The following is a 72,089-nucleotide window of genomic DNA, read 5'->3' as shown; positions in this document are numbered from 1 at the left end:
ACATTTCTGAGGGTCTCAAAGCTTCTCTTCCCCAAAGAGAAAATGAAAGAACTCCATAAAAATGGGGTGTTTTTTCATAATGAAATAAATCCCCATTTCAACTATGAAATAAAGCCCCAAAATATGAAATAACGCCCCAATTGTATATGAATTAACACCCCAATATTCTGGAAAGAAAGGAATACATTCAGGACTTAGGAATAAGCCACCGTGGTGCAATGGTTAGCATGCCCGCCTTGCTTACGCAAGGTTGTGGGTTCGATTCCTGTTTCGACCGAACACGAAAAAGTTTTTCAGCGGTGGATTATCGCACCTCAGCAATGCTGGTGACATTTCTGAGGGTCTCAAAGCTTCTCTAAGTGGACTCGGCTATAAAAAGGAGGTCCCAAGTCATAGAGCTTAACATGGAATCGGGCAGCACTCAGTGATAAAATAGAAGTTCACCACTGTGGTATAACAATGGACTGAATAATGTAAGTGAGCCTGATACATCGGACTGCCACCTAACCTAACCTAGGAATAACCCAAATTAGCAACAAATTTAATAAATTTGAAAGCTTCGAGGATTCGCGGCTACGCATATCTTTTTATTGGTCTGACAGTAAATGTTAATAACAACGTAAATATTTCTTGGTGTTGTCTGAAGTGAAGAACTGTTTTTTCAAAACACATACTTAAGGAGTATCGATAATATTCCAAGGGGGACGATACGAAAATGGCGCAAGTTTTTTCCTTGGTACTATAAAATTGCACACACATCGCGCGATTTTTTTTCTTGCAACTACCAAATTGCCAAAAAAAAAATATTTTGGGGCGTTATTTCATTTTACCTAACCAACTACCAAATTGCACTCAGTTTTTTATCTTCGCCTTTGGTATATTATCGATAGTTTAGTATCGTCTCCGATTTTATTACAATACGAGACGATACGAAATTATCGATAATATCCCAAAGGCGAAGATAAAAAACTGAGTGCAATTTGGTAGTTGGTTAGGTAAAATGAAATAACGCCCCAAAATATTTTTTTGGGATATTATTTCATTTTTTATTTTGTGGCGTTATTTCATTATGAAACAAAATCCCAATCTTAACAAGTAAGTAAAGTCTAAAGTCGGGCGGGGCCGACTATATTATACCCTGCACCACTTTGTATATCTAAATTTTCGATACCATATCACATCCGTCAAATGTGTTGGGGGCTATATATATAAAGGTTTGTCCCAAATACATACATTTAAATATCACTCGATCTGGACAGAATTTGATAGACTTCTACAAAATCTATAGACTCAAAATTTAAGTCGGCTAATGCACTAGGGTGGAACACAATGTGAGTAAAAAAAAAGGAAAATGTTGGTATTTTGACCATTTTTGTCGAAATCAGAAAAACATATATATGGGAGCTATATCTAAATCTGAACCAATTTCAACAAATATGGCACAGATAGCTACAATGCTAATTCTACTACCTCTGCAAAATTTCAACCAAATTGGGCCAAAACTCTGGCTTCTGGGTCCATATAAGTGCATATCGGGCGAAAGATATATATGGGAGCTATATCTAAATCTGAATCGATTTCAACCAAATTTGGCATTTAGGACCATACTAGTCCATATCGGGCGAAAGATATATATGGGAGCTATCTAAATCTGAACCGATTTCAATAAAATTTTGCACACTTGACTATACTACTAATTGTACTCCTAGTGCAAAATTTCAACCAAATTCGGCCAAAAATCTGGCTTCTGGGGCCATATAAGTCCATATCGGGCGAAAGATATATATGGGAGCTATATCTAAATCTGAACCGATTTCAATCAAATTTTGCACATTTGACTATACGACTAAGTGTTATGTTTGTACATAATTTCAAGCAAATCGGTATAAAACTCTGGCCGCTGGGTCCATATTAGTGCATATCGGGCGAAAGATATATATGGGAGGTATATCTAAATCTGAACCGATTTCTTCCAAAATCAATAGGGTTCTATTCTGACCCAAATAAGGAACATGTGCCAAATTTGAAGTCGATTGGACTTAAATTGCGACATAGACTTTGATCACAAAAATGTGTTCACAGACAGACGGACGGACGGACGGACGGACGGACAGACGGACAGACGGACATGGTTATATCGACTCAGGGACCCACCCTGAGCATTATTGCCAAAGACACCATATGTCTATCTCGTCTCCTTCTGAGTGTAACAACAAATGCACTAACTTATAATACCCTGTTCCACAGTGTGGCGCAGGGTATAAAAAAGAAATAAAGCCCCAAGAAAATGTAATAAAGTCCCAAAAAATTTTGTTTTTGTTATCTGTATAAACATTTAGGGTGTTATTTCATTTTCTCTTTGGGGCTTTATTTCATTGGGGCGTTATTTCGTAGAGCCTCTATCTCGTCTCCTTCTAGGTGTTGCAAACATATGCAATAACTTATAATACCCTGTTCCACAGTGTGGGGCAGGGTATAACAAATATGAAAAGACTGAAGTCGGGCGGGGCCGACTATAATAAACCCTGCCCCATTTTGTATTTAGATCTAAATTTCGATACCATCTCAAATCCTTCAAATTTGTTGAGTGCTTTATATAAAGGTTTATGTACCCATTAAACAATATTTAAAACTGACCTGGATTTTTGTCAGACTTCTCCAAAATCTCTAGACTTAAAATTTAATTCGGCAAATGCCTTGGGGGGATCACAGTGTGGCGCAGGGTATAAATATGGGAAATATTTATAAATTTTTAGGTAACTTCGCAAAAAAGCATTTATGATTTATCGGCCGATAGACACATATTAGTGTTATGGGAAAATTTGACTCATTTTTACAAGTTTTCGATTTTGCAGTGCCGATGTTACAAGGAAAATGTGGATATTTTGACCATTGTAACCCAAATCGGAATATGATTATATGGGCGGCTTCGTCCCAATCTTAGCCAATTTTGACCAAATTTGACACACATTTCTAAAATGTTAATTGTGTTCAAAATTTCAAGTAAATCGGAGTCATAAGAGTATAAATCAGGCGAACGATATATATGGAACCTATATCTAAATCTGAAATGTTTTAAAAAATTATCAATACAAATAAAATTTTGACAAAATTTTCTATACAAATATAGTTTTGACAAAATTTTCTATAGAAATATAGTTTTGACAAAATTTTCTATAGAAATAAAATTTTGACAAAATTTTCTATAGAAATAAATTTTTGACAAAATTTTCTATGGAAATAAAATTTCGATAAAAATTTTCTATGGAAATAAAATTTTGATAAAAATTTTCTATGGAAATAAAATTTTGACAAAATTTTCTATGGAAATAAAATTTTGGCAAAATTTTCTATAGTAATATTTTGCAAAAATTTCTATAGAAATAAATTTTTATAAAAATTATCAATAGAAATAAAATTTTGCAAAAATTTAGACAAAATTTTCTATAGAAATAAAATTTTGACAAAATTTTCTATAAAAATTAAAATTTTGACAAAATTTTCTACAGAAAAAAAATTTTGACCAAATTTTCTAAAGAAATAAAATTTTGGCAAATTTTTCTATAGAAATAAAATTTTGACAAAATTTTCTATAGAAATAAAATTTTAACAATATTTCTATAGAAATATATTTTTGAAAAAATTATCAATAGAAATAAAATTTTGCAATAATTTCTATAGAAATAAAATTTAGACAACATTTTCTATGGAAATAAAATTTTGCAAAAAGCCTATAGAAATAAAATTTAGACTAAATTTTCTATAGAAATAAAATTTAGACAAAATTTTCTAAAGAAATAAAATTTTGACAAAATTTCCTATAGAAATAAAATGTTGACAAAATTTTCTATAGAAATAAATTTTTGAAAAAATTATCAATAGAAACAAAATTTGTAAACTTTTCTATAGAAATAAAATTTTGACAAAAGTTTCTATAGAAATAAAATTTTGACAAAATTTTCATAAATATAAACTATTGACCAAAATATCTATAGAAATAAAATTTTGACAAATTTTTTTATAGAAATAAAATTTTGACAAAATTTTTCATAGAAATAAAATTTTGACAAAATTTTTTTTATAGAAATAAATTTTTCAAAAAATTATCAATAGAAATATTTTTTTAAAATATTAACAATAGAAATAAAATTTTTCAAAAATTTCTATAGAAATAAAATTTTCTACAGAAATAAAATTTAGACAAAATTTTCTATAGAAATAAAATTTTCTTGAAAAAAAAATTTTTGAGAAAAAATGTACAGAAATAAAATTATGGCAATTTATTTAAAGAAATAAAATTTTGACAAATTTTCTATAGAAATAAAATTTTGACAAAATTTTCTTTAGAACTAAAATTTTGACAAAATTTTCTATAGAAATAAAATTTTGAAAAAATTTTCTATAGAAATAAAATGTTGACAAAATTTTCGATAGAAATAAAATTTTGACAAAATTTTCTATAGAAATAAAATTTTGACAAAATTTTCTATAGAAATAAAATTTTGACAAATTTTTGTATAGAAATAAAATTTTGAGAAATTTTTCTATACAGATAAAGTTTTGACAAGATTTTCTACAGAAATAAAATTTTTAGAAAATTTTCTATAGAAATAAGGAGGACAGAGTTTCGAAGTGATTTTCAAATTTTCTAAAAAGAGTATAGCATAGTCAAGTTTGCAAAATTTGATTGAAATCGGTCCAGATGTAGATATAGCTCATATATATATATATATATATATATATATATATATATATATATATATATATATATATATATATATATATATATATATATATATATATATATATATATATATATATATATATATATATATATATATATATATATATATATATATATATATATATATATATATATATATATATATATATATATATATATATATATATATATATATATATATATATATATATATATATATATATATATCTGTCGCCCGATTTACATTCATATGACCACAGAGGCCAACGTTTTATTCCCATTTACGTGAAATTATTCACAGAGAGTAGACCTTGCATTATTACTATGCTTGCTTAATTTGGTCGATATCGGTCCAGAGTTAGATAGAGCTCCGATATATACCTATCGTCCTGTATGACGAAGGAGGGCAACGTTGCACTCCGAAAATTTTGAAAATTTTGCAGAAAGATTACAATTAATATTTTTACAATGTGTGCTGATTTTGGTCAAAATCGGTTCAATCGGCTAAGATTATGTTAATCCTCCGACTTATATATATATATATGGCCAGATTTTGTCAAACAATGTCCAAAAACCCACAATTTCCCACCTATATTGGCGAGATCGTTTGCCCATTTCCTTGTAAAATCGCCACTGCTAAGTTAGAGAAATAATAAGCTTGAGTTTCAGTTTCAAATAACGTTTTAATTGGAAATATTTTGGTATACAGTTTTTCTGTGTATTCTTAACTTACAAAGGCAAAACATATTGAAAATTCTCATCCCACAGTTCCTCGTATAACATACAATATTAACTACTTGGAATGGGTAAAACAGAAATACCTATACATTCAGCCCTCCAATGTAATTAAAATATCATCCGTGACAGTTACTGTCCACCATAATGGTCATGTAGCACATTTACTCCCCCACTGTACTACAAATATCCTGACCCATTTGATTGGGCTATGAATCTATCACTTGCATGCCACAGAAGCAATGCGGTAGATGTAGGTTTGCACATATTTTCCATGCAACATTCATTGGAAAATAATGATAAAGCGACAAAGTTGAGAGGTAATTTTGTATGTCATCTGTCGTCGAATGGGTCCACAAAATTGTGCTAATGGCCAGTAAAATTTTATAAATCACATTCATATACTTGTCGAAAATCTCCGTGATTGCTTGCCACGTGATGGACGACGGTACCATTGAAATTGACATTAAATGGAAATATGATGTCTGTCATGTCAATGGGAATGACAGTCACATGTACTAGCTGATGCAGGATGAAGCCAAGAGGATAGGTACGATAGGATTTTTAGCTTATTAGTTTGCATATGGTTACGCAATGTTATGACGGCCAATTCATTTTCATGTCTATAGAATTTTTATAGGATTTTGTGCGAATAATAGCCATGTTAATAATTTAGTTACCTTTGAGGCGGGGGGAACGACGACTATTGGCTGGAAACTAATTTCCAAATCTGATGTATTCCATTCATATGTTTGAAATTTACCAGAATCGCTTATATTGGTATTATATTAAAATGGTTAAGCGTCTTTTGCACAATAGTTTCATATTTTTAATTTAAAGTCTAAATTGAAATATTTTTGGATCAGATGAAGTATGAAGTCAGTGACATCTAGGGTAAGTCAAAATTGTTTTTTATAGGAATTTTGTTCTCTTAAAATTACAAGCAAAGGGAAATAGTTTTACTATGTACTATCAATTTTTCCATTTCAGTAGTTTGCTAAAATTTTACTAAAATACTATAATCGCTTAATGGTTTAGGTATTTGAAGACCAAAAAAATTGATGCTAAACGTTTTACTAATTCAAGTTGCAAAAAAAACTATTCCATGATATGTTCACGATTTAACTTGGGCGAGATCAATCTTTTAAGTTGTTGTAAACATCACAAGTGACGTTTGTGATGTATACGAAACGTATAAAAAGCATTCTTCATTTTTTTTACAAAATTTTTATTCGAATTTTACTCTTTTTTACCGAAGGGAAAACATATTTGGGTGCAAGAAAGAAGAGCATTTTTCAAAGTTGCGTAAGGAATTTTCAAAAATTCTCCTTCTGACATCACTGTTTAAAGCTGTAAATACCATAAGATGGATTTGTTCTAATGATCACCGTTTGCCTCGACAAGCATTCGATGCCGAGTTTCTTTGAAGACAAAACAAGTATATACGGCCGTAAGTTCGGCCAGGCCGAATATTATGTACCCTCCACCATGGATTGCGTAGAAACTTCTACGAAAGACTGTCATCCACAAATTTCAACTCACATGGTTGTTAAATATCATATACTACCACCACGTACCAAATTTCACCCAGATCGGATGAATTTTGCTTCTCCAAAAGGCACCGGAGGTCAAATCTGGGGATCGGTTTATATGGGAGCTATATATTATTACGGACTGATAGGAACCAATTCCTGCATGGTTGTTGGATACCCTATACTAACATCACGTACCACATGTCAAACGAATGGGAAGAATTTTGCTCTTCCAAGGTGCTCCGGAGGTCAAATCTGGGGATCGGTTTATATGGGGCCTATATATACTTATGGACCGATATCGACCAATTTTTGCATGGGTGTTTGAGGCCATATAAAGGGTGATTCTTTTGAGGTTAGGATTTTCATGCATTAGTATTTGACAGATCACGTGGGATTTCAGACATGGTGTCAAAGAGAAAGATGCTCAGTATGCTTTGACATTTCATCATGAATAGACTTACGATCTGCCACAACGTCGAATTTTCAGTGAATGGGCCCTAGAAAAGTTGGCAGAAAATCCGCTTTTTTATCGACAAATTTTGTTCAGCGATGAGGCTCATTTCTGGTTGAATGGCTACGTAAATAAGCAAAATTGCCGCATTTGGAGTGAAGAGCAACCAGAAGCCGTTCAAGAACTGCCCATGCATCCCGAAAAATGCACTGTTTGGTGTGGTTTGTACGCTGGTGGAATCATTGGACCGTATTTTTTCAAAGATGCTGTTGGACGCAACGTTACGGTGAATGGCGATCGCTATCGTTCGATGCTAACAAACTTTTTGTTGCCAAAAATGGAAGAACTGAACTTGGTTGACATGTGGTTTCAACAAGATGGCGCTACATGCCACACAGCTCGCGATTCTATGGCCATTTTGAGGGAAAACTTCGGAGAACAATTCATCTCAAGAAATGGACCGGTAAGTTGGCCACCAAGATCATGCGATTTGACGCCTTTAGACTATTTTTTGTGGGGCTACGTCAAGTCTAAAGTCTACAGAAATAAGCCAGCAACTATTCCAGCTTTGGAAGACAACATTTCCGAAGAAATTCGGGCTATTCCGGCCCAAATGCTCGAAAAAGTTGCCCAAAATTGGACTTTTCGAATGGACCACCTAAGACGCAGCCGCGGTCAACATTTAAATGAAATTATCTTCAAAAAGTAAATGTCATGGACCAATCTAACGTTTCAAATAAAGAACCGATGAGATTTTGCAAATTTTATGCGTTTTTTTTTTTTAAAGTTATCAAGCTCTTAACAAATCACCCTTTATTAACATCACGTACCAAATTTCAACTGAATCAGATGAATTTTGGTCTTCCAAGAGGCTCCGGAGGTCAAATCTGGTGATCGGTTTATATGGGGGCTATATATAATTATGAACCGATGTGGACCAATTTTTGCATGGTTGTTAGAGACCATATACTAACACCATGTACCAAATTTTAGCCGGATCGGATGAACTTTGCTTCTCTTAGAGGCCTCGCAAACCAAATTTGGGGGTCCGTTTATATGGGGGCTATACGTAAAAGTGGACCGATATGGCCCATTTGCAATACCATCTGACCTACATCAATAACAACTACTTGTGCCAAGTTTCAAGGCGATAGCTTGTTTCGTTCGGAAGTTAGCGTGATTTCAACAGACGGACGGACGAACATGCTCCGATCGACTCAGAATTTCACCACGACCCAGAATATATATACTTTAAGGGGTCTTAGATCAATATTTCGATGTGTTACAAACGGAATGACAAAGTTAATATACCCCCCATCCTATGGTGGAGGGTATAAAAACGAGTGGCAACAACCGTAGCCGAACTTCCGATAGCAACACCCGATTCATCCCAACGCGATTCGTTCGCATCCAATCTTTGTAGTAGACTAGCACTCCCTTCTCCTATCCCACCTTCCTCTCTAAGGCTATACTAGCACCTTCCCCCCCTAACGCGGTTCGTCCGCTTACGCGATTCGTTCGCTTACGCAGTTCGGCTGCTTACGCGGTTCGTCCGTTTACGCGATTCGTTGGCATCAATCCAGTGCTAGTATAGCCGAATCCTTTCCCTGTCTCTCTTCTCGTTACAGAAACCGACACGAACACCATCGGCCCAACACAATCATCGCTTCCGATCACGACCACCATCGGCCGGACACTATCGTCATCCTCGTGCACGAGCACCGTCGGCACGACACCGTCGTCATCTCCGCACACGAACACCATCGTCATCCTCGTATACGACCACCATCGGCCCAACAAAATCGTCGCTTCCGCACACGACCACCGTCGGCCCGACACAATCGTCATCTCCGTACACGAGCATCGCCGACCGTCGCCACAGCATCATACCGCCGCCCCACCGTCATCAGTCAACGCCACCCTGTTTCCCCGACACCCCATCCACTGCACTGCTTCATCACCAAGAGCACTTCTCCGTCGACACCAACAGACACCGCACCGTACGCCGTCATCACAAGTTAGCATCACCTCGTCCAACCGCCGACACCGACCCATCATCGTCACCAGCCAACCCACCGACACCATTTCATCATCATCAACACCGCACATTCATCGTAGTCACCAGCCATCTTCGCACCGTTTCAACATCGTCACCAACTAGCATTGCACCAGTCCCCGTTATCGTCCAACCGCCCATAGTTCTTCACAGTCGAAGTTGTCGCCGCCCCTTCCGCCCACTGATTGCCCTTACCTACAATTATATTGTATATAAATAAGAATTTCTAATAAAACTTCCAAAGGATCCTTAAAAGGTAATCCTGGACGGCCACTGGCCTACTTCAGCCCACGAAGGAACCCACATTACGACCGTGGTACAGGGTATAATTAGTTTGTGCATTTGTATGTGACGTAAAGAAGGATCAGTCGCAGACCCATTTAGTATACCCATCGTGTTAGAATTAAATTCTGAGTCGATTGTCTGTTCATGTATTTTTGTGCAGCTCGCAGTTTCAGTCCGATCGTCTTCAAATTTGGCACAGGATCTTACTTCGACCCAAAGACAATTGGATTGTAACTTGAAAAAAATCGGATCTGATTTCGATATAGCTCCCATATATATCTTTCGCCCGATATGCACTTATAGAGCTCCAGAGATCAGATTTTTATATTAATTTTCTTCACATTTTACACAACCATGTCCGTCTGTCTGTTGTAATCACGTTACAGTCTTCAATAATGAAACAATCGTTCTGAAATTTTGCACAAACTCGTCTTTTGTCTGCAGGCAGGGCTATATGGGTCCATGTTTTGATATAGCACCCATATAAACCAACCCCCTGATTCGGCGTACTGGTTGAACTGATCTGCTTGGGAGAATACCTGTCATTGGACCCCCTGAAATTTTCAATGGAAACTATTATATTTGTATATTTCATGTTATTAAAATTGTGCCCCATGACATTGCCAAGTTAAATTTGAAGTCTACACTGAAAAAAAATATTTACGTCTTATAAAAGGTTACGCAACCTAAATTTTAGGATGCAAAATTTACAAAATATTAAAGACAAATTTCTTTAAAATACTGAAATTTTAATTAATAGAAAGTTTATAATCTTTACTTAAAAATTTTTTTTCATTAAATGTTGTAATTTTGCGTCTCTCCGTTAAAGTCGCATGTATTTGAATTAATGCTTATTTTCCTTAAAGTAAAGAAACACATTTTTGATTTAAAGAAATATTCCTAAAATTAACTGAAATATTGAAACTTTAGATTTAAGATAAAAACTCTTCAAATATAGGCTAAAACTTATCTTGAGGATTTAGAGTATTTGGTTTAAAGTTTTTTTTTTGGAATTAAGAAAACATTTTTTACTTTGAAGTATCCGTTATAATTTTGATTTTTAAACTGGCATTAGGTTTATGTGTTCCGATATGGCCCATTTGCAATACCACCCGACCTACATCAATAGCAACTACTTATGTGAAGTTTCAAGTCGATGGCTTCGATGGTTTCGTTCGTAAATCACGTTCGGAAGCGTGATTTCAATAGGCGGACGAGCGGGCGTACATCGGTTCAGAATTACACCACGACACAGAATATATATACTTTATGGGGTCTTAGAGCAATATTTCGATGTGTTACAAACGGAATGACAAAGTTAATATACCCCCCATCCTATGGTGGAGGGTATAAAAATATTATTTGCATTGTAAAAGGTTTCTTTCGAAATGTATAAGGTTTCATTTGATTTGAAAGTTGTATTATATTTGACAAAGGATTAATTTGAATCGAAAATGGTTTCATTGCAAATTTAAAAGGTTTCTTTCATTTGAAGTGAGCATGCTATTAATATTCGTATTTATATATTATTTTCTATATAAATATTTTCCTCAAAAGGTTTCTTTCATTTGAAGTGAGCATGCTATTAATATTCGTATTTATATATTACTAGCGTAACCCAGCCCGCTTCGCTGCGCCTTCCGAAGCGTATTTGAAGGAACATTTTAACTTAGTCAACCATATCCTTCGTGCTGAAAACAAATTCCAAGATTTGAATTCTTTCAAATAAATCGGACTACTTGCTTTTTCGTTTATAGGTACAAATACGGCGTATATGCATATGTAAAACGGTTCGTCTTATAAAATGTCGTGGAGAGGGTGTATTCAAGTAGTTGGCCAATCTTCTATATTTCTTGTGAATTTTAAGTGTGGTTTGGCAATTAAAGGCATCCTTCTCCTCAAGATATCTGAAAATTAAGCACTATATTATAATAACATACAAAGAATTACTGTTTCCCATATAATAAATCGGAAAAATCAAAAGTAGTAAACAATTTTACCACATTAACATTTGCTAAAATGTTGGAAAATGCACCCTCTACGTTGGCTGCCAATTTCAAGTTTACTAAAAAGAAGTCAGACAGAAGCCTGTGCAAAAATCATAAAATTATGTACCGAGTTCCCATTTATGGACAACCCTCTACTTTCAATTTAAGAACAAAAAACGGACAAAGGGGAACCCTCTCTCCACCTTCGCTCCACTCCGACCTGATGTCGGACTATCACGTACCTATATTAATTTCACAACTACTCAATGGTCCCTATAAATTCTATCGAAGTACATCGACAAAGTTTATTTCAATTTTCCCCTTCCCCAACCAGATATCGAAAAATCATATACTAATTTAAAAATCATGTATACATTTAATCACCTCCTCCCACGTTCCATGTAAATTTCTAGTCGACCGGAGATGTTCAAATTTTGCTCTATTGTTTTAAAGGGACGTCACTTTCCCCGATACAATATCGACAAACGCCGTAGTGAATATCACCCCTAACTTTCCCTGAAAATTCTTGAAACTTTCCTTCAAGTGTGGGGCAAGGAAGCTTGCCTCTTCGTTCATAACCTTCCCTCACTGCCTTTGTAAATTTCAAGAAAACTTAAGAATTTTTGTTTTGCAGTTTTAGAGGAGGACCTCCTGCCCGACCAAATATCGAAAAGTGATTTAACGTATCTTTTGTAAACGTCCCAGAAAATGTCAAGCAAATTATAAGCCTAAAGGGGCGGCCTCTCTTCCTTCCAAATATCACAAAATCAGGTATCAACTATTAATATCGTAACCTGTCCCCAGTCCTCTGTAAATTTCAAGTAACTCGTTAAAGTTTAATTGTTTCTCTGTATGTAGTTACTTAAGAGAAGCGGATGTCTCCCTATGTCCTTTTATTTTTATTAAAAAATTAGGAACCTGATATAAATATCATAACCTCACTCATTTTTCCGTAAAATTTCATTCGGGGGAGTTTAGTTTTGTTTTCACTGTACTTAAAAAAAGTCGGGCAAAGGGGTGGTCCCCCTCCTAGACCAAATATCGAAAAATAATGTAGCGGATTTTTGTCTAGATGCCAACCCCAACATTCAATGAAAATTTCAAGCAAATCGCATAATTTTGTTCCAAGTTTCAAAAAGTAGGGCAAGAGGGAGGTCCCCCTCCCCGTCCACATATGAAACCATCAGGTACCCCATATTAATTCCATAACCTCACCACATGTTCTCTGTAAATCTCAGATAATTTAGAGAATTTTAGTTTTTTCACTGTACTTTAAAAAAAGTCGAACAAAGGGGAGGTCCCCCTCCGCCACCAAATATCGAAATAAAAAGTAGCGGATCTTTGTCTAGATGCCAACCCCAATCTTCAACGAAAATTTCAACCAAATCGGTCAACTTTGGTTCAATTTTCAAAAAGTCCGACAAAGAGGAGGTCCCCCTCCGCAACCAGGTGTCAAAAAATTAGGTACCCTATTTTCACCACATGAACGCCCCCTACGATCTCTGAAAGTTTCAAGTAAATCGGTTCAGCCGTTTCGGAGCCAACTCGGTACATACAAACAAACAAACAAATAAACAAACGTAGATTGAATTTTATATATATAGATTTTCTATATAAATATTTTCCTCAATGCATGAAGTTCAAGTGGCTTTTACAATCAGCAATTGCTAAATTACATCAATGTTCACCAATCACCAATATGCTGTTGGAATTGGAAGCGCTTAAAGTGCGTATTTACATTGACTTAAAATTGATTTGCAACCTGATATAAAGCTGCACTCTCCTATGTATTCGCCTATCCTGCATTTCGCCAAACCAAAAAATTTTACAAAGTTTCCAGTGAAAAGGTAACTCCACCACCCATTTGAATCGTGAACCTTTGTACTGCATACAGAGAAAGTTCACTTCAGTAATCCTACAAGTCGGGTAGGATTTGCTGACGCAGGTTATTACGCTTCTACAATTTTGTGGATGATGTTTTTGTGCACATAGTTCTCTTCCACCTATAAAAGAACAATGAATTGACGTTGAACCCAGGGAGTAGGTCAATGTACTAAGTTCAGAGAATCTCAATGGGAATTATCGCTTGCGATATGATGATGAATGAAGGACATCTCTTAGCACACTGAATGAATAGAGGATGTCATGTTGTAGTTAGGTTTGCATTTTTTTGTACTTTGTAAGCATTGTGCTGCGTATGGCTGTGTGTGAATGTGGTTAATAAAGGTAATGGAAATTTTGGATCCTGTAGTTTTATTGTACACTAAACGAAAGTATTGTTCGAGTTCTTATAAACCATACCTACTACGGTAATTTTTTATGAGAGAAATGTTTGTTATAATCATTCAACCAAACAAAATTGTTTCGTTTGAACGATTTTATTGCATTCCCAGCAAAAAATTTGGAAGTTCTTCCAAAGGCACAACTTTAAAAGCACTTCCAGAAGATGCACTCCCAATGATGTTCTTTTTTTAACTACCCAGGAAGTTCTTTTAATTCAATTTTTTATAACTTGGTTTTTTTATACTTTTAATTGGTAATTTTAACTTTTTGTGTTTCAAATAGGTTACAAACAGGGTAAGAATTCATAAAATGGTACAAATCATTTAAATTTTGTCGAAAAAAATGCTAAATGCAATCTGAAAAAATTGTGAATTTTTGGAAATATTTGAGGTCAAACGTTTCCAACAAGCGTTAGAATCCATTAAAAATTATAAAAAATTATAAAAATTATTTATTGGACAAAATATCACAAAATATTTTAATCTACATCCAAAACATTGAATTCGGATCACACCTAAAGAAGTGATGCAAATTCAGTGCAACGGCTGTTGAAATGGAGGACTTCCGTCCTATGACAAGCCTATGTTAATTTCATCGCTTCTGCGTCAATTTTGCACCACTTCCGGATCCAAAAAGAACATTTTCATTACTTTTTTGGCGACGCTTTTTTTGCTGCGTTCTGAAAACTTTTCTAAACCTATAGAAAATTTTTTCAAAATTTTATTTTTATAGCAATTTTTTCAAAATTTGATTTTTATAAAAAAAAAATTCAAAATATTATTTCTAAAGCCAAAATTTTACTTCGGTAGCACATTTTGTCAAAATTTTATTTTTATAGTAAATTTTTTCAAAATTTTCTTTCTATAGAAAAATTTAGTGAAAATTTTATTCCTATAGTAAATTTTATTTCTATAGCAATTTTTTCAAAATTTTATTTTTATTGTACATTTTTTAAAAAATTTATTTTTATTGTAAATTTTTTAAAAAATTTATTTGTATGGTAAATTTTTTTCATAGTTTCTATAGCACATTTTGTCAAAATTTTACTTCTTTAGTACATTTCGTCAAAATTCTATTTTTATAGAAATTTTTTTCCAAAATTAAAGTCTATAGCCAAATTTTATTAAAATTTCATTTCTATAGAACATTTTGTCAAAATTTTATTTATATAGAAAATTTAGTCAAACTTTTACTTCTTTAGAAAATTTTGTCAAAATTTCATTTCTATCGAAAATTTTGTCAAAATTTTATTTTCTTTAGAAAATTTTGTCAAAATTTTATTTCTATAGAAAATGTTGTCAAAATTTTATTTCTATAAAAAAGTTTCTCAACATTTTGTTTTTTTTCCGAAACATTTGTCAAAATGTTATTTGTTTCGAAAATTTTGTCAAAATCATATTTCTTTTGAAAATTTTATAAAAATTTTATTTCTATAGAAAATTTTCTCAAAATTTTATTTCTATGGAAAATTTTGTCAAAATTTATACAAAGATTTATTTCGGCAAAAACCGACTATCATACACCTTTTTTCTAAAGGTTCAAGTGTGGTTTACTTTCGGTTTTGTGAACTGCCCGAATTTATTCTGATAATTTGATTATAGTTTTGCTGCAAATTGAGGATGTTGATGAGGAATGTGGTTATTCCGAAACGTGCGTCCATCCAACCATCTTGCAGTCCGTAGGGCTTTGCCTAAATAAATTTGACAAACATTATTTAGCTCTGTTGGTTAAGCTACACTTGTAGTTTAGTCAATGCATGGTTTTAAGCTGAAATCAAAAACAAGAATAACAAATTTTTTTTCTATCGAAAATTGTCCAACATTTTATTTCTGTAGTCAATTTTGTTCAAATATTATTTCTATAGAAAATTTTTCAAAATTTTATTTCTATAGAAAATTGTGTCAAAATTTTACTTCTATAGAAATTTTGTCATAATTTTATTTCTATAGAAATTTCGTTATAATTTTATTTCTGTACAAAATTTTCTCAAAACTAGGAAATTTTCTTTACGAAATGAGAAAAAATAATTATGTCTAATAATTTTTTTCACTTGGGCTAATAATAACTTGTTTTCTGGCTCCATCACTATAGTCCTTCGTCATGGCTCCATCACTACACTCCTGAGTCCAATCGACACTCGGCTGAGTGGTCAGCGACCGGTGAACCGTCTCCGAAGCGTGGAAAGACTCAAAAGTCCGCTGGCAAAGTAATGGCCTCTGTTTTTTGGGATGCGCATGGAGTAATTTTTATCGATTATCTTGAGAAGGGAAAAAACCATCAACAATGACTATTATATGGCGTTATTAGAGCGTTTGAAGGTCGAAATCGCGGCAAAACGGCCCCATATGAAGAAGAAACAAGTATATACGGCCGTAAGTTCGGCCAGGCCGAAGCTTATGTACCCTCCACCATGGATTGCGTAGAAACTTCTACTGAAGACTGTCATCCACAATCGAATTACTTGGGTAAATACGTATATAAATGATTAAGTTTGACAAAATTTTCTATAGAAATAAATTTTTGACAACATTTTCTATAGAAGTAAAATTTGGACAAAATTTTCTATAGAAATACGATTTTAACAAAATTGTCTATAGAAATAACATTTTGACAAAATTTTCTATAGAAATAAAATTTTGACAAAATTTTCAAAAGATTTAAAATTTTGACAACATTCTCTATGGAATTAAAATTTTGACAAAATTTTCTATAGGAATAAAATTTTGACAAAATTTTCTATAGAAATAAAATTTTGCTAGATTATTTTTGACTCCATGATTATGAACCGATATGGACCAATTTTTGTGTGATTGGGGATCGGCTATATATAACTATAGAGCGATATGGACCAATTTTGGCATGGTTATTTGCGGCCATATACTAACACCACGTTGCAAATTTGAACCGGATCGGATGAATTTTGCTCCTCCAAGAGGCTCCGAAGTTCAAATCTGGGGATCGGTTTATATGGGGGCTATATATAATTATGGACTGATATGGACAAATTTTTGAATGGTTGTTAGAGACCATATACTTATACCATGTACCAAATTTCAGCCGTATCGGATGAAATTTGCTTCTCCTTGAGGCTTCGCAAGCCAAATCTGGGGATCGGTTTATATGGAGGCTATATATAATTATTGACCGATATGGACCAATTTTTGCATAAGTGTTAGAGACCATATACCAACACCATGTACCAAATTTCAGCCGGATCGGATGAAATATATACTTTATGGGGTATTAGAGCAATATTTCGATGTGTTACAATCCTATGGTGAAGGGTATAAAAAGTGTTGTTCCACCGAGACAACGCACCGTACCACAAATCATTGAGAACGATGGCAAAAATTCATGAATTGGGCTTCGAATTGCTTCCCCACCCACCGTATTCTCCAGATCTGGCCCCCAGCGACTTTTTCTTGTTCTCAGACCTCAAAAGAAAAAAAAAAAGACCTCAGGGAAAAAATTTGGCTGCAATGAAGAGGTGATCGCCGAAACTGAGGCCTATTTTGAGGCAAAACCGAAGGAGTACCACCAAAATGGTAGCAACAAATTGGAATGTCATTATAATCGTTGTATCGCTCTTGAAGGGAACTATGTTGAATAATAAAAACGAATTTTGACAAAAAAATGTATTTTTCTTTATTAGACCGGGGACTTATCAGCCAACCTGTTATATTTAGTGTATTTGTGAGTGTAGCGACGATAAAAGATTTTCAATGTACACGGAATATTATTTTCCATTTGTTCTTGTTACTCCCCACACTAACCATTATCTTCAGCGTCATCACTAACAACAAAATCTTCATCATCAGCAGCAGCAGGAAAACCAATACCAGGTGACATTGCATAAAGCTTAATTAACACCATCAAACAATGGTAGCACAAAGCATTTGGACAGGACATCAACTAAACAAACCCAAGTATTGTGGTGATGTATCACATCTGGAATCCATGTAAACAGGTACGCTGACATGTGATAAGCCACATTCGCAGACCAACTATATCGCAAAGACACAAGCCAATTCCATGGCTTGCTTTAGAAACAAAGAACCACAGCCATCAAACAAAGCAATGGACGAGCTAACAAACAATTCTCTTAACTATGTATGCCCTCATATCTGCTTGGCATTGTCTTTCTTTGCCTCAATTCATGTAGTAAATGAAACGCGATATTGATCCATCAATATCGTAGGTTTGAAAAACTGGTAGTACTATTCAATGTGGTCAAATGAGAATTAAATTTTGGTGTAGAAAATTAGATACCTTTTGATTTCTATAAAATATGATTGGACACTGGAAAACCAATCAATCAATGAAAGAGAATAGTTACACTGTTAGAAAAATATGTTTTTCATATGTTCCGATATAAACAAAATGTGTTTCGGGCATAATTTTTAAACACAATATATTTAAGTGGAAACATGTAATGTTCCTAAACTAACACAAAATGTTTGGGACACATATGTTAATATGTTAGAATATATTATGTTTGGGGCATGAATGTTTCATAAAAATAATATGTGTGAATGTAAGCATATATAAATTTACAAATTTCGAGTAAACATATATATGTTGTGATACTTTATTCAGAGAACGACAGAGAGAGAGAGAGTTAGTATAGAGAAATAAATAGAGATGGAAACCGGGAGGGTTGAATAAAAAGATATCAACATAACACAGCGAGAGAATGAAATGAGAGCAATTTCTGTGAAACCGCTTGTATGTTGTTTCGGAAAACTGTTTCATGATAAGGCCAAAAATTGTATATGCTTAAGACTAATTACTATTTAATTTGAATATTAGAATGAGTATTCCGAATAAAGAGAATAGACATTCGGAACCAAGAGAATAGACATTTGAAAAAAAAAACAGCATATTTGTATTACAGAAAAAGATGCGAAGAACTCAAAAATTTCTTGGAAGTGAAAATTTTGTGAGGGAATGAGCACAATCTTCTTTGGGGAATTCTTCCAAGCATATACTATTTTTGGACTCAAAATGCTTCCAAACATATAATATGCTCACATAAAACAAACATATTAATGTTTCTGCAATATCCAATAATATATGTGTTTCCTGCAAAATATGTTTGGAACATATGTTAGAGAAGCGATTTTTTTTTGAGGGTGTAGTTTTCCAAAAATAGTTTATCTATATAACAGGTTGGCTGATAAGTCCCCGGTCTGACACATAGATGGCGTCGCTAGTATTAAATGCATATTATTTTTTATAGTACCAACCTTCAAATGATTCGTGTCAAAATTTGTCTGTAAGTCTGTAATAGTGTTGCCCGTATTTTTCTGGCTCATGTCCCCAAATTATGATTTTTTCGTCCCCAAAAATCCCCAATTTAAACTTAAATTCCTCGCAAAAATTCCCAATACATTTTTGACAAGTTTTTTTGAAAAAAAAAACAAATAAAGCATAAGCCTCTGCTGTAGAAAATCAGTAATTCGATTTATACTACAAATCTGTTATTTTATTAATTTTTTTTCTGGCTCATGTCCCCAAATTATGATTTTTTCGTCCCCAAAAATCCCCATTTTAAACTTGAATTTCTCACAAAAACCCCCAATATATTTTTGACAAGTTTTTTTTTTGAAAAAAAAAACAAATAAAGCAAAAGGCTTTGCTGTAGAAAACCAGTAATTTTTATACCCTGCGCCACACTGTGGAACAGGGTATTATAAGTTAGTGCATATGTTTGTAACACCCAGAAGGAGACGAGATAGACACATGGTGTCTTTGGCAATAATGCTCAGGGTGGGTCCCTGAGTCGATATAACCATGTCCGTCTGTCCGTCCGTCCGTCCGTCCGTCTGTCTGTGAACACATTTTTGTGATCAAAGTCTAGGTCGCAATTTAAGTCCAATCGCCTTCAAATTTGGCACATGTTCCTAATTTGGGTCAGAATAGAACCCTATTGATTTTGGAAGAAATCGGTTCAGATTTAGATATAGCTCCCATATATATCTTTCGCCCGATATGCACTAATATAGACCCAGCAGCCAGAGTTTTATACCGATTTGCTTGAAATTTTGTACAAACATAACACTTAGTCGTATAGTCAAGTGTGCAAAATTTTATTGAAATCGGTTCAGATTTAGATATAGCTCCCATATATATCTTTCGCCCGATATGGACTAATATGGTCTTAAAAGCCAGAGTTTTGGCCCAATTTGGTTGAAATTTTGCACAGGGGATATATTTAGTATTGTAGCTATGCGTGCCGAATTTGTTTGAAATCGATTCAGATTTAGATATAGCTCCCATATATATCTTTCGCCCGATATGCACTTATATGGACCCAGAAGCCAGAGTTTTATCCCAATTAGCTTGAAATTTTGCACTAGGAGTACAATTAGTAGTATAGTCATGTGTGCCAAATTTGAATGAAATCGGTTCAGATTTACATATAGCTTCCATATATATTTTTCGCCCGATATGGACTTATATGGCCCCAGAAGCCAGATTTTTGGCCCAATTTGGTTGAAATTTTGTACTAGGAGTACAATTAGTAATATAGTCATGTGTGCCAAATTTGAGTGAAATCGGCTCAGATTTAGATATAGTTCCCATATATATGTTTTTCTGATTTCGACAAAAATGGTCAAAATACCAACATTTTCCTTGTTAAATCGCCACTGCTTAGTCGCAAAGTTGTAAAAATGACTCTAATTTTCCTAAACTTCTAATACATATATATCGAGCGATAAATCATAAATAAACTTTTGCGAAGTTTCCTTAAAATTGCTTCAGATTTAAATGTTTCCCATATTTTTTTACTAAAATTGTGTTCCACCCTAGTGCATTAGCCAACTTAAATTTTGAGTCTATAGGTTTTGTAGAAGTCTATCAAATTCTGTCCAAATCGAGTGATATTTAAATGTATGTATTTGGGACAAACCTTTATATATAGCCCCCAACACATTTGACGGATGTGATATGGTATCGAAAATTTAGATCTATGGTGCAGGGTATAATATAGTCTGCCCCGCCCGACTTTAGACTTTACTTACTTGTTTAAAAATGTATATTTTGTCAAACCCAGCAAGCTGCAATAAGATCAAGATTTCGAACCACAACTCCAAGAGACTGAAGATCGTCTTCCCAATGCTGGGGATGGGAGTTCGGTCACCTTGTATTTATGAACGAAAATTTACTTCTAAATATTCAAGCGGTAAAATTGGGTGGTAACACGTTGTCAAAGTTGGTCGAATTCTAGCAGAAATGGTAGATTTTTTTTATTGTTTGGTAGATTTGTAGAATTTTTGTTGTTTTGGTAGATTTTGCAAAGAGGTATTTCATAAATTTGATATAAAAATAAACTTCTGACAAAATTTTCTATATAGAAATAAAATTTTGAGAAAATTGTCTACATAGAAATAAAATTTTGACAAAATTTCCTATAGAAATAAAGTTTTGACCAAATTTTCTATGGAAATAAAATTTTGATAAAATCTTCTATAGAAATAAAATTTTGACAAAATTTTCTATAGAAATACATTTTTGGCATAATTTTCTATAGAAATATTTTTTTTAGAAAATTTTCTAAAATAAGAACAATATTTTGACAAAATTTTCTAGATAGGAATAAAATTTTGAGAAAATTTTCTAGATAGGAATAAAATTTTAAGAAACTTTTCTATAGAAATAAAATTTCGAGAAAATTTTCTATAGATATAAAATTTTGATAAAAAAGACTAAATCGATTTCTCGAAGAAATCCCCACAAAAGTCCCATAATTTATGGAAATTCCCTAACAAATCCCCAAGTCCCCAACTCAGAAATTTCGTCCCCGTTCACGAAAAAATATCCCCAATTTGGGAAAAAATCCCCAATACTGGCAACACTGGTCTGTAAGTCAATTAGTTTGTGAGATAGAGCGTATTTTGTGAAGCAACTTTTGTTATTGCGAAAAAAATGGAAAAAAAGGAATTTCGTGTTTTGATAAAATACGGTTTTCTGAGTGGAAAAAATACGGTAGAAGCAAAAACTTGGCTTGATAATGAATTTCCGGACTATGCCCCACGTGGACGCCCGAAAGACGTGGTTACCGATGAAAACATCAAAAAAATCCACCAAATGATTTTGAATGACCGTAAAATGAAGTAAAAGATATCAAAGGAACGTGTTGGTCATATCATTCATCAATACTTGGATATGCGGAAGCTCTGTGCAAAATGGGTGCTGCGCGAGCTCACATTTGACCAAAAACAACAACGTGTTGATGATTCTGAGCGGTGTTTGCAGCTGTTAACTCGTAATACACCCGAGTTTTTCCGTCGATATGTGACAATGGATGAAACATGGCTCCATCACTACACTCCTGAGTCCAATCGACAGTCGGCTGAGTGGACAGCGACCGGTGAACCGTCTCCGAAGCGTGGAAAGACTCAAAAGTCCGCTGGCAAAGTAATGGTCTCTGGTTTTTGGATGCGCATGGAATAATTTTTATCGATTATCTTGAGAAGGGAAAAACCATCAACAGTGACTATTATATGGCGTTATTGGAGCGTTTGAAGGTCGAAATCGCGGTAAAACAGCCCCATATGAGGAAGAAAAAAGTGTTGTTCCACCAAGACAACGCATGAATTGGGCTTCGAATTGCTTCCCCACACTGAAAAAAATATTGTCGTGAGGTCAAAGATTTCATGTCTTTAAAATACGAACGCAAATTTTGCTTAGCATAGAAGACGCATTTCTCTAATATAAAGTTTTTTTCCTTGTTTAAAAGTCGATAAACTTTTCAATGAAGTCGTAATGTCCTTATAATTAAGTGATTTGACTTAGAAATGGGTATCATAACATGAAAGATAAAATGTTTGGGCTAAGGTCAACTTGACTTTAATAATTCAGAAAAATTAAATGAATTTGTCTTTAAATTTGTTCAATTTAGACAAAATTGGGTTTGGACACCGGTGGAGCACTGCTGAAGCTCACCAATAAGAAAAAAAGTTACAACACCAAAGTCTAATCCAGATGCCGCGCACTAAATAAAACGTCAAGAAATTAGACAGTTTTATATATAATACTTCACGAATCTTCTTTATTCGAAGGAAAAACTTCAAGGTGCAAATTCACAAAATTTAGTATATTTTTTTTTCGTATAAATTCACAAACGACTTCAACCAGGAAGCTATTCTTATGAACTAACACTTAAGCAATAATACATAGAAAATCAACTAAAAATAACGAGTAGATACTTAAACTAATGGAAAATATCCCAAGCATGAAGTAAAGTGGCCATATCGGAAAATGATCAGCACGTAAACAAATTAAGAGAGCAATTTCAGGTATTCCCACAGATGGCGTTAATTCTTAATTTGCCGCATATCTCTCTCAATCTGAACATTCCGGCCCCCTTGCAGTATTCTGCAAAAATCCAAATTATTTATTAGCAACATCAAAAATTCATTTGATAAAATACAGGTGAAGAAAGAATTCAGTCTCGCATTTGGCCGTAGTTCAGACTGCAAGTAAAAATTAATGTGGAGCTGACATTCATCATGGTTAAAGCAAAAATTGTAAAAGTTCTTACTGTTTGAATTAAGGAGAACAGGTTCCAGAAATTATGTAGCCAAATATTGTAAATTGCGCAAGTGGCTTACCAAAGGTGCCCCCGCTAATCCCATTCCGTATTATCTTGGCATATACATCACCTCCCAAAGATAAATGTACATGTCCAGATGCATAAAACAATGGATCCGCCAACTGTAGCCCGGGATACTCATCCACAATTCGGATGTCAACAGATTTTTTCGGAGTTAAAATGTCGAACCTCTGACGAACCTCAGCATAAGTCTCAACAGTATTGCTCATTCCGTAACATCCTCGAAGTTGCAAGAAGCATTTCCGTTGATTCCCGACTGTTATCAATTTCTGGCCCATTTTTCGAACTAGTGACTCCGCTATTATGGTTTTTTCAGATGTTGGATCTATAATGGCTCTTTCTTGGATATAATTATCTCCACACACTATGTTTACAACCGCGGTAGGTCGAAGCATAATCAATTCCTGCAGGCTATAGGTTGGGACCAGATCTTCATATCTTCGATTTTGTGATCGATTTTTACTTATTTTTTCCTCAGAAGTGTATGGGACGACATCTCTAGACAAGCTTTGCCTTGTCAAACTACGACGCTTTTTGGACGTGGACGATCTAGGTCCAGTTGTTGAGTAAGGTTTGGACGAACTAGGTCCATTGCTAGTGATGGTATTGGACGAACTAGGTCCATCAAGAGGGTTGGACGATCGAGGTCCTAGCCTTTTAACTACACTCTTTACAACTTTGCCAGACGAACGAGGTCCCGGCTTATGGAGTAGAGTATGGTGCATATCGCCACACTTCTTGCATCTTCCCTCACTTTTGCAAGTACGCCATGTGTGATCATGAGCCAAACACCCAGCGCAATGCTTATATATAGAAACTATTCGCATCCGTTCATAATAGTCCATGGCAAGGAACTTTTGACAAAATCGAAGAGGATGATCCTTCAAACAGACGCGACATACAATTCTTTGTTTGTTTCCACGATTTTCAGGATAATATTTCTTTGCTTTAACCATGATGCTAGATAAAAAAAAATAGGAGACAAAGTTCAAAATTAAAACAAGGTATTTTTTTTATTTCCTCTTGATTTAATCCACGGGAAGGAAAACAAGTTTCACAATTGGTCTCACTATTTGACCGCGTGCTGTCCGGATCTCAGCAACCCTGACCTTTCCATCCGCGCCAGGAAAAACCTTCGTTATTCGACCCAATCTCCACTCATTTGGGGGTAAATTTTCTTCACGAACAACAACCATGTCGTTAATTTTCAAATTCAACTCATCTGTCTTCCATTTGTTTCTTTTAATTATCTCCTTCAAATACTCCTCTTTCCAACGCAAACAGAAATTCTGATTAATAGCCTTTACCCTTTGCCATCGATTAACGATAGAAATTGGAGCATCAAGGATCTGAGGTTCTGGTGGTGATAAAAGAGGACCACCAATCAAAAAATGGCCCGGCGTCAGCACATCAATACAAGAAACGTCCTCTGATAACGGACAAAGTGGTCGTGAATTCAAACATGATTCGACCCGAGCCAAAAGTGTAGAAAACTCTTCAAAAGTGTACTTCAAATTAAATGCTACTCTATTAAAATGATGCTTGAAAGACTTTACTCCGGCCTCCCATAGTCCTCCCATATGAGGGGCTGCCACTGGATTGAAATGCCAGTTAACACCATTATTCACATACAAATGAACAACTTCTGAACTAATATCTCGAAGAAAATTACGAAACTCTGCTCTTAAAACTCGGGAAGCCCCGACGAAATTTGTACCATTATCGGAGTACATGTCCTTTGGACAACCCCGCCGAGAAACAAATCTGGCAAAGGCTGCCAAAAACGTAACGGTAGAGAGATCGCTCACAGCTTCCAAATGGATCGCCTTCGTAGCAAAACAAACAAAAATAGATACGTATCCTTTCGTAATCAAGCATGCTCTACCCGTATAGTTTTTAATATCATATGGGCCAGCGAAGTCAACACCTGTACGTGTAAAAGGTCTATCCAGAAGTGTTCTCGCTATTGGTAAGGATGACATGATCTGCTCCCTGGATTTCTTTGCGCAAATATTGCATATCTTGCAATGTCCTATAACATATTTGATCATGTTTTTTGACCTAGGTATCCAAAATTCTGACCTAAGAACCCGCAACATTAATTGAATTCCTCCATGCAATGTAATCTCATGAATAAAATATGCCAAGAGCTGTGAAAATTTGCAATTATATGGTAATATGATTGGATGTTTTTCGTTAAAGGACAAAACATTTGCGTTGGATAATCTACCTCCGATACGCATTAAGCCTTCTTCATCAATGAAGGGATTTAAATTAAGTAGGTTGCTATTTCTATGTATAGGTCGACCATTGGCTAACTGAAAATATTCTTCAGAAAAATATGCCTTTTGGGTAACAATCACAAGTTTTCTCTTTACGTTTTGTAACTCAGAGAACGAAACTCGAGATGATATAATCGGGATTGTATTTTTCCTTAAAAATCCAATAAACCGATAAACATATGCCATAACTCTTAACGCTCTAGAATAGGAAGAAAATCTTAGAAGCACATCCTCAAAATCCTTTATATAAACGAAAAACGACTTCATTCGACGAGTTTCTTCTTCAGTATTAAATTCCTTGTGAGATTCCGTCCAATTATTCGATACACACCTCATCCAAGGGGGCCCTTGCCACCACAAAGTATTATCAATTAACTCTTGTGATCGGATACCTCTGCTGATAATATCAGCAGGATTAAGATCAGATCTCACGTGTCCCCAACAGTCCCTGCCGACGAGATCTAAAATTTTTGAAACTCTGTTGGAAACAAACGTGCCCCAAGCTGAAGGGGGTTTTTGAAGCCAAGCCAGCACTATTGTAGAATCGCACCAACAAAAGTACTTCGTATCTTTATTGTCTAAACTCAAATCTGTTCGTAAAGCCCCCATTAATTCTGCTAACAAAAGTGCCCCACACAGTTCTAGTCTCGGCAATGAAACAGTCTTCAAAGGGGCAACCCTAGATTTTGCAAACAATAAATTTGTCCGAATAACTCCATTCGATTCTATTCTTGCATACACACATGCCCCGTAAGCTCTTTCAGACGCATCTGAAAATCCGTGAATTTCGAAATTACAACATGGTTCAAATCCAATCCAGCGTTCCAATTTAACGGCATTTAAACTGTCATAATCACTTATGAACTGATTCCATCGAATGCTACTTGAATCAGTTAAATTTTCGTCCCATCCAGTTTTATCATTCCATATTTGCTGCATCAACATCTTTGCTACAACAATAACAGGCCCTAACCAGCCGGCTGGATCGAATAAAGCAGCAATAATGGACAAAACCTCTCGTTTTGTAAAATTCGCCTTCCGAAGAATGGGGTTAACAGAAAAATAAAAGTTATCACTTTTGGCATTCCATCGTATTCCTAGCGTCTTAGCTTTGCTCTCAGCATCAATTTCCAAAAAATTCTCTGCCAGAAGGTGATCCTTTGGTAAACCTTGTAATATTCGCTCATCATTTGAGGTCCATTTCCTCATAGAAAATCCAGCCGACGATAGAGCGGATATTAATTGATCTCGAGCCTTTATAGCTAAAGAAACCTCATGTGCCCCGGCAAGAGCGTCGTCGACATACATCATGTGTCTTAATATTTTTGCTGCCAAAGGTAACTCCTTCTCTATCTCTGAAGCCAGCTGCAATAGAGTTCTGATCGCCAGAAACGGTGCACAATTTAAGCCAAAAGTAACCGTTTTCATTTCAAAATCCTGCACATCAGCTCTAGGATCTGTACGAAATACAATTCGTTGGAATTTTGTATGCCTATCGTCCAACAGAATTTGACGATACATTTTCTCAATGTCCCCGTTAAATACGTAACGATAAAACCTCCACCTAATAATCAATAACATAAGATCATTTTGCAAAACTGGTCCAGGATATAAAGTATCATTTAGGCTCAATCCACTTGAGGTGGGGCATGAGGCGTTAAACACAACCCTCAACTTCGTTGATATTCTTTCCGGTTTTATCACCGCATGATGAGGCAAATAAAACTCCGAACCTCCTTCAGTCGACCTATCTATCCTAACCATATGTCCCAAAGACTTGTACTCCTCAATCACTGCATCATACATTGGTTTCATATCCGGTTTCCTTAGCAATGAGGCCTCATTTCGCAAAAATTGTCTAACAGCCTTTGTACGTGACAACCCCAAACCTTTACCTTCTATATATTGAGGTCTAAACGGGAGACCAACTATAAATCGACCATTCGGGGATCGTCTGGTAGTTCTTCGGTACAATTCTTCACAATATTCTTCCTCCGGTGTCATTTTGTTAACACATGGAGGTTCCTCCAATTTCCAAAACCTCTCCAATTGCTCATTCAAAGCAGTTTCAGTATAGAAAGACACAAGTGTTGTAAAAGAATTTCTCTGATTATCGATTTGTCCAGTGAGCACCCATCCAAATATAGTCTCCTGGGCAACAAGCGAACCCAGAACATTTCGTTGAACTCCATCCAAAAGGATTTGTGGATAAAAATCAGCTCCGATCAAAATATCTACTTGATCGCTCTTCCCAAAAAGAGGATCTGCAAGCGGCATGTCTCCTAGAGAGAATGATTCAGGTATAGAAATTGATGAACTCGGAAGCTTTCCAGTGAGCTGAGGAAGTACTAGAGCAGATACTTCAACTTCGAAATTGTCTCCTCCTACTGAAGATAATATGAAGGAACATTGTTTCTCAGTGGATCCGGCCAAAGCGTTATTTAAACCCGAAATTCTGGCATTCACCCTTGTCGTTTGTAATCTTATGCGTCTCCGTAATCTCTCCGATATGAAGGAGGCCTGAGATCCAGGGTCGAGTAAAGCTCTAGCAGTAAAAATAATACCGTTTGCTCTAATATTCACCATAGCCGTGCCAAGCAACACCAATTTCGTAGATTTCGCGAAACAGTTTTGAACCTCCTGTTCACCAATGGTTGTATCCCGTATCAAGCCTTGACTTGTCGATGGATTGTTGGGCCCAGTATCAGTCGTCGCCGTACTCAAAGACACACGCACATCACGATGTAGTAGGGAATTATGCCTGGAATTACATTTCCCACAACTATACTTGCTTGTGCATTGATGCAGTCTATGATTATTACTAAAGCAATTCAAACAAAGATTATTCCTTTTAACTACTGCAAAACGTTCCTCGGGAGTCATTCTCAAAAATTTTTCACAATACTTTAAATAGTGATCCTGAGAGCACGCATAGCACACAATTTTCTGAGAATTCGTTTGGTACGTCTTTACCTTCTTGTTAGACGCAGCCATATCCGATCTCCCGGACGCCTCTACCGCTCCGGTATGTGTAAAATCAAAAACCGTTTCCAACGATTGGAACCGGGCAGTCAAAAAATAATCCAGATCCTTCCATTTAGATATCTCAGTCTTATCCTTTATAGTCTGCTCCCACAAGGATAAAGTAGTCACTGGAAGCCTAGTTGAGCACAAGAAAACAAATATGGGATCCCAACTTTCAATGCATATATCATGTAGTTTCAATGAGGTAATACAATTATTTATTTCTCTCTGAAGTCTTTTTATATCCTGAGCAGATTCAGATTTCACGGGAAGCAAGTTAAAAAGAATTTTCAACTGACTATTTACCAGGATTCTCTTATTTTCATATCTATCCTTTAGGTTACTCCACGCGATTTCAAACCCCTCGTTGGTTAACTGGGATTTCTTAACAATTTCCAAAGCCTCCCCTTGTGTATTTTGCCGTAAGTAAAATAATTTCTCAACAGGAGTTATCGACTGGCAGTCTATATATACGGCCTTAAACATGTCCCTAAAGGACGGCCACGAAAGATAATCGCCATGGAAGATCTCTGTGGTACAAGGTGGCAATCTTAAACGATGGTCATGACCTCTGCTCTCACGAAATTGCTGAGAAACTTGACTGGTTGAGAGGACAGTGGAAGATAAAACAGACCTATCAGATAAAGATTGTGAAAATTGTCCCATAATTGCTGCACAGGTTATGTAAGCTTCCCTACATTGTTTAAAAAGATCTGAAGCCTCCTTTTCTTGCTCCTCAGAACATTCACAATCAACATTAAATTTCTCGTATGAGTTTTTAACCTTGTTCCACAAGCTTTTAAATTCCTCCTTTCGAAGTTCAATAGTGTACATAGTTTGCGTACTAGTAGCTAAAGAACTAGACATAGTACTATTCTCCTTTTCAAATTCCAAAAACAACGCTGCAAATTTCTTGAACTTTCGCAATAGCGATGGATCTGCCATTTTTACAATTGTATCAGTATTAAATAAACACTGAAGCTCAATTCCCAAACTATCGATATCAGAAACCACACTCCTCTTCTTGGTTTTTAAACAAAAAAAACCAGTGAACCCGCCAGGAAAGAAAGTTTTTGCTAGTCCCAGAAAATCTAGGTCAAATTCAGAGAATCCCAATCAGAGAATCAATCTATTACAAACGCCGGAATCACTTAGATTCCACGAAAAAAAAAAGTCTAGTCAATATTAGTGCGAAAACTAGACAAGAATTTAGTTAATCGTTATTCCTTAGTTCCATTTTTATTATTTCCCTTTTCTCAATTAGCGAACACTAAAAATTTATTAAAGGCAAGAAAACTTTCTCAAACCGAAAAATCCACTAACTAAAATTGAGTGAAATTGGCACTAGTACCATATAGAGTTTACTTTTTTCCGAGTATACAGAACAAAAATATATCAAAAGAAAAATACTTCGATCAAAGTGAGTCCAAAAATATATGTAGGTCCCAATAACAAACGTAAGATTTCCATGAATTATAAGGACAGTACGACACCTCTTTGTATTATAAGTCTCTTTATTCGATACATGTACTCACAACCGAAAAAAAAGTTGCAAATATACCACATTAAAACCGCTAAAATAAATTTTCATGAAAATAAACGAAAATATGACAAATTATGTGGAACGTTTGTTCATAAATACACCAACCAGATCCTAATTAAATCGGCATATGTATATTAACGTAATATAAATTCAAAAAGTTATATTTAATGTATTTATATAGCATTCATATATTCATAACAACAGCGGGCAAAAACACTACATTGACATCACTGATATGGTCAACTTCAAAGAGACACGGAGAGTAAGAGATGATATACAAGAGATCCTCTTTTACTCTTAAAACATTTATTCACCACACTTTTACAGCTATAATTTGGCAATAACCAATCAAATTAATATATTAAATCAATGTAATAAAAAGAATAAGCATTTGTGAAATGTAAAATATCGTTGAAATCACTTCCAAAAACAAAAAAACATAATAAGTTGGAGCCAAAAAAACTGAATTACTGCAACATACCTGAACTCTGTGCTAAAACAACAAAAAAAAAAAACAAACGTCAAATGACGATAAAGAGAGCACAAATCATACAACTTAATGTCACTGCACAAGATTATTTTCTGTTGTTTATTTACAATTAATCACATCTTTTCATTTTAAATATGAATATATATATTTTTTTCAGTCAGCACTTTGTTTTAATCTTTAGATTTATTTTGTTTTTTCTTTCCAAATTACACAATTTTAATGGAGTTGAGGGGTTCACTTATAAAAAAACAGTAGAAGATGGTTGTTGTTGGTGGAGAGTGGGAGTAATATGTCAAAAGATCAGTGGTTGCCAGATCACTGTCGCTGGTCACGGGATAATCAGTTCTGAATACAAAATGTTTTTAAACTTGATTTTATAAACTTTTCATTTCAATTTAGTTTAAATTATTATTATTTTTTTTTTTTTTTTGTCCTTTATTTCAAATGTTTTGCTTCTCTTGCTCCGGATCCGGTTCGAAGGACCTTGTTCAATTTAGACAAAATTGGGTTTGGACACCGGTGGAGCACTGCTGAAGCTCACCAATAAGAAAAAAAGTTACAACACCAAAGTCTAATCCAGATGCCGCGCACTAAATAAAACGTCAAGAAATTAGACAGTTTTATATATAATACTTCACGAATCTTCTTTATTCGAAGGAAAAACTTCAAGGTGCAAATTCACAAAATTTAGTATATTTTTTTTTTCGTATAAATTCACAAACGACTTCAACCAGGAAGCTATTCTTATGAACTAACACTTAAGCAATAATACATAGAAAATCAACTAAAAATAACGAGTAGATACTTAAACTAATGGAAAATATCCCAAGCATGAAGTAAAGTGGCCATATCGGAAAATGATCAGCACGTAAACAAATTAAGAGAGCAATTTCAGGTATTCCAACAGATGGCGTTAATTCTTAATTTGCCGCATATCTCTCTCAATCTGAACAAAATTTATTGCCTTTTTGCGTCTTGACTATAAAGCAAAAAATCGTTCAAATTTAGGACATGTTTTTCAAAACTTTATTTTAAAGATGTTTTTTACTTGAAACATAGCATAATTTCTACTGGATGTCGAGTCTTAATTTGGAAAATAAAGTTGTCCTTAACTCGTTTTTAAAGGACTTTGATAGCATATGAAGAAAATAAGTTGAGAAAGCGAAAAATTCAACTTTGCTTCCTAGAAGCAAGTACACAAAACCCAAATTTAAAAGAGAATTGTGTCTTAAAAGTATCCTTACTTGTATTCTCCGCTTCTTTGGCTCGGAATCAATACCAAATTTTTTAAAGTAAAGACAAAATCTTTGGAACCAGGCATGCTTTTTTTTCAGTGCACCCACCGTATTCTCCAGATCTGGCCCCAGCGACTTTTTCTTGTTCTCAGACCTCAAAAGGATGCTCGCAGGGAAAAAATTTGGCTGCAATGAAGAGGTATCGCCGAAACTTAGGCCTATTTTGAGGCAAACCCGAAGGAGTACTACCAAAATGGTATCAAAAAATTGGAATCGCTCTTGAAGGGAACTATGTTGAATAATAAAAATGAATTTTGACAAAAAAGAAATGTATTTTTATACCCTCCACCATAGGATGGGGGTATATTAACTTTGTCATTCCGTTTGTAACACATCGAAATATTGCTCTAAGACCCCATAAAGTATATACATTCTGGGTCGTGGTGAAATTCTGAGTCGATCTAAGCATGTCCGTCCGTCCGTCCGCCTGTCCGTCCGTCCGTCTGTCCGGCTGTCCGTCCGTCTGTGGAAATCACGCTAACTTCCGAACGAAACAAGCTATCGACTTGAAACTTGGCACAAGTAGTTGTTATTGATGTAGGTCGGATGGTATTGAAAATGGGCCATATCGGACCACGTTTACGTATAGCCCCCATATAAACCGATCCCCAAATTTGGCTTGGGGAGCCTCCCGGAGCAGCAAAATTCATCCGATCCGGTTGAAATTTGGTACGTGGTCTTAGTATACGGTCTCTAACAACCATGGAAAAATTGGTCCATATCGGTCCATAATTATATATAGCCCCCATATAAACCGATCCCCAGATTTGACCTACGGAGCCTCTTGGAGGGGCAAAATTCATCCGATCCGATTGAAATTTGATACCTGATGTTAGTATATGGTCTCTAACAACCATGCAAAAATTGGTCCATATCGGTCCATAATTATATATAGCCCCCATATAAACCGATCCCCAGATTTGACCTCCGGAGACTTTTGGAGGGGCAAAATTCATCCGATCCGGTTGAAATTTGGTACCTGATGTTAGTATACGGCCTCTAACAACCATGGAAAAATTGGTCCATATCGGTCCATAATTATATATAGCTCCCATATAAACCGATCCCCAGATTTGACCACCGGAGCCTCTTGGAGGAGCAAAATTCATCCGATCCGGTTGAAATTTAGTACGTGGTCTTAGTATATGGTTTTTAACAACCATGCAAAAATTGGTCCATATCGGTCCATAATTATATATAGCCCCCATATAAACCGATCCCCAGATTTGACCTCCGGAGCCTCTTGGAGGGGCAAAATTCATCCGATCCGGTTGAAATTTGGTACATGGTGTTAGTATATGGTCTCTAACAACCATGCAAAAATTGGTCCATATCGGTCCATAATTATATATAGTTCCCATATAAACCGTCCCCAGATTTGACGTCCGGAACCCCTTGGAGGAGCAAAAGTCATCCGATACGGTTGAAATTTGATACATTTTGTCAATATATGGCCTCTAACAGCCATGTAAAAATTGGTCCATATCGGTCTTTAGTTATATATAACCGATGACTTATTACACAAAAATTGGTCCATATCGCCAAAACCAATCTACCAAAACTTTATTTCCATAGAAAATTTTGTCAAATTTTATTACTATAGAAAGTTTTGTCAAAATTTCATTTCTATAGAAAGTTTTGTCAAAAGTTTATTTCTATACAAATGTTTGTCAAAATTTTATGTCCATAAAAAATTTTGTCAAAATTTTATTTCTGTAGAAAATTTTGTAATCTACCAAAACTTTATTTCCATAGAAAATTTTGTCAAATTTTATTACTATAGAAAGTTTTGTTAAAATTTCATTTCTATAGAAAGTTTTGTCAAAAGTTTATTTCTATAGAAATGTTTGTCAAAATTTTATTTCTATAGAAAATTTTGTAAAAAATTTATTTCTGTAGAAAATTTTGTCAACATTTTATTTCTATACAAAATTTTGTCAACATTTTATTTCTATAGAAATTTTTGTCAAAATTGTATTGCTGTAGAAAATTTTGTCAACATTTTACTTCATAGAAAATTTTGTCAACATTTTATTTCTATAGAAAATTTTGTCAAGTTTTTATTTCTATAGAAAATTTTGTCAAATTTTTATTTCTATAGAAAATTTTGTCAAAATTTTATTTCTATAGAAAATTTTGTCAAGGTTTCATTTCTATAGAAAATTTTGTCAAAATTTTATTTCTATAGAAAATTTTGTCAAACTAGATTATATACGTATTTAATCGGCCTTTTTTTGTTTAATATATACCCCGTATGGGCTAACTTACAATTTAGAAGACAGTGTTAAAAAGTTTTACGATACCTTGCCATCGGCAAGTGCTATCGCAACCCAAGTAATTCGATTGTGGATGACAGCCTTTAGTAGAAGTTCCTACGCTATCCATGGTGGAGGGTACATAAGATTCGGCCTGGCCGAACTTACGGCCGTATATACTTGTTCTTTATTAGACCGGGGACTTATCAGCCAACCTGTTATATATATAAAATTCAATCTATGTTTGTTTATTTGTTTGATTGTTTGTTTGTTTGTATGTTCCGAATTGGCTCCGAAACGGCTGAATCGATTTACTTGAAACTTTCAGAGATCGTAGGGGGCATTCATGTGGTGAAAATAGGATACCTCATTTCTTGACACCTGGTCGCGGATGGGGCCTCCCCTTTGTCGGACTTTTTGAAAATTGGACCAAAAGTGACCGATTTGCTTGAAATTTTCATTGAAGGTTGGGGTTGGCATCTATGTTACATAAAGATCCGCTACTTTATATTTCGATATTTGGTGGAAAAACTAAAATTGTTCAACTTTTTTTAAAGTACAGTGAAAAAACTAAAATTCTCTAAATTATCTGAGATTTACAGAGAACATGCGGTGAGGTTATGGAATTAATATGGCGTACGTGATTATTTCATATGTGGACGGGGAGGGAGACCTCCCCCTTGCCCTACTTTCTGAAACTTGGAATAAAATTATGCGATTTGCTTGAAATTTTCATTGAATGTTGGGGTTGGCATCTAGACAAAAATCCACTACATTATTTTTCGATATTTGGTCGGGGAGGGGGACCAACCCTTTGCCCGACTTTTTTAAAAGTACAGTGAGAAAAACTGAACTCCCCCGATTGAAGTTTTACGGAAAAATCGGTGAGGTTATGAAATTTATATCAGGTTCCTGATTTGTTAATAAAAATAAAAGGGCATAGGGAGACACCCGCTTCTCTTAAGTAAAGGGTGGTTAAATTGTAAGGGCCGATGCTGAATGTGAACCACACCTAAACGATAAGTTTTTCCGCATTTTATTTGACATTTCTCTATTTCAGACTTACTCAATTTGAACCATGGAGAGATACACAATCCAACAACGTGTTAAATGGTTCCAAGAAATGGCAACAGTGGATGATCAATTTTCGAAGAAAATCATCTTCAGTGATGAGGCACATTTTCACCTCAGTGGATTCGTCAATAAACAGAATTGCCGCATTTGGGCGAATGAGAATCCAAGAGTGATTTCGAAAAACCAATACACCCACAAAGAGTGACTGTTTGGTGTGGTTTATGGGCTGGCGGCATCATCGGGTCGTATTTTTTCCAAAATGAGGCCGGTCAGGCAGTTACTGTGAAAGGTGTTCGCTATCGTGAGATGATAACAAACTTTTTATGGCCCGAATTGGAAGATATGGATGTGAACGATATGTGGTTTCAGCAGGACGGTGCCACTTGCCACACAGCTAACGAAACAATGGCTCTTTTGCGCAACAAATTCAATGGCCGTGTTATCTCACGTAATGGCGATGTCAATTGGCCGCCAAGATCATGTGATTTGACCGTTGGACTTTTTTCTTTGGGGTTATTTGAAAGAAAAAGGTGTACGTCGATAAGTCAGCAACAATGCAAGAGCTAAAGGATGAGAAAATTCGGCACATTAACGGCATAGAACCTCCATTATGCCTCAGCGTCATTGAAAATTTGGACCATCGGATGAAGGTGTGCCACCGAGGTCGCGGCGACCATTTGGCCGATATTTTGTTCCATACATAATTGAGGAATACCAATGTATCATAATAAAATAAAATTACAATAATTTCCTAAATAGTTTGTGTTTTATTCAAAATCAACATCGGCCCTTGAAATTTTAACCACCCTGTATTTTACACCCATATCGATATCAATAAGATTTGACTTCAATTCTTTTGATATGATATATAGAAAGTAGATTTAACATTCTATTTATGTGTGTGTCGAATTGGATTCAAATCGGTTCATATTTAGATAAAGCATGTTCGATTCCAAAAATTTTGTCTTTACACTAATGATTTCGGTATGGATTCCAAGCCAAAGAGGCAGAGAAACGGAAGAATGGAATTTAGTTCAAAACAAAATTTGCTTCATTATATTTGATTAAGATCACTCATTTTCGGGAGTTCTTTTGGAGTACCAGTAGTGGATTCAACAAAATCCGAATCCTTAATTAAAATCAGCAAACTGACAAATTTTGATTTCAATAGAAATTTAAATTTCCTTCTAATTTTTTTTTTTGTGTTTGTTTTTCATATCCCAACATCATCTAACCATTAAGGGCTATTGGAAAATATTGATTCACATAAAAAATACCATTGCATAAATGCAGATGTCGGACAATACTAATGAAGCGAATTCAGTTTATCACTGTCAACGAAAATTTTGCATGACTGCAACGAGTTTTGTTCTTGGAAATGTTGACATTACAATTGAAATTTGACCGTCATAAATGCACAATTTAACATCGCGGACCAGCTGCATCAAAAGAACGAAGGGCAAATAAAATGCATAGCCGACAAAAACATACAATGGGTGATTATTATTTCGACATTTTTATACCCTCCACCATAGGAGGGTATTTGTCATTCCGTTTGTAACACATCGAAATATTGTTCTAAGACCCCATAAAGTATATATATTCTGGGTAGTTGCTATTGATGTAGGTCGGATGGTATTGCAAATGGGCCATATCGGACCACTTTCACGTGTAGCCCTCATATTAACCGACCCCCATATAAACCGATCCCCAGATTTGACCTCCGGAGCCTCTTGAAGGAGCAAAATTCATCCGATCCGATTGAGTTTTGATACGTGGTGTTAGTATATAGTCTCTAATAACCATGCAAAAATTGATCCATATCGGTCCATAATTATATATAGCCCCCATATAAACCGATCCCCAGATTTGACCTCCAGAGCCTCTTGGAGGAGCAAATTTCATCCGATCCGGTTGAAATTTGGTATGTGGTGTTAATATATGGTCTCTAATAACCATGCAAATATTGGTCCATATCTGTCAATAATTATATATAGCCCCCATTTAAACCGATCCCCATATTTGACTTCCGGAGCCCCTTGGAGGAGCAAAATTCATCCGATACGGTTAAATTTTGGTACGTGGTCTTAGTATATGGTCTTTAATAACCATGCAAAAATTGATCCATATATGTCCATAATTATATATAGCCCCCATTTAAACCGATCCCCAGATTTGACCCCCGAAGCCCCTTGGAGGAGCAAAATTCATCCGATCCGGTTAAATTTTTGTACGTGGTCTTAGTATATGGTCTTTAATAACCATGCAAAAATTGATCCATATCTGTTCATAATTATATATAGCCCCCATATAAACTGATCCCCAGATTTGACCTCCAGAGCCTCTTGGAGGAGCAAATTTCATCCGATCCGGTTGAAATTTGGTACATTGCGCTAGTATAGGTCCGCTTACAGTCATGGAAAAATTGGTCCATATCGGGCTATAGTTATATATAGCCGATGACTAATCACACAACAAGTATATACGGCCGTAAGTTCGGCCAGGCCGAAGCTTATGGATTGCGTAGAAACCATGGATTGCGTAGAAACTTCTACTGAAGCCGATGGGCAAGGTATCTTAAAACCTCCTAACACCGTAATATATACCACATAGTCCATACGTGGTATATATTAAACTAAAAAAGGCCGATTAAATACGTATATAATTAAGTTTAAAGTTTCAATAGAAATAAAATTTTGACAAAATAAAATTTTGACAACATTTTCTATAGAAGTAAAATTTTGACAAAATTTTCTATAGAAATAAAATTTGAAAAAAATTTTCTATAGAAATAAAATTTTGATAAAATTTTCTATAGAAATAAAATTTTGTCAAAATTTTCTATAGAAATAACATTTTGACAAAATTTTCTATAGAAATAAAATTTTGACAAAATTTTCTATAGAAATAACATTTTGACAATGTTTTCTATAAAAATAAAATTTTGGTAGATTATTTTTGGCTCGAGTGGCAACCATGATTATGAACCGATATGGACCAATTTTTGTGTGATTGGGGATCGGCTATATATAACTATAGACCTATATGGACCAATTTTGGCATGGTTATTAGCGGCCTTATACTAACACCACGTTGCAAATTTCAACCGGATCGGATGAATTTTGCTCCTCTAAGAGGCTCCGGAGGTCAAATCTGGGGATCGGTTTATATGGGGGCTATATATAATTATGGACCGATGTGAACCAATTTGTGCATGGTTGTTAGAGACCATATACTAACACCATGTACCAAATTTCAGCCGGATCGGATGAAATTTGCTTCTCTTAGAGCAATCGCAAGCCAAATTTGGGGGTCCGTTTATATGGGGCTATACGTAAAAGTGGACCGATGTGGACCAAATTTTGCATGATTATTAGAGACCATATACTAACACCATGTACCAAATTTCAGCCTGATCGGATGAAATTTGCTTCTTTTAGAGCAATCGCAAGCCAAATTTGTGGGTCCGTTTATATGGGGGCTATACGTAAAAGTGGACCAATATGGACCAATTTTTGCATGGTTGTTAGAGACCATAAATAACACCATGTACCAAATTTCAGCAGGATCGGATTAAATTTGCTTCTCTTAGAGGATTCGCAAGCCAAATTTGGGGGTCCGTTTATATGGGGGCTATACGTAAAAGTGGACTGATATGGACCAATTTTTGTGTGGTTGTTAGACACCATATACTAACATCATGTACCAAATTTCAGCCGAATTGGATGAAATTTGCTTCTTTCAGAGCAATGACAAGCCAAATTTGGGGGTCCGTTTATATTGGGGCTATACGTAAAAGTGGACCGATATGGCCCATTTGCAATACCATCCGACCTATATCAATAACAACTACTTGTGCCAAGTTTCAAGTCGATAGCTTGTTTCGTTCGGAAGTTAGTGTGATTTTAACAGACGGACGGACGGACATGCTCAGATCGACTCAGAATTTCACCACGACCCAGAATATATACACTTTATGGGGTCTTAGAGCAATATTTCGATGTGTTACAAACGGAATGACAAAGTTAATATGCCCCCATCCTATGGTGGAGGGTATAAAAATTGGTCCAAATCGCCAAAAATAATCCACCAAAATTTTATTTCTATAGAAAATTTTGTCAAAATTTTATTTCTATAGAAAATTTTGTTAAACTGAATTATATACGTATTTAATCGGCTTTCTTTGTTTAATATATATTCTTTGTTTAATATATATGGACTAACTTACAATTTAGAAGACGATGTTAAGCAGTTTTAAGATACGTTGTCATCGGCAAGTGTTACCGCAACCCAAGTAATTCGATTGTGGATGACAGTCTTTAGTAGAAGTTTCTACGCAATCCGTGGTGGAGGGTACATAAGATTCGGCCTGGCCGAACTTACGGCCGTATATACTTGTTTTTTTGTTAAACCATTCCAAACTATTTAGGCGGAATGTTTAGAAACGAATGTAACGCTGTAAGTATGGGAAACTTATGAGGAATGTGGAAGTTCCGAAACGATCGTCTCATTCTTTTATAAGAAGTCTATAGTCTATTGGAAGCGGAATAGTGAAACTATTCCCTGGGATATTGTCTACACCACCCAATTTTAAATCTTTCTTATTTTATTTTCGCATTTTTTTTATTTCCATAGCGTACTAAAAATTGTCATTTTCCATCCAATGTGCGAAGCATCATCAAATCACCAACATCTGTTAGTGAATGTTGGCAAATACAAAGTAAAATATAACCTCGATGGCCAAATGGCATGCACAATAAAAATTGAAATTTTTTGGGACTGATTTTACCGTCCACCGTGTCACATGTGTTTAGGATTTAAAGTTTTTCATAGTATCCTTCGAATTGATGATAAAAAACAAGAGTTCTACCAATATGGCATTCATACTATATCCTAACGCCGCTACACCGAAAAAAAGTGAACTGTTTTATAGGAAGAATGAACTACCACGCACGAAAATTTAATTAAATCTCACTCCACATTTTGAGATTTCCACAAAGCGTTGTTAAAACCAGGAAATTTTAATGCCCTGTTGTACTTTTTAACTGCAGTTCACGAAATTACATCATCTCATAGAAGAAAAAAAAAATAACTAAAAGTAAAGAAGACAATCATTGGCGCCAAATCATGATCATTTTAACCATAGACCCAGAGAAGAATATGATCACCTCAACCATGATTCGAGAGCAAAATGTTATTTTTGGACGTAGAACATGTAACATGTTTGCGGCAACCATGTTATTTTCTCAAAAAGCATATGTCTGACATATACATGGTTGCCGAGAAAACAACATTTTTGAGACAAAAATGTTCCATGGTCACCGTTTAAAAATAACATTTTGCTCTCAAAACATGGTTGAGATGATCATATTCCTTCTCTGCGTGTACTGTAGTTCATTTTTACTATTTTTAGGAATCGTACGAAAATTTTCATTTGTTTTAGTTCATATTGAACTTATGTGTATGGTCATTGAACTTTATACTCACGTTTAGTTCATAAAATTTTTGAGACATACTTAACAAAAAGTAAGATTTCATTAAGCTGTGGAAAATTTCGATAAAAATAATAAAATTTAACTACAAGCAAATAATTTTTTTTCCAATAAAAATAAGTTAAATTTAGCGTTAGTTTAACTACGGATTTTTTTTTTTGTGTAGCGAGATGATGCAAAACATTCTAAAACAATGACTTCAAAAAACGGTTTAAATGATGACAACAATTTAAGAATTCTTCTCACTCTTCAGTTATACGAGATGGCAATGTACAAAGTTCCAGAACTAACTTTTGTGCATAAATTCAGTTCTTTCATAGAATGTTAGAATAAAAAGGGAGACAAATAAGATGATCCAAAATACTCTTTGCCCTGGGAACAATTTAGTAAAATGTTGGTAGCTATTTGCAAATATGAAATCATGCATCAGCACATCACCGCATGAAAATCTAATGATTTTAGTTTTTATATCCTTCACCACTACTGTGGTACAGGGTATAATAAGTTTGTGCATTTGTATGTAACGCCGAGAAGGAGTAGTCATAGACCCATCTTTTAGTATACCGATCGGCTTAGTATTAAATTCTGAGTTGATTTAGCGATGCCCGTCTGTCTGTTGATGTATTTTTGTGTGCCAGCTCGTAGTTTAAGTCCGATCGTCCTCAAACTGGTCATAGGGTCCTCAAAGACGATCCCTATTGATTTTGGAAAAAATCTGTTCAGATTTAGATATAGCTGTCATATATATTTATAACCGATCTGGTCATAAATGACGTATATTGAATATATATAAATTTCATAAAATTTCGCAAATCTTCATTTATGATTTATAGGTCGATATATACGAATTAGAGTATAGATGAATTTGAATCATTTTTGCGAGTTTTCGACTTAACAGTTGCAATTTTACAAGGAACATGTGGTTACTTTGATCATAGCTGCTAATATCGGAAGAACATATATATGGGGCCTTTGTCTAATTCTGAGCCGATTTTGATAAAATTTGGCACATATTGCTAAAATTTTAATAGAACTGTCAGTGCAAAACATCGAAATGAAACTTTGGCCTCCGTGGTCATATAAATCTAAATCGGCCGAAAGATATATATGGGAGTTATATCCAAATCTGAACCGATTTTAACCAAATTTGGCATGTGTTGCAAGAATTTTAGTCCTACCGTGTGTGCAAAACTTCAAGTAAATCGGGGTGAAATTTTGACCTCTGGTAGATATATGGAAGATATATCTAAATCTGAACCAATTTCATCTAAATTTGGCATGCGTAGTAAAATCGATTTTGCGATTATTTTTATACCCTCCACCATAGGATGGGGGTATATTAACTGGTAGACACATATATGGCGTCGCTAGTATTAAATGCATACTATAAGTCAATTAGTTTGTGAGATAGAGCGTCTTTTGTGAAGCAACTTTTGTTATTGTGAAAAAAATGGAAAAAAGGAATTTCGTGTTTTGATAAAATATTGTTTTCTGAAGGGAAAAATACGACGGAAACAAAAACTTGGCTTGATAATGAGTTTCCGGACTCTGCCCCAGGGAAATCAATAATAATTGATTGGTATGCAAAATTCAAGCGTGGTGAAATGAGCACGGAGGACGGTGAACGCAGTGGACGCCCCAAAGAGGTGGTTACCGACGAAAACATCAACAAAATCCACCAAATGATTTTGAATGACCGTCAAATGAAGTTGATCGAGATAGCAGAGGCCTTAAAGATATCAAAGGAACATGTTGGTCATATCATTCATCAATATTTGGATATGCGGAAGCTCTGTGCAAAATGGGTGCCGCGCGAGCTCACATTTGACCAAAAACAATAACGTGTTGATTATTCTGAGCGGTGTTTGCAACTGTTAACTCGTAATACACCCGAGTTTTTCCGTCGATATGTGATAATGGATGATAATGGATCCATCACTACACTCCTGAGTCCAATCGACAGTCGGCTGAGTGGACAGCGACCGGTGAACCGTCTCCGAAGCGTGGAAAGACTCAAAAGTCCGCTGGCAAAGTAATGGCCATAAGCGTAGGAAGGCCTCTGGGGAGGGGGCTTAGACCCCCCCAGAAAAATTTTAGCCCCCCCCCCAGAATTTGAAAACCTATTTACGATTTTCCATTTTTATAAAAAAATAAACAAACCCAGCCAAAAAAGCGTCGCCAAAAAAGTAATGAAAATGATCTTTTTTGATCCGGAAGTGGCGAAGAAGCGATGAATTTAACATGGGCTTGTCATAGGACGGAAGTTCTCCATTTCAACAGCCGTTGCACTGAATTTACATCACTTCTTTAGGTGTGATCCGAATTCAATGTTTTGAATGTAAATTAAAAAATTCTGTTATATTTTGTCAAATAAATAATTTTTATAATTTTTAATGGATTCTAATGCTTGTCGGAAACGTTTGACATCAAATATTTTTAAAAATTCACAAATTTTTCAGATTGGATTTAGAATTTTTTTTCGATAAAATTTAAATTATTTTATGAATTCTTACTTCGTTTTTAAGGTATTTGAAACAAAAAAGTTAAAATTTTCCATTAAAAGTATGAAAAAACCAAGTTATAAAAAATTGAATTTAAAGAACTTCCTGAGTAGTTAAAATAAAGAACATCATTGGGAGTACATCTTCTGGAAGTGCTTTTAAAGTTGTGCCTTTGGAAGAACTTCCAAATTTTTTTGCTGGGAAATGTGTGGAACTACTTTTACTTGCTTTATTATAAATTAATTTTCGAGTTATTTTGATGTCTAATTTTTGTTATTCATTTTTTTGAAATAAAACATTAATTGAAATATAAATAAATGAAATATAAATTTTTAGCTAGGGGGGCTATAGCCCCCCCTAGGAAAATTGTCTAGCTACGCTAATGGTAATGGCCTCTGTTTTTTGGGATGCGCATGGAATAATTTCTATCGATTATCTTGAGAAGGGAAAAACCATCAACAGTGACTATTATATGGCGTTATTGGAGCGTTTGGAAGGTCGAAATCGGGGCAAAACGGCCCCATATGAAGAAGAAAAAAGTGTTGTTCCACCAAGACAACGCACCGTGCCACAAGTCATTGAGAACGATGGCAAAAATTCATGAATTGAGCTTCGAATTGCTTCCCCACTGACCGTATTCTCCAGATCTGGCCCCAGCGACTTTTTCATGTTCTCAGACCTCAAAAGGATGCTCGCAGGGAAAAAATTTGGGTGAAATGAAGAGGTGATCGCCGAAACTGAGACCTATTTTGAGGCAAAACCTAAGGAGTACTACCAAAATGGTATCAAAAAATTGGAAGGTCGTTATAATCGTTGTATCGCTCTTGAAGGGAACTATGTTGAATAATAAAAACGAACTTATCAGCCAACCTGTTATTATACCCTCCACCATAGGATGGGGGTATATATTAGCTTTGTCTTTCCGTTTGTAACACATCGAAATATTGCTCTAAGGCCCCATAAAGTATATATATTCTGGGTTGTGGTGAAATTCTGAGCATGTCCGTCCGTCTGTTGAAATAACGCTAACTTCCGAACGAAACAAGCTATCGACTTGAAACTTGGCACAAGTTGTTGTTATTGATGTAGGTCGGACGGTATTGCAAATGGGCCACTTTTACGTATAGCCCCCATATAAACGGACCCCCGAATTTGGCTTGAGATTGCTCTAAAAGAAGAAAATTTCATCCGATCCGGTTGAAATTTGGTACATGGTGTTAGTATATGGTATCAAACAACTATGCAAAAATTGGTCCACATCGGTCAATAATTATATATAGCCCCCATATAAACCGATCCCCAGATTTGGATTGCGGAGCCTCGAAGAGAAGAAAATTTCATCCAATCCGGCTGAAATTTGGTACATCGTGTTAATATATGGTCTCTAACAACCATGCAAAAATTGGTCCACATCGGTTCATAATTATATATATAGCCCCCATATAAACCGATCACCAGATATGACCTCCGGAGCCTCTTGGAAGACCAAAATTTATCTGATTCAGTTGATATTTGGTACGTAAAGGGTCAAAATTTGGTCAAGGGAAAACGCGTGTAAATCGGTGAAGTCGTTTATTTAAAAAATCAAATTAAATTTTTTGCAAGTTCAATTAGTATAAAATTCAGGAAAAATATTCAGTTAGGCTTTCGCTTTTCCAAATCCGAATTGCCGGGCCTCACGCTTGACACCTGCCATCAGATTTTGTACAGCCACCTTGTCCACCTTCTTCGCCGCAGAATGCCAGTTTGCCTTGAACTGCTGCTCGTCCTTAGCAGTTTTTTGGTCTTCTTTAGTTTCCGCTTGACAATAGCCCAGTATTTCTCAAGTGGGCGGACCTCTGGCGTGTTGGGAGGGTTCTTGTCCTTGGGAACCACCTGCACGTTGTTGGCGGCGTACCACTCCATGGCCTTTTTACCGTAATGGCAAGATGCCAAATCCGGCCAAAACAGTACGGAACAGCCGTGTTTCTTCGGGAAAGGCAGCAGACGTTTATTCAAACACTCTTTCACGTAAATTTTTTTGGTTGACAGTCCCGGAAGCTATGAAAATGCTGCTTTTCAAGCCACAGGTACAGATGGCTTGCCAAACCAGATATTTCTTTGCGAACTTTGACAGTTTTATGTGCTTGAAAATATCTGCTACCTTTCCCCTTCCTTTTGCCATATAAAACTCTTGTCCCGGAAGCTGCTTGCAGTCGGCTTTGACGTAGGTTTCGTCGTCCATTACCACGCAGTCAAACTTCGTCAGCATCGTCGTGTACAGCCTCCGGGATCGCGCTTTGGCCGTCGTCCGTCCGGCTCGTTTTTTGGCTCGATGCACGGTTGTAGACAATACACCCAGCTTATTTGCGGCATCTGGGAGAGAGAATTTAGAGTTTCGCTTGAAGCCGCTGTCGTCTCAGCGGCTTCCGGTTTTCGATTTCCCCCCGATCCAGACTTCCTGGCTGTCGACAAACGTTCCCCAAACACTTTAATTACATTTGTAACGGTTGATTTGGCAACTTTTAGCCAGCTTTGCGTGCGAGTAGCTCGGATTTTCGCGATGCGCGAGCAAAATTTTGATACGCCGCTCTCTTTGCGGCATTTTGACAACTGAAGAGTGAATTCCAAAATCAAAATAGGAGCAACATTCTACACACACACACCTTCAAAATGAGGGGTGTTCAGGTTTTTTAAATGCAAAATTGAAATAAATACGTCAAGTTTATAGTGACAAAATTTTGACCGTATCACCCTTTAGTGGTAGTATATGATATTTAACAACCATGCCAAAAGTGGTCCATATCAGTCCATAATCATATATAGCCCACATATAAACCGATTCCGATATGTGGTTTTGGAGCCTCTTGGAGGAGCAAATTTCATCCGAATCAGTTGAAATTTGGTACATTGTGCTAGTATATGGCCGTTAACAACCATGCTTAACTAGGTCCATATCGGTCTATAGTTATATATAGCCCTCAGATAAATCGATCGCCAATCACACAAAAATTGGTCCATATCAAGTTCATAACTGTATATAGCCCCCATATAAGCGACCCCAATATTTCAATTCTGGCTCCCTACGTACCGTGCAAAAGTCCTTATCGATTCGTAATTATTTGTAGACTTACCCACACATACCTTTTTTGTCTAATATAAATATCAGTATTTTTCCTTTAATTGTACTCTTAATGTGGCACTTGGCCAAATCATAACTTAGATCATTAAATCGATATCCCTTTCCAATGTAATACTTCTTGTATATATATCTAGGAATTTTTGTTGTTCAATTCGTCTCCATACCACGATTCGCAGACGTTCCACCCTAATATTCCTATATGCAAAGTGTTGACTTTCACCGCTTTAGGGAATATTATGGCTCAATGTGAAATATTTCTCCAAAAGTGCCATACTCACAGGCTTTCACACGCACTTACACACTCATACTATACTTCCTCCTGCTGTTCTGTTCTGTTCTGTTGGTTGTTTTTTTCTCCTAGGAAATATTTATTGTGCAAAAGGATACACTTAGCTGTTGCGGAACTATGGTGGTCTTTGCTAGCGCATTTGCATTGTTTGCATTTCATTCACCATTCTTTATGAGGCCTTTGGGAATTGAACACATTTGGTCATTTCAAGAATGGTGGTTTGCATTGCGTTTTTCAACGTAAAAACGAGCCTTATATATACATACATCGCCTACGGCAGAGTTCAAGTAATCCACAATGTAGTTTTTCCCTAGTTTTGCATATTTAATTTTCTGTTTTTGTAAATTTAAATAAAGTTGTAGCTAAAATGTGTGTCAACCTAAGATTAGACATGTGAGAGCTTTTTCGTCGCCTTAACTAATTTAAATTTTGAGTGGCGTGTTGGTTGAAACAAAACATGGACTTTTATAAATGTCATCATAATTTGAAAGAGAATGTTTGGCGTCTTTAATGTTTCACTAGTACGACAATAAGGTACATCATTCTAACTACTTCTCTAGAAAGCAGGTGCAAATCACACCAGCGTCAAATTGTTTACATTTATACAGAGTTTTTAATTTGTTATTTTTGGAAAAATATATTTTTCTCATTTATATTCAAGAAAAATTCTGTTACTTTGCAAAACCTTCTCAAAGAACTTCCATGGAAGTGAAAAAGATGGGGTGAAAGTTTTTAATTTTATTTTCATAGTTTTTTTTACTTTTTTATTGATTTCTCTATTCCTTCTGGCGATATTTAATTGTTCAAAATTTTGTTTTGTTTTTGTAGCATATTTTCTACGACTTATCGAAAATAACTTAATTTGAAGTGGGCAAAAATGCATAGGGGCACGGTTGTCAGAGTTGGTATAATTTTACCAAAAATGGTAGATTTGTTACTGTTTGGTAGAATTCTTGATGTTTTGGTAGATTTTGCAAAATATAGTACTTCTCCAATTAGAGGAACTTAAACTTTCTATAGCAATACGGTTTCAACCAATTTTTCATATAAATTAAATATTTACAAAATTTTCCATAAAAATAAAACATTGACAAAATCTTCTTTAGAAAAAAAAAATTGACAAATGTTTCTATACAAATACAATTTTGACAAAAATCTTCTATAGAAATAAAATGTTGACAAAATGTTCTATATAATTAAATTTTTACAAATTTCGAAATACAGTTTGGTGCAACTTTTCCATAAAAATAAAACATTGACAAAATTTTTTTTAGAAATAAAATTTTGAGAAAAAATTTTCTATAGAAATACAATTTTGACCAAATCTTCTATAGAATCTTCTATAAAATTTAACAAAATTTTCTATATAATTAAATTTCTATACAAACAAAATTTAGACAAAATCTTCTGAATAATTAAATTTTGACAAATTTCGAAATACAGTTTTGACGAACTTCTCCATAAAAATAAGAATTTTCTTTAGAAATAAAATTCTAAAAAAATGTTCTATAGAATCAAAATTTTTTATAGAAATAAAAAGTTGACAAAAATTTCTATAGAAATACAATCTTGAAATCTTCTATAGAAATATAATTTTGACAAAATCTTCTATAGAAATATAATTTTGACAAATTTTTCTATAGAAATAAAATTTTGACAAAATTTTCTACAGAAAAACAATTTTGACAAAATTTTCTTTAGAAATAAAATTTTGACAAAATTTTCTATAGATATACAATTTTGGCGAAATCTTCTATAGAAATAAAATGTTCACAAAATTTTCTATAGAAATAAATTATGACAATTTTGAAAAGATTTTCTTTAGAAAATAGAAATACAATTTTTATAAAATTTTCTATAGAAATATAAATTTCCTATAGAAATTAAATTTTGACAAAATTTTCTATAGAAAAAAAAAATGTTGACAAAATTTTCTAAAAAAAATAATTTTGACAAAATTTTCTAAAAAAATAATTTTGACAAAATTTTCCATAGAAATAAAAAAATTTACAAAATTTTCTATAGAAATAAAATTTTGACAAAATTTTCTATAGAAATATAATTTTGACAAAATTTTATATAGAAATAAAATGTTGTCAAAATTTTCTATAGAAATAAAATTTTGACATAATTTTCTATAGAAATACAATTTTGACAGAATTTTCTATAGAAATACAATTTTGACAAAATTTTCTATAGAAATATAATTTTGACAAAATTTTCTATAGAAAAAAATTTTTGACAAAATTTTCTTTAGAAACAAAATTTTGACAAAATTTGCCATAGAAATAAAAAAATTGACAAAATTTTCTATAGAAATAAAATTTTGACAAAATTGTCTATAGAAACACAATTTTTACAAAATATTCTATAGAAATATAATTTTGACAAAATTTTCTATAGAAATGAAATTTAGACAAAATTTTCTATAGAAATAAAAGTTTTACAAAATTTTCTAAATAGAAAATGTTTAACAAAATTTTCTATGGAAATAAAATTTTGACAAAATTTTCGATAGAAATAAAATTTTGACAAAATTTTCCATAGAAACACAATTTTGACAAAATTTTCTATAGAAATAAAATTTTGACAAAATATTCTATAGAAATACAATTTTGACAAATTTGACTTCTATAGAAATATAATTTTGAGACAATTTTCTACAAAAAAAAAATTTTGACAAAATTTTCTTTAGAAATAACGTTTGAACAAAATATTCTATAGAAATACAATTTTGACAAAAGCTTCCATAGAAATATAATATTGACAAAAATTTCAATATAAGAAAAAAATTTACAAAATTTTATATAGAAATACAATTTTGACAAAACTTCCTATAAAAATAAAATTTTAAAAAATTTTCTATTGATAAAAAATTTGGCAAAATGTTCTATATAATTAAGTTTCGACAAATTTCGAAATAAAGTTTTGACCAACTTTTCCATAAAAATAAAACATTGTCAAAATTTTCTTTAGAAATAAAACTTTGACAAAATTTTCTTTAGAAATGAAAGTTTGACAAAATTTTCTATAAAAATACAATTTTGACAAAATCTTCTACAGAAATAAAATTTTGACAAAATTTTCTACAGAAAAAATTTTTTTGACAAAATTCTCTTTTTTCTCATACTAACCACAAAAATATTTTGACAAAATTTTCCAAAAAAAAATAAATTTGACAACATTTTCTATAGAAATGAAATTTTGACAAAATTTTCTACGAAAAAAAATTTGGACAAAATTTTCTTTAGAAAAAAAATTTTGACAAAATTTTCTAAAAAATAATTTTGACAAAATTTTTCATAGAAATAAAAATATTGAAAAAAAATTCTATAGAAATAAAATTTTGACAAAATTGTCTATAGAAATAAAATTTTGACAAAATTTTCTATAGAAATAAAATAGTTAGAAATTTTTCTATAAAAATAAAATTTTTACAAAATCTTCTATAGGAATATAATTTTGACAAAATTTTCTGTAGAAATGAAATTTTGACAAAATTTTCTAAATAAAAAATTTTTGACAAAATTTTCTATGGAAATAAAATTATGACAAAATTTTCGATAGAAATAAAATTTTGACAAAATTTTCCATAGAAACACAATTTTAACAAAATTTTCTATAGAAATACAATTTTGACAAAATCTTCTATAGAAATATAATTTTGAGACAATTTTCTACAAAAAAAATGGACAACATTTTCTTTAGAAATAAAGTTTGAACAAAATATTTTATAGAAATACAATTTTGACAAAAGCTTCCATAGAAATATAATTTTGACAAAAATTTCAATATAAGAAAAAAATTGACAAAATTTTCTATAGAAATACAATTTTGACAAAACTTCATATAAAAATAAAATTTTAGAAAATTTTCTATTGATAAAAAAATTTGGCAAAATGTTCTATATAATTAAGTTTCGACAAATTCCGAAATACAGTTTTGACCAGCTTTTCCATAAAAATAAAACATTGTCAAAAATTTTCTTTAGAAATAAAACTTTGACAAAATTTTCTTTAGAAATAAAAGTTTGACAAAATTTTCTATAAAAATACAATTTTGACAAAATCTTCTATAGAAATAAAATTTTTGACAAAATTTTCTACAGAAAAAAATTTTTTGACAAAATTCTCTTTTTTTCTCATACTTAGTTTGGCCAAAATTCCAAATTAATATATTTTTGGAATTTAAATTTCGAAATAAATTTTTTACAGAATTTTGAAATTTAAAATTTTCTATAGAAATAAAATTGTGACAAAATTTTCTATGGACATAAAATTTTGTATCGTTAAAACATTTAAAATTCGACACATCTACAATTCACGTGATAGGGATAATAAAGGATCATAATATATAATATTGCAAATGCTGAAATAACAATGAAACATTTCTTTCAAGAAAAAAAATTTTTTCATTCTAACCATAAAAAAATTTGACCAAAATTTCAAATTAAAATATTTTTGGAATTTTGAAATTATTTGTGGCACGAGCGGTAACCGTGATAGCGGATCCCGAGATGAGCTTAAAACGAAATGTTTGTGGAACAATTTCCACTTTGTTTTACGGTATAGTTTATACGATTAATAAAAATTATGAACCACCCTGTAGTTTAATATTTTGCTGCGTTGTGAACCAATACAAATTAAAGCATACCTTAAGGCTAATTTGATAATGGTATGACATGATTTTAAGTCAAACATTACATTTCAATTAAATATAAAATAATAGTAAATAACTTATGAAAGTTAAATGGATTATAGAATTTGATTTAAGAGAAGTTTCCATAAAAGCCTTCTTGGGAAGCTACTATAACAGAATAATTTGTATTTATTGAGTCTTTATAAAATCAAAGCACTTACGTGTGTATCTACAAAAATTATTAAATTGGAAAATAGTTCAGATTGACAATTGGATTGCTGTCAGTTTATCGTAATTGCACAAAATATATTTGAATTTATCGTTCAAAATGATAATTGAATACGATCAGAGAATGAAGCCGCCGAGTCGCGCCGCCGATTTTAGCCGTCGCCGACCCGTTTTTAGCAGTCGACGCCGCCGCCGAATATGTCGACTCATCTCGACTCAAATTTAGCCGCCAATTAATCTAAAATATTGATTTATATCAGAAAAATTTAATAATATTTGTTATAGTTTTTGCCTAAATTTTGAACTTTCCACTTTCAATCAATTAGTATCAAGTTGCTATAATAGTTTTACAAAATTTTAGCTCAAAAAATTTGAATGAAATGTAAATTTGATTGTAAGATTGGTTGTACAACTAATCTCATTACAATTCGGAAAACTTCAAATTGATTTTTTAAAAGATAATTTTGCGCCGCCGAAGAGACAATTTTTTATCGGCTTAGCCGTCAAGCCGCCGCCGCCGGAGGCAAAAATGTAGTGTTAGCCGCCGCCGACAAAAATGGGTCGGCTTCATTCTCTGAATACGATACGATAATACTTACGATAAATAATATATTCGACCTACCCTGTGTTTCAGTTCAATACACATATATAAATAAAAATAAATTACAGCATACCTTAAGGCGGATGTGTTAATTGTATGCCAGAACTTAAAAATGGGAGTTGCAGCAAAGATTAGCAATATATAGCAATAATACAATAAATTTAAAATCAGTAAGACCGCGGTAATTTTTATTAGTATTATGTGTCCAAAGTTTGACGATGGTTGAAGATCTCAGTAGGGCAACTGTAGTCTTTGAATTGAAAAGAAACTTTTTGCCGAAGATCTCTTTATGGGACCAGTAGTGTCGGTTTATATCTGTGGCGAAACTGTATGCCCGTAGATCTTAGTAGGATAACTGTCGGACTGACTGTTTGATTGTTCAAATTATAGGCTCGAATGACTTAGTAGGGCAACTCTAGCCCCTGGTCTGGTCTTTATAGCGGAAGGAAACTTCTGGCCCTCCGAGAAAATGTAAGACACGAAGAACTCAATAGGCTCCATGTAGCCTATGGAGTTGGCTTATGCAGCGGAAAACAGCTTTTGGCCCAAGGTAGGTGACTGTACACTCAGTAGGATAGCTGTAGCCCTGAAGGTCTTTGTATCTGAAGGAAGCTTTTTGCCCAACGATGAAATATTTGAACCGAAGGTGTCAACAAGGTAACTCTAGCATCGATGGTCTCTGTAGCAGAATACCACTTTTGGCTGAAGGTCTCAAAATGGTAATTGTAGCACCGATGGTTTCAGTGGCGAATTGTAAGGCCGAGAATATCGGCGCGAGTTTCAGAGTTGAAAGTACAGGCGTGAAGTTTTCCGTAGGGGAACTGTAGCCCCCATAGTCTTCGTACCGGAAGGAATGTTTTGGCCGAAGGTTTCAATATGACAACTATAGTACGGATGGTCTCAGTGGCGAAGGTTTCCCTAGTTACCTTACGGAAACCTTCGCCAATGAGACCATCCGTACAATAGTTGTCATATTGAAACCTTCGGCCAAAACATTCCTTCCGGTACGAAGGCTCCGATGATTTCAGTGGGCTCAAAGGTTAAAGTCTGGAAACTGTAAGCCCAAAGGTCTCATTAGTTTAGATTGAAGGTCTCAGTAGTGGAAGGAAGCTTTTCAAACGAAGGTCTAGGTTCGGTTAGGTATAGTGGCAATCCGATATTTCAGGCTCACTTAGACTATGCAGTCCACTGTGATACCACAGTGGTGAACTTCTCTTATCACTGAGTGCTGCCCGATTCTATGTTTAGCCTAGTCCGAACCGCGTTCCACATTTCGGTGAAACCAGTTAGAGAAGCTTTAAATCATTCAGAAATACAGACCAGCATTACTGAGAGGGGATAGTCAACCGCTGAAATAATTTTTGGTGTCCGGACGAAACTTGGGTTGAACCTACGACCCTATGTATGCAAGTCGGGCATGCTAAACATAGCGGATGGAAATTTTCGGCCGAAGTTCTAAGTGAGATAACTGTAGCACTGATAGTCATAGTGGCGGCACTGTACTCCCGAAGCTCTCAGTTGAGTAATTGTGGGCTTAAAGGGTTCAAACGTGACTGAATATAATAGTAAGGAAACGGAAACTGTATGCCTGAATGTCTCAGTAGGGTAACTCAGTGCGAACATTTTTAATCTGAGGTCTCAGTATCGAAGCTGTAAGTTCATCATTGTTGGGAAACTTTTGGGCAGAATGTAGCGAATATGTAGGCTCTGTGCGGAAAGTGTTGAACCGATGTTCTTATCCGTAGTATCCGTAGATTCCAAAAATACCGAACGTCACGGAAGGGAATATGTAAGTCTGAATATCTAAAGGTGAGTACTATGTTTGGTTTTTTTCACCAAAACACTAAATTAAAACTACAAATATATTTATGAAGACGTTTATATTTTGATCAAGTCTTGCCAAATAATGGATGGAAAAGATCCAAGGAATTGATTGCAAATAATTTTATATATCTAAATTAATTAATTAAAAAAGTAACCGTGAAAACAAGCTGGTTTTCAGCTTGAAAACTGAAGATAGTACTCAGCGTAAGGAACGAATTTCTTACTGCGTTCAAAAAAGTTTCATAGCAAACTGCAAGCAGTACTGTTCTGTAAAAAAAACAAAACTGTACAAAAAAGTCCTAGTTCAATTCTATGTGTCTGATGTACTATTTGCAGATCTTTGAATATAAGCATGATTCACGCGATTCTCGCTAAGGATTATAACTGTTGTTGGGAGCCACCGTGATGCAATTGCTGGGGTGTTCGCCATGCATCATGATCATGTTTTCAATTCCAGTACTAAAAAGGTTTCCGGCGCTGGATTATCCTCTTTCAGCAATGCCACAAAGCTACTCTAAGTGGTTTCACTGTAATGTGAAAAGTCGTTCAGACTCGCCTATAGAATCGGGTTATCGGGAAATCGATCAGCACTCATTGCTAAGAAGAAAGTTCGCCACTTGTAGTATAACAATAGACGGAATAGTCGGGCTGCTACCGTACCTAACCTAACCTATTACTGTTCATGGTTCCGAATGAGAATTTTCTCCTTAGATTTCCGTTTAGTGGTATTGATTTGGTGGGTCTCACTTCTCTTCACGAAGATGACCTCTTACCACAGATGTCATATGTCAGCGTATATGAATCGATTTTTTATACCCAACACCATAGAATGGTGACAGGGGTGTACAAGTTTGTCATTCCGTTTGTAAAGTATATATATTCTTGATCAGGGAGAAATTCTAAGACGATATAAGCATGTCCGTCTGTCTGTCTGTTGTAATCACGCTAAAGCCTTCAATAATGGCGCTATCGTCCTAAAATTTGGTACAGATTCGTCTTTTGTTTGCAGGCAGGTCAAGTTCGAAGATGGGCTATATCGGTCCAAGTCCCCATATAACAGGTTGGCTGATAAGTCCCCGGTCTGAGACATAGATGGCGTCGTTAGTATTAAATACATATTTGGCTGATAAGTCCCCGGTCTGAGACATAGATGGCGTGGCTAGTATTAAATGCATATTATTTTTATACAGTACCAACCTTCAAATGATTCGTGTCAAAATTTGACGTCTGTAAGTCAATTAGTTTGTGAGATAGAGCGTCTTTTGTGAAGCAACTTATGTTATTGTGAAAAAAATGGAAAAAAGGAATTTCGTGTTTTGATAAAGTACTGTTTTCTGAAGGGAAAAAATACGGTGGAAGCAAACACTTGGCTTGATAATGAGTTTCCGGACTCTGCCCCAGGGAAATCAACAATAAGTCATTGGTATGCAAAATTCAAGCACGGAGGACGGTGAACACAGTGGACGCCCGAAAGAGGTGGTTACCGACGAAAACATCAAAAAAATCCACCAAAAGATTTTGAATGACCGTAAAATGAAGTCGATCGAGATAGCAGAGGCCTTAAAGATATCAAAGGAACGTGCTGGTCATATCATTCATCAATATTTGGATATGCGGAAGCTCTGTGCAAAATGGGTGCCGCGCGAGCTCACATTTGACCAAAAACAACAACGTGTTGATGATTCTGAGCGGTGTTTGCAGCTGTTAGCTCGTAATATGTTACACCCGAGTTTTTCCATTGATATGTGACAATGGATGAAACATGGCTCCATCACTACAATCCTGAGTCCAATCGACAGTCGGCTGAGTGGACAGCGACCGGTGAACCGTCTCCGAAGCGTGGAAAGACTCAAAAGTCTGCTGGCAAAGTAATGGCCTCTGTTTTTTGGGATGCGCATGGAATAATTTTTATCGATTATCTTGAGAAGGGAAAAACCATCTACAGTGACTATTATATGGCGTTATTGGAGCGTTTGAAGGTCGAAATCGCGGCAAAACGGCCCCATATGAAGAAGAAAAAAGTGTTGTTCCACCAAGACAATGCACCGTGCCACAAGTTATTGAGAACAATGGCAAAAATTCATGAATTGGGCTTCGAATTGCTTCCCCACCCACCGTATTCACCAGATCTGGCCCCTAGCGACTTTTTCTTGTTCTCAGACCTCAAAAGGATGCTCGCAGGGAAAAAATTTGTCAAAAATGAAGAGGTTATCGCCGAACTGAGGCCTATTTTGAGACAAAACCGAAGGAGTACTACCAAAATGGTATCAAAAAATTGGAAGGTCGTTATAATCGTTGTATCGCTCTTGAAGCGAACTATGTTGAATAATAAAAACGAATTTTGACAAAAAAAAAATGTGTTTTTCTTTGTTATACCGGGGACTTATCAGCCAACCTGTTATATGAGTCGAATTTTTTTAAGCCTAAGAGGGAATTAAATTTCACTCATCTACGCATCACTTCACATAATTATAACACCTCCATTAAACAGCTAATTTTTCCTTTAAAATGCCTTCAATAATGACTCCATTATCGCATATTCCTTGCCTTTTATTCACACTACAATAGAATGACATTAATTTTTTTGGTGTGCAAATTTCCTTTATCTAAATGCATCACATTAACCGCTTAGATGACGATAATTAACTTGAAATAATTACCACCAGAATCAAGTGTGTGGATAAGTGTTCCAATTTCCTTGCTTCTTTCATTCATCTTGGCAATATTGCTCACCGGCATTGGTGTGCTAAAACACAATAAAGGAATATTAATTATATCATTTGCTCCCTTTATTATTATCCGGCTATGGCAGGATAACTACTACACCACAGCCACTTGAACTAAATCGCAAGCGTTGGAGGACTCAGCCTCAGCGAAACCCTTTCGTTAGTGGGCTGGTGGATACGGGGTTTACTTGTAGAGACTGAGCAAACTATTCAAGTCAATTCAAGCGTAAAAATTTAATGTTGCCTCAGACTTGAGGAGCATTATCATAAGCTTTATAGAGGCATGTTGAATTGTGTTGCGATGCTCCTTGAGAGACCAAAGGAGATGGAAAGATGAAACAGCTTTCATAATAGAACCATTAAAAAGGTGCAATAGTTGAACTGCTAACAAAGTTTGATGCTTAATCAAAGCACCTGAGCAATTAGCGAATATACAATGACGTTGGCCTGCCATCATGGTTGCTGATGATGAGGAGGATGCTGATGACTGGCATAACAAGAAATTCTTTGGCATCGTTTTTCGACATTTGCATTAAAAGGATATCTAGGCAATGTTTCACAATACATACGTGACATTGTCACATATAGTTCATTATGTAGTGCTAAAGATCAGATATTCAAGGATATACACACCTCAGTCTCATACAGATTTGAGTACATATAAATTTTTCTAATGACATATAAATGTGGTTGAACGTGACTATGTCCATGAATTTGACTACACATCAGATGTTGAGACGTGTTTTGCATTCACTTATAAGATTTCAGAAAGATTTGCATTAATTTTACATGGTCAAGTAGTGATGAACTATAAATATGACAAAAATAGGAGCAATTATTGCCACAATTCAAAATCGTGTTCCTTTAGTGCAGCCGTTACTACATTATTTGCAGAATTTAGAGGTACCACGAGATGTCCAATCGAAATTGGGGTAACTCTCGTACCCGCTGACGGGTGGTGGCCTAACTCTCATTATAAGTTGCCTCCAATTATTCCCTTAGTACCACATTACTTGCAGAAATTAGAGGCAGCCGTTGAAATACCAAGAGACTAACAGAATGGTAAGTCATTGGATTAGGGATGCTCGAAAAATTCTGTGAGGAAAGCATTCACCGTGAGGGTAACATCCTTCGATGTTTGCCTTTTCGTTCGCGATATGAGAGATTCTGCTTCCGAAATCTAGCTCTTCGGAACTTGTCCCATCAAGTGTTTGCCACTTCCGATGCAGTCATTTTGGACAAGTCTTAAAAAGTACGGAATTATGCCGTTTTAAGTGAAAATTTAAGTTTTGGACAATTAAATTAAAAATAATAGAAAATCTAAAAAAGGTAGGAAAATAATAAAAAAACATTAAAAAAAATCATTCCCGCTGGGATATGAACCTGTGCCGTTTGACTTTTTCAGAAACTTTTCTTTTAAAGCGCACCTGTAATCTCCTATCGATTTTTTTCACTTCCGATGCAGTCCTTTTGGACAAGTCCTAAAAAGTACGGAATTATGCCGTTTTAAGCTGAGTACTATGTTCAGTTTTCAAGCTGAAAACCAGCTTGTTTTCACTGTTACTTTTTTTAATTAACTAGTTTAAAAATATAAAATTATTTGCTATCAATTCCTTCGATTTTTTCCATCCATTATTTGGCAAGACTCGATCAAAATATAATCGTCGTCTTCATAAATATATTTGTACTTTTAATTTAGTGTTTTGGTAAAAAAAACCGAATATAGTACTCACCTTTAAGTGAAAATTTAAGTTTTGGATAATTAAATTAAAAATAATAGAAAATCTAAAAAAATTAAGAAAATAATAAAAAAAAACAAGTATATACGGCCGCAAGTTCGGCCAGGCCGAATCTTATGTACCCACCACCATGGATTGCGTAGAAACTTCTACGAAAAACTATCATCGACAATCGAATTACTTGGGTTGTGGTATCTTAAAACTTCTTAACATCGTTTTCTAAATTGTGATTTAGTCCATACATGGTATATATTAGACAAAAAAAGTTATGTATAGTTAAGTCTACAAATAATTACGAATCGATACGGACTTTTTGTACGTAGAGAGCCAGAATTGAAATATGGGGATCGCTTATATGGGGGCTATATACAATTATGAACTTGATATTGACCAATTTTTGTGTGATTGATTTATCTGAGGGCCATATATAACTATAGACCGATATGGACCTAGTTAGGCATGGTTGTTAACGACCATATACTAGCACAATGTACCAAATTTCAACTCTCTCGGATGAAATTTGCTCCTCCAAGAGGTTCCAAAACCAAATCTCGGGATCGGTTTATATGGGGCTATGTACGATTATGGACTGATATGGACCACTTTTGGCATGGTTGTTAAATATCATATACTACCACCACGTACCAAATTTCAAGCAGATCGGATGAATTTTGCTTCTCCAAAAGGCACCGGAGGTCAAATCTGGGGATCGGTTTATATGGGAGCTATGTATAATTATGGACTGATAGGAACCAATTCCTGCATGGTTGTTGGATACCATATACTAACATCACGTACCAAATTCCAACCGAATGGGAAGAATTTTGCTCTTCTCTGGAGGTCAAATCTGGGGATCGGTTTATATGGGGCCTATATATAATTATGGACCGATATCGACCAATTTTTGCGTGGGAGTTTGAGGCCATATATTAACACCACGTACCAAATTTCAACTGAATCAGATGAATTTTGGTCTTCCAAGAGGTTCCAGAGGTCAAATCTGGTGATCGGTTTATATAGGGGCTATATATAATTATGAACCGATGTGGACCAATTTTTGCATGGTTGTTAGAGACCATATACTAACACCATGTACCAAATTTCAGCCGGATCGGATGAAATTTGCTTCTCTTAGGGGCCTCGTAAGCCAAATCTGGGGATCGGTTTATATGGGGGCTATATATAATTATGGACCGATGTGGACCAATTTTTGCATGGTTGTTAGAGACCATATACTAACACCATGTACCAAATTTCAGCCGGATCTGATGAAATTTGCTTCTCTTAGAAGCCTCGCAAGCCAAATCGGGGGATCGGTTTATATGGGGGCTATATATAATTATGGACCGATGTCGACCAATTTTTGCATGGTTGTTAGAGACCATATACCAACACCATGTACCAAATTTCAGCCGGATCGGATGAAATTTGCTTCTCTTAGGGGCCTCGTAAGCCAAATCGGGGGATCGGTTTATATGGGGGCTATATATAATTATGGACCGATGTCGACCAATTTTTGCATGGTTGTTAGAGACCATATACCAACACCATGTACCAAATTTCAGCCGGATCGGATGAAATTTGCTTCTCTTAGAGGCCTCGCAAGCCATGTCGGGGGATCGGTTTATATGGAGGCTATATATAATTATGGACCGATGTCGACCAATTTTTGCATGGTTGTTAGAGACCATATACCAACACCATGTACCAAATTTCAGCCGGATCGGATGAAATTTGCTTCTCTTAGAGGCCTCGCAAGCCAAATTTTGGGGTCCGTTTATATGGGGGCTATACGTAAAAGTGGACCGATATGGCCCATTTGCAATACCATCCGACCTACATCAATAACAATTACTTGTGCCAAGTTTCAAGTCGATAGCTTGTTCCGTTCGGAAGTTAGCGTGATTTCAACAGACGGACGGACGGACGGACGGACGGACGGACGGACGGACGGACGGACATGCTCAGATCGACTCAGAATTTCACCACGACCCAGAATATATATACTTTATGGGGTCTTAGAGCAATATTTCGATGTGTTACAAACGGAATGACAAAGTTAATATACCCCCCATCCTATGGTGGTGGGTATAAAAATAAATCCATTCCCGCTGGGATATGAACCTGTGCCGTTTGACTTTTTCACTTCCATGAAAGTTCTTTTGGGAAGGTTTTGCACATTACGATAATTTTTAATTTTTTGTTGATTTTTAATGGAACAGATATTATTTATTTATTTATTACAAGATTTACAATCATAACAAATTATGAAAATAAATATAAAAAAACAATTAGGTGCTAACAACAAAGGTCTTTGACTTAGTAGAAAATATATTTGTATAAAAATATATTTTTACAAAAATATATGCCGAAAAAAAAAACAAAATAAAAACGATGTATAACATGAAAAATATTTTTTTAGAAAAATATTTAATAAAGAATTGCCGGTGGTAAGATTTGAACCAGCGTTCTTTATTTTTCTATACATAATAATAAAGAATATCTCAGGAAGTAGTTAGAATGTCATGCCGTGGTGTCATATTAGGTTCATGTCACAAACATTTAAATAGACGTTTTGATGCATCGTGTTCAATGGCGTTTGTGGCTGAGTGTGTTAAGGCGTTCTGGTATAGTGCCTACAGACCCAGGTTAAAACCCCGGTAAAATTTGATAATAAGAAAATAAATGTGTAACTAAAACTACTAATAAAAATAAAAAGTGAAATTGGAAAGAAAATGTTTGTTTTTTAGTTTTTTTGTTTTAAATTTCTTTATCGAAATGAACTTCCAAGGCACAACTTCTAAAGCAATGCAAAAGATCTAAAAATGGAGTACTTCCGTCCTATGACAAGCCCTTGTAAAATTCATTGGAAATGATCCAAGTTTGCACTACTTACGGATCCCAAATTGGGTATCCAAACTACTTCTTTGGAAGCTCTTTTTTTGCTGGGTTGATGCTTCCGTAGGGAAGTTTTGGGTGACAGGCATGTTATTTCCTTACAATTTGTAACTGGTTTTGTGACTGACTTAGATCAATAGAAAAGGTTTGTCATATCGAGCAAAAGTGATTGCATTCTGAGTTGTAGTAAAATTTTGACAAATTTTTCTATAGCAATAAAATGTTGACAAAATTATTTATAGAAATAAAATTTTGACAACATTTTCTATGGAAATAAAATTTTGACAAAATTTTTTATGGAAATAAAATTTTGACAAAATTTTCTATAGAAATAAAATTTTTACAGAATGTTCTATAGAAATAAAATTTTGACAAAATTTTCTATGGAAATAAAATATTAACATAATTTTCTATAGAAATAAAATTTTGACAATATTTTCTATAGAGAAAAATTTGACAAAATTTTCTATAGCAAAAAAAATTTTATTTCATGTTAGCCTGATAATGAAACAGGCAATTGACGTCCAAATGCATTATATCTAATTATACAATTATTTTTCGAGCTTTATGGACAGATATAGATTAAGGAACATGATTAATAGAGCCATTGAAAAGAAAACGCCAGATACCAATCTATACACGCCTGGACTGTACATGTTTCGGTTCGGGCGAATGAACCTTTCCACAGCCTTTAGTATAGTCTGGCTGGGAGAGATAACTCAATTTTGGGCCCTTTATGCTAACTCCTTATGGAGAAAACATTTGGGAAATTTCCTCTTACAAATTGAATCATCTTTTCTCCCACTGTACATCATCTTTTTCATATAACTTACAAGTCCCTTAATCTTATTTTTATTTCGTTTTGTTACATAGTAATGCAACAACACGAAATTTATTTTTAGAAAGCTAATTTGTTAGAATTCACCTAAGTGGTGAACAGTCGAACAATGCTTGTTGTTTCTACAGTCAACTACAACATATGACAATTAACAGAAACTGGTTTCCAGGATACAACAACAATTCTAACGCGTACATTAGTCGTGTTTTTCCTAGTTTTACGACGGGCTCATCGTTGCTTATTATATTTCATGTTAGCCTGATAATGAAACAGGCAATTGACGTCCAAATGCATTATATCTAATTATACAATTATTTTTCGAGCTTTATGGACAGATATAGATTATATAAAATTTTGACAAAATTTTCTAAAAAAAATTTTTTTAAAAATTTTTTATAGAAATAAAATTTTGACAAAATGTTCTAAAGGAATAAAATTTTTACAAAATTTTCTATAGAAATAAAATTTTTAAAAATTTTCTACAGAAATAAAATTTTCTATAGGAAAAATATTTTGACAAAGTTTTCTATAGAAATAAAATTTTGACAAAATTTCCTATAGAAATAAAATATTTACATAATTTTCTATAGAAATAAAATTTTGACAAAATTTTCTAAAGGAATACAATTTTGACAAAATTTTATAAAAAATAAAATTTTGACAACACCTTCTATAGAAATAAAATTTTGACAAAATTTTCTATGGAAATAAAATTGTGACAAAATTATCTATGGAAATAAAATTGTGACAAAATTATCTATAGAAATAAAGTTTTGGCAAAATTTTCCATAGAAATAAAATTTTGACAATATTTTCTATAGAAATAAAATTTTGACAAAATATTCTATAGAAATAAAATTTTGACAAAATTTTCTATAGAAATAAAATGTTCACACAATTTTCTATAGAAATAAAATTTTCACAAAATTTTCTATAGAAATAAAATTTTGACAAAATTTTCTAAAGGAATAAAATGTTGACAAAATATTCTATATAAATAAACAAAATTCTATAGGAAAAAAATTTGACAAAATTTTTTATAGAAATAAAATTTTAGCAAAATTTTCTATAGAAATAAAAGTTTGACTAAATTTTCTATAGAAATAACATTTTGACAAAATTTTCTATAGAAATAATATTTTGACAAAATTTTCTATAGAAATAAAATTTTGACAAAATTTTCTATAGAAATAAAATTTTTACAAAATTTTCTATAGAAATAAAATATTGACAAAATTTTCTATAGCAATAAAGTTTTGCCAAAATTTTCTATAGAAATTAAATTTTTACAAAATTTGCAATAGAAATCAAATTTTTACAAAATTTTCTATGGAAATAAAATTTTGACATTGTTTTCTATAGAAAACAAATTTTGACAAAATATTCTAAAGGAATAAAATTTTGACAAAATTATATTAAAGAATAAAATTTTGACAACATTTTCTATAGAAATAAAATGGTATAGTGCCTACAGACCCAGGTTAAAACCCCGGTAAAATTTGATAATAAGAAAACAAATGTGTAACAAAAACTACTAATAAAAATAATAAAAATAAAAAGTGAAATTGGAAAGAAAATGTTCGTTTTTTAGTTTTTTTTGTTTTAAATTTCTTTATCCAAATGAACTTCCAAGGCACAACTTCAAGAGCAATGCAGAGGATCCAAAAATGGAGTACTTCTGTCCTATGACGAGCTCCTGTAAAATTCAATGGAGATGATCCAATGATATAGAAATAAAATTTTGACAAAATTTTCTAAAAAAATAAAATTTTGAAAAATTTTTTTATAGAAATAAAATGTTGACAAAATTTTCTAAAGGAATAAAATTTTTACAAAATTTTCTATAAAAAAAAAAATTTACAAAATTTTCTACAAAAATAAAATTTTTTATAGGAAAAATATTTTGACAAAGTTTTCTAACGAAATACAATTTTGACAAAATTTCCTATAGAAATAAAATATTTACATAATTTTCTATAGAAATAAAATTTTGACAAAATTTTCTAAAGGAATAAAATTTTGACAAAATTTTATAAAAAATAAAATTTTGACAAAATTATCTATGGAAATAAAATTGTAACAAAATTTTCTATGGAAATAAAATTTTGACAAAATTTTCTATAGAAATTAAATTTTGACAAAATTTTCTAAAGAAATATAATTTTGACAAAATTATCTATAGATATAAAATTTTGGCAAAATTTTCTATAGAAATAAACTTTTCTATAGGAAAAATATTTTGACAAAGTTTTCTATAGAAATAAAATTTTCTATAGGAAAAAAATTTTGACAAAATTTTCTAGAGAAATAATTTTTTTTTATGCAAAATTTTCTATGGAAATAAAATTTTGACAAAATGGTCTATAGAAATAAAATTTTGACAGAACTTTCTATAGAAATAAAATTTTCTGTAAAATTTTCTATAGGAAAAAAAATTTGGACAAATTTTTATAGAGAAATAAAATTTTGACAAAATTTTCTATAGAAATAAAATATTTACATAATTGTCTATTGAAATAAAATTTTGAAAATTTTTTTTTAGAAATAAATTTTTGACAAAATTTTCTAAAGGAATAAAGTTTTGACAAAATTTTCTATAGAAATAAAATTTTTACAAAATCTTCTATAGAAATAAAATTTTGCCAAAATTGTCTATGGAAATAAAATTTTGACAAAATTGTCTATGGAAATAAAATTTTGACAAAATTTTCTATGGAAATAAAATTTTAACAAAATTTTCTATGGAAATAAAATTTTGACAAAATTTTCCACAGAAATAAAATTTTGACAAAATTTTCTATAGAAATAAAATTTTGACAAAATTTTCTATGGAAATAAAATTTTGACAAAATTTTCTATGGAAATAAAATTTCGACAAAATTTTCTATGGAAATAAAATTTTAACAAAATTTTCTATGGAAATAAAATTTTAACAAAATTTTCTATGGAAATAAAATTTTGACAAAATTTTCTATGGAAATAAAATTTTAACAAAATTTTCTATGGAAATAAAATTTTGACAAAATTTTCTACACAAATAAAATATTTACATAATTTTCTATAGAAATAAAATTTTGACAAAATTGTATAAAAATAAAATTTTGACAAAATCTTCTATAGAAATAAAATTTTGACAAAATTGTCTATGGAAATAAAATTTTGACAAAATTTTCTGTAGAAATTAAGTTTTGACAAAATTTTGTATAGAAAAATAATTTTGACAAAATTATGTATAGAAATAAAATTTTGGCAAAATTTTCTATAGAAATAAAATTTTGACAATATTTTCTATAGAAATAAAATTTGGCAAAATTTTCTATAGAAATAAAATTTTCTATAGGAAAAATAGTTTGACAAAGTTCTCTATAGAAATAAAATTTGGCAAAATTTTCTAAAGGAATAAAATTTTGACAAAATTTTACAAAAGAATAAAATTTTGACAACATTTTCTATAGAAATAAAATTTTGACAAAAATTTCTACAGAAATAAAATTTTGACAAAATTTTCTACAGAAATAAATTTTGACAAAAATTTCTATAGAAATAAAATTTTGACAACATTTTCTATACAAATAAAATATTTACATAATTTTCTATAGAAATAAAATTTTGACAAAATTTTCTAAAGGAATAAAATTTTGACAAAATTTTCTAAGGGAATAAAATTTTGACAAAATTTTATAAAAATTAAAATTTTGACAAAATTTTCTATAGAAATTAAGTTTTGACAAAATTTTCTATAGAAATAAAATTTTGACAATATTATCTATAGAAATAAAATTTTGGCAAAATTTTCTATAGAAATAAAATTTTGGCAAAATGTTGTATAGAAATAAAATTTTGACAATATTTTCTATAGAAATTAAATTTTAACAAATTTTTCTCTAGTAATAAAATTTGACATAATTTGTTACACGAATTAAATTTTGACAACATTTTCTACAGGAATGTTATGCTAGGTATAGTTGCAGCCCGATATTTCAGGCTCACTTAGACTATTCAGCCCATTGTGATACCACAGTGGTGAAATTTTTTTATAACCCTTATTAAAGCAATTTCCCCCACAGCTTTATACTTTCTCACTTATTCAAAGCGAAGTGTGTCAATATAATCCTTAAATAAGAAATACAACATTGAAACTATACTAGATAAGTTTGGGTAATGCAGGTATTCGTAAAGAGAAGAAGAAAGGAAATGGTAAAGTTAAAAATGGTTTCCTAAATCACCTATTCCGAAGAGTCATAGCCATAAGGATAATAAATGCAATATCATCGGCAACAACTAGTAGAAAACATCCAAAGTAACCAACGAGGCGAAAAGTTAAAGAAGTGGAACAACGTCCCGTATTAAGAAATGCAAAGGGGCATTCGTATTTTGCCTTTCTGCATGACCTTTACACCTCTATTGCATTCTACAGGATATGGTGGTTTTTCGGTTTTAACATTTTCATTTAAAGATTTCTTTCTTTTTTTTGGTTGGAGGAAATCGAGGGATTCTGTTTCGTAATTTTGGCAAAACGCTACTCAATGAGAACGTGAATGCAATGAAGTACAAAGATACCGAAATTAAGGTACCTATATACTGAATAGGGTAAAATATAAAGATTAGCTGGAAACAAGCAGGAATAAGTTTATTTCCAATATTGAAAAGATTTATTACCAAAGCGCATTACTTTATTGTTTCCATACCCAGCAAAAAAAGCGTCGGCAAAAAAGTAATAGCTTGTCGGAAACGTTTAACCTCAAATATTTTCAAAATTCAAAATTTTTTTCAGATTGGATTTAGCACTTTTTTCTACAAAATTTAAACGATTTGTACCATTTTATGAATTCTTACTCTGTTTTTAACCTATTTGAAACAAAAAAAAAATAAATAAATAAAATTACCCATTAAAATTTCTTTAGCGACATACGAAGTTCAATATTAACATTGGTTAGTTAAAAATAACTCGCTAATGGGTTCACTCTTCTCTGAGTGTATACTACACTCTCTAATAACCATGCAAAAATTGATCCATATCGGTCCATAATTATATATAGCCCCCATTTAAACCGATCCCCAGATTTGACCTCCAGAGCCCCTTGGAAGAGCAAAATTCACCCGATCCGGTTGAAATTTGGTACGTGGTGTTAGTATATGGTCTCTAACAACCATGCAAAAAAATTGGTCCATATCGGTCCATAATTCTATGTAGACCTCATTTAAACCGATCCCCAAATTTGACTTCCGGAGCTCTGGAGGAGCAAAATTCATCCGATCCGGTACATTGCACTAGTATATGGCCGCTAGCAACCATGCCAAAATTGGTCCATATCGGTCTATAGTTATATAAAAAAGTAATCTACCAAAATTTTATTTCTGTAGAAAATATTTTCAATATTTTATTTTTATAGAAAATTTTGTCAAAATTTTATTGCTATACAAAATTTTGTTATGATTTTATTTCTATGGAAAATTTTGTCAAAATTTTATTTCTATAGAAAATTTTGTCAAAATTTTATTGCTATAGAAAATTTTGTCAAAATTTTATTTCTATAGAAAATTTTGTCAAAATTTTATTTCTATAGAAAATTTTGTCAAAATTTTATTTCTATAGAAAATTTTGTCAAAATTTTATTTCTATAGAAAATTTCGTCAAAATTTTATTACTATACAAAATTTTGTTAAGATTTTATTTCTATGAAAAATTTTGTCAAAATTTTATTACTATACAAAATTTTATTAAGATTTTATTTCTATAGAAAATTTTGTAAAAATTTTATTTCTATAGAAAATTTTGTAAAAATTTTATTTCTATAGAAGATTTTGTAAAAATTTTATTTCTATAGAAAATTTTGTCAAAATTTTATTGCTGTAGAAAATTTTGTCAAAATTTTATTTCTATAGAAAATTTTGTCAAAATTTTATTTCTATATAAAATTTTGTCGAACTGAATTGTATACGTATTTAAGCGGGTTTTTTTTTTTTTGTTTGATATATACCCCGTATTTACTAAGATGGTGTTAAGAAGTTTTAAGATACCTTGCCATCGGCAAGTGTTACCGCAAGTAAGTCGATTGTGGATGACAGTCTTTTGTACAAGTTTCCATGGTGAAGGGTACATAAGATTCGGCCTGGCCGAACTTACGGCCGTATATACTTGTTTTTTTTTTTTTTTTATTATTATAACGGCATTTTATAAATATATATTATTTAGCTAAAAATTTCTAAAATTAACCTATATTTTTTACTGGTGGATTCCCTTTTTTGGGTGTACTAAGTTAACAAATCATTTGAAAACGCATGCTTACTTGTTTTTGCTAATTTCTCTTGCATAGCTTGTATCGAAGAAATGCTTAAGAGACGATGAAAACCCGACAATATAGGGTAATTGACATTATCTGCCACACTATGTTATGCATGGATATAAACGATTTATAAAACATCCGTTTTGTATAATAAAAACAAAAAATTCTATTTGCAAATCTAAACCCACTTAATCCAAAAAATATCGCAATGCTAAAACCAACTTGACAATGTGTGTGTGTAATTACCGCATTGTTAATCGCGTTGCTTTTTAGTTATGTATAACCGGTTTACTCAGGGGAGCAATAGGATATTACTCTCCAATTTAAATCAAATCTCATTTCTCTGCTATTGATTATTAATTGCTTTCATTTTGCTTACAGTCATAAACAATTGAGTCAATATGTGGTCTATGCTTGCAGTCTTTCGTTTAAACTGTACTCACCTATGACTTCGTTTGATTGTGTATGTATGCACCAAGTTAACTAAGAATTTTGCCTGAACTGAGAAAACGTAAGCTTACACGATTTTATTAATTGCCGGTAACGCTTCACTTGAAGATATGCCTAGGACACAAAACAAAGCCGACCATAGTAGAGTAGTGTATCACACTATTTTTTCCATTCATATTAATAGTTAATAACACGAGTTTTTATAAAAAATTTACTAATTTTGTTAATTGCTTTCAAAACGTGAATGTACCAGATGCTTAAGGGACGATAAAAAACAACAAAACTAGTATCGTATTATTTGACATTATCACTACACTAGTTCTAGTTCACTGTAGGATATGAATAAGCCAAAAGCTGTATTGGCAAGAAAACAAAAGAAGCACTTATTGAAAAATATCGCAACACCGAACATCAACTAGACAGCGCAAGTGTAATCATTAAACTGCTTGTTATACATAAAATTTGTGGAGGATCGAGTGTACACAACTCAATTTCGACTCAATGAGATGGAAGCGGAAACTCACTTTATTTTGTACACACACACTCTCTCCCCCTTTCTGTCTCTCTCTCTCTCACACACGCTCTCTCATGTTTCTTTGGTTTTTTTAGTTTCTTTAATCTCAATGGTTTTGCTTTTTTCACTCTTGCTTGCAATCGACAGTTGAGTGTGTTTTCGTTTTCATCGATGTTTTAAGTTACTCAACACAGTGTTGCCAATTTGGTGCTTTTAGCACCAAATTTAGTGCTTTTTGATTTCTAAAAAGCACCAAATTGCCTTTTTGGTGCCTTTTCAAAAAAAGCACCAACTTGGTGCTTTCTGGCATTTTCATTTAGTGCTTTTGGTGCTTTTTTATTTTGAACAGTATTAAGTTTAATTAATACAAAAATTTTGATTAGACTTTCAAGAGCCGAAGAAACTCAAATTTATTGCCAAATATAGAATTTGATTGTTATGAAGTTGGTATTGATTATTTTTTAATTAATATTGTTATTTAGGGTATTCTGTAGGAAAGTCGAACGATGAGTGGCGAATTTTTGAATTTGGTAAAGATGTCATTAAAAACGTTGTATTAAATTCACAAAAACACGCAGAATTGGAATAAGCAATAGACTTCTTCCATATATTAATATTTTGAAAGTTGAAAAACATGACTGATCAAAATGAATTAGACGAAAGCATTAAAACTGATCAAAGTGTATACTTAAATAGCGGTTCATAATGGTGAGTACTAAGTTCGAGTTTTGCCGCTAAAGTGAAAACTATATCAGTAAAAACGGTATAAAATTATGCATATTTGCTGCAAATTTTATTATAATGGGGAATAGCCAAAAGCAAATTTTCACAAAGTTTGTATTCCTTAAAATGAATTATTAAAGAAAAGTAATTGTGAAGAAATGACTATTTTAGCAGCTAAACTCGATCTTAATACCCACCTTAACTTCTTAAAATTCAATTCATAATACATCTTCGGAAGTTTTTTTTTTTTTTTTTTTTTTTAGTAGAGCATTTAATTTTCGATTTTGTGGTGGAAGGTGGTATGTTAGAATTTATAATATATTTTTGGTGCTTTTTGGGCTTGGGGAGTTGGCAACACTGACTCAACAGGTTTTATGTACACACATGCAGTTTTCTTTTTTTTTCTAAATTATATGTGTGCCTTATTTGCACATAAACTAGAGTGACTGTATATAACTGCGTTAACACATCCGTAGTGACTGTCGGAATGTAAGTTAAGGAAAATGGCATTTATTGACGAACTAATAAATAGGGATTGATTTAAAAATACAACGCAAGGAAAAATATTAAAAAAATATATATAGGTAAATGGAGTTAATATTATGAATATTTTGTAAATATATTTAACTATTATGGAGGATAATTAGATTGAATTTATTATGGAGGATAATTGCACTAAGACATATTTCTTGATTTATTCGTCTGATTTCTGTCTGCTTACCTCATGCAAAGTTTTTTACAGACGGTTTAACTGCACCATAAAATTTCTAATTAAAACTCGCCTTCAGGATTAGTGATAATAAACAAACTTGGCACAGAGTTGAAACATCAATTTGGCTTCAGGAGACAACATTTTTATTGTTCTTTAATGTACCAAGCAGCGTTGCCACATTGATTTTTTATTTTGGACCAACATTTTTCCAAAATTCGTACCAGCGGACCATTTTCCAAATTAAAATAATATCATTTAATAGTTAAAATTTTTCCAAAATTTTACTTCGATGAGACATTTTTATTTCTATTCAAAATTTTTATTTTGAATAGAAATAAAAATTTAATAGTAAAAATTTTTCCAAAATTTTACTTCGATGTGAAATTTTTATTACTATTCAAAATTTTTATTTCTCTTTATTTCCATAGAAAATTTTGTCAAAATTTGATTTCTATAGAAAATTTTGTCAGTATTTGATTTCTATAGAAAATTTTGTCAAAATTTGATTTCTATAGAAAATTTTGTCAAAATTTGATTTCTATAGAAAATTTTGTCAGTATTTGATTTCTATAAAAAATTTTTTAATAATTTTATTTCTATAGACAATTTTCTCAAAATTTTATTTCTCTAAAAATTTTTTTCAATATCTTATTTCTATAGAAAATTTTATCAAAATTTTATTTCTATAGAAAATTTTATCAAAATTTTATTTCTGTAGAAAATTTTCTAAAAATTTTATTTCTATAGAGAATTTTCTCAAAATTTTATTTCTATAGAAAATTTTCTCAAAATTTTATTTCTATAGAAAATTTTGTAATAATTTTATTTCTTTAGAAAATTTTGTTATAATTTTATTTCTATGGAAAATTT

At 33.3% G+C, this 72,089-nt stretch overlaps 1 protein-coding gene across 1 annotated transcript; it reads right to left on the bottom strand.

The window, feature by feature from the left end:
* Positions 1 to 24,703: 24,703 nt before the first annotated feature.
* On the bottom strand, positions 24,704 to 29,926 carry LOC142225133 (uncharacterized). The gene has a single exon (XM_075294910.1). The coding sequence runs from the start codon at positions 29,924 to 29,926 to the stop codon at positions 24,704 to 24,706; it is 5,223 nt and encodes a 1,740-aa protein (XP_075151025.1).
* Between the last annotated feature and the right edge of the window lie 42,163 nt (positions 29,927 to 72,089).

The sequence above is a fragment of the Haematobia irritans genome, chromosome 2 (assembly GCF_050003625.1).
Source record: "Haematobia irritans isolate KBUSLIRL chromosome 2, ASM5000362v1, whole genome shotgun sequence".
In the NCBI taxonomy this organism is placed as follows: domain Eukaryota; kingdom Metazoa; phylum Arthropoda; class Insecta; order Diptera; family Muscidae; genus Haematobia; species Haematobia irritans.
This window is presented reverse-complemented; position numbering and strand designations above follow the sequence as displayed.

Excerpts from the sequence above, each read along its gene's own strand:
- LOC142225133 (XM_075294910.1), bottom strand. The coding sequence starts at position 29,926 with ATGGCAGATCCATCGCTATTGCGAAAGTTCAAGAAATTTGCAGCGTTG.